The 71569-nt window shown below is 45.9% G+C and overlaps 3 protein-coding genes across 4 annotated transcripts; 1 reads left to right on the plus strand and 2 right to left on the minus strand.

Moving 5' to 3' along the window:
* Nucleotides 1-1938: 1938 nt before the first annotated feature.
* Nucleotides 1939-15259, minus strand: LOC124708402 (chloride conductance regulatory protein ICln-like). Its single transcript, XM_047240076.1, has 7 exons — nt 15099-15259; nt 14897-15020; nt 13256-13373; nt 12096-12155; nt 9995-10054; nt 9829-9908; nt 1939-2191 (listed from the first exon to the last, which is right to left on the minus strand). Exons 1-7 carry the CDS (start codon nt 15257-15259, stop codon nt 2117-2119), a joined length of 678 nt encoding a protein of 225 aa, XP_047096032.1. The 3' UTR covers nt 1939-2116.
* A 1991-nt stretch (nt 15260-17250) lies between these two features.
* On the minus strand, nt 17251-27015 carry LOC124649949 (pentatricopeptide repeat-containing protein MRL1, chloroplastic-like). Its single transcript, XM_047189516.1, has 19 exons — nt 26604-27015; nt 25628-26309; nt 25288-25510; nt 24810-24873; nt 24593-24737; nt 24382-24497; nt 24156-24284; nt 23816-24007; nt 23553-23717; nt 23317-23457; nt 22230-22329; nt 21616-21724; nt 21442-21533; nt 21184-21274; nt 19520-19751; nt 19345-19437; nt 18688-18736; nt 18056-18149; nt 17251-17827 (listed from the first exon to the last, which is right to left on the minus strand). The coding sequence occupies exons 1-19, from the start codon at nt 26913-26915 to the stop codon at nt 17470-17472; spliced, it is 3387 nt and encodes a 1128-aa protein (XP_047045472.1). The 5' UTR covers nt 26916-27015; the 3' UTR covers nt 17251-17469.
* Nucleotides 27016-59255: 32240 nt separating this feature from the next.
* Nucleotides 59256-64447, plus strand: LOC124649950. 2 transcript variants are annotated; one of them, XM_047189517.1, is made up of 3 exons: nt 59256-59472; nt 61009-61071; nt 61881-64447. In XM_047189517.1, the coding sequence occupies exon 3, from the start codon at nt 62157-62159 to the stop codon at nt 64032-64034; it is 1878 nt and encodes a 625-aa protein (XP_047045473.1). In that variant the 5' UTR covers nt 59256-59472; nt 61009-61071; nt 61881-62156; the 3' UTR covers nt 64035-64447. The 2 variants fall into 2 exon arrangements, with proteins under 2 accessions (XP_047045473.1, XP_047045474.1); XM_047189518.1 differs by lacking the exon at nt 59256-59472 and adding an exon at nt 59608-59687.
* Nucleotides 64448-71569: the final 7122 nt, after the last annotated feature.

Raw genomic sequence — 71569 nt, forward strand, 5'->3', positions numbered from 1 at the left:
TCCCCGGCCCCCCGGGGAGCGGTCGGGGACTCCGGACGAAACGAAAGCGCGCGAAACGTCGAGGAAACTTCCCGCGCGTCTGGTGGCCCCAACTTGTCGGCGAGAGACCACGATCGTCGTCCTCATCGCATCGTCTTCCGCGCGCTGTAAAAGCCTGCCGCCGGTCAGTATTCGCCGGCCGCGTAGCTTCCACGCGGCGAGTTAATGCCGTCGCCTCGGTATCACGCGCGCCTACCTCTATTTATCGCCGAACTACTGCGTCTGCCCCGCATTCACCTCTCCTCTCTCTCGCATTCCACCAAATCTTCCCCCGAACTCGAAGAGGTAGCAATGGCGAACGACGGTGCGGCCAAGAACGGCTTCGGCCGCCGCTCTCTCCACCAATGGGAGGGACGGCTCCTCCACGCGGCGGGCTACCCGGCGCCGCCGGACTTCCGCGCACCGGGGGGATGGAGGCTGAGCGCAGGCGGCGTGCCGATCCCGCCGCCGCCAACGGGGGCGCACTCGAACGGCGATCAACGAGGTGCTCGCCACTCTCGGTGACGAGCAGCCGCGCGGATCCGCGTTTCTTCCCCGACAACCACAAATCGTGGATCGCGTTCTTCCGGCGCAGGTATGAACGCGAAATCCGGGCGTACGACGGCCCTCCTCCTCCTCCTCCGGCAAGGAATAACGCCGCCGGCCGCCGCCGATGGTGGAGCGCGCCTGACCGCACCCTCGAAAACATGCTCGCGCACATCGAGGACGGGAACTCCCCCGTCCTGGGGATGCCGCCGCCGGTGGCGCCTACCGTGTCGCGCCGGCACGGTAGTTCCTGGATGCCGAGGAGGCGTCTGGCTCGCGGTCGGCGTCCAGGTCCGACGGGTCGACGCCGGCCACCGTCAAGCAGGAGTGGGCGACCGTGAAGAAGGAACCGGCGTCGCCACCGCCGACCAGAGGGCGCAGCAGCGGCGCCCTCGTCATCCGCGACCAGCCTTCCGCTCCGCAGAGCGGCCGGAAGAAGACGAAGAAAGAGGCCGCCGCAAACCAGCTCGCCGAGGAGGAGGCGAAGCGCGCGGAGGACGCCGCGATGGCGGAGACGATCGCCAGGTCGCTGAAGGACATGGAGGAGGAGAAGCGCGCGGACGACACCGCATCGGACCGGTCCAGGCGCGACTGGGAGCGCCAGGAGGCGGAGCAGCAGCGGCGGCTGCTGGATCTGGCCGCCGTGCGTCAACTCGCCGCTCGCGCCGCCGCACCATCCGCCGGTAGGAACGCCGCGCCGTGGGAGGTGGTCAAGCTCGAGGAGAGCAGCGACGACGACATGTACCTTCCGTCGCCGCCACGCACCGGCGACGCTGGCCAGGGCACGAGCCGCTGGTACGAGGCTCCGGCGCCCCAGGACAACGCCGGCTCGAGAGACGACGACGACGGCGGCGACTACACGTCCTTCTACCGCCATTTCGGCATGTAGTAGGCCGCTATTTAGTTTAAGTTTAGTTTGCCCAATCGCCGAATTCAAATATATGTACGAATTCGGCCTATTTATGCACGAACTCGCCTCTATATGGTAAATATCATTAAAATTCGCTTATGTTTGAACGAACTCGCCAATTTTATCTGAATTCGCCGAAGTCCGTTATCCATCCTGGGCTCGCGGCTGGGAAGATGGGCCTCCCCAGGCCAAATTTTCCTCCAATCCGGACGACAATATCGCCGGATTTGGGCGTGGGGAGCCCAAACGGCTGGAGATGCTCTAAGGTGTTTTGGCAACAGTCATATATCGTGGGTCAGAGCGAGTACCAAAGAGGCATATGTCCGAGGTCACACATCATATGTTGCAAACATACAAAAGCATATCTCTTTCTTTCCCCGATTCCACCCATTAGAAATTAAATTAATCCTTCACATCCTCTAGCATACTACAGGTTACATTCTCTTGACCAGTATGCTGTATGCAAGACCTTCTGTCATTTTCTCGTTGATGTGTATGTTTACAAGATAGTCCCAAGGATTCCTATGACATCTAGGAAGGAATCACAAGGTTAAATCATTACAGCGAAACACTGCACGAGTGGAAATCTACAGATAACCAATCATGTCGTTCCTCGAGGAAGATAGACCAGGGTGCTTACGCCTATCTTCCATTTCTGTGGCTCCTCTCCCCTTCTGCTTCCTCTGCATCCCCAAAACGCTGGTCATTGATCTCAAGCTGCAAATAAAAGCAATATGGGAATTTGATTTGTGTCAGCAATGAGAGGGAAGAAAAGCAAGTTAAAAACATTTCGATTTAAACAAAACAAAAAAAAGAGCTGACAAGACTAGCCCTTGGTAGCAAATTTTAATAGACGGACCCCCTCTGAGCAGGGTGCGCATTCACACAGCTAGCCTCCCGAGCAACAGTCCGTTGTCATTTATCTTGGTTTACAGATCAAACTTCTCAGCTGGGATGGGAAATACTTGGTCTATTTGTAACACCCGAAACGAACCAAGCACTTAATGCTACCACATAGACTACATAAGGAAATTAAACTTTACTATGAAGGAAAATTCAGCAGAGCCTCCTTTGCGTATAATGATATCCGCGACATGCAATTAATATAATCCACAAGCACAAGAACATAAATAGCATGCAAAAGAAAATGTAACGTTAATCGTACATACATATCCACAGCCATATCATAAAAACTGATATCAATAGATTAGAAATATTCTATCCAGCAAAAGGTCAACCAGCACAATCTGCAACAATAATCTCCCAAAGACTCCATGACAAGTTCGCAACACACAACAGAATACAGGTTCTAAAAGACAAGGTTCTAATAAGATAATGTATGTGAGAGTTGTGTAGTAATGAAAGCGAAGGTGCTATGTAATACCCCAATGGTGGGTTAATTATCTGTGCTTATTTAATTTTATATCTTAAAGAAATAAAGAGGACAATGATAAACAAACTCAACCTAAAGAAATAGTAAGCAAACTATAGGAAACATAAATAAAATGAAATAAGAAAATAAATGTGTCAAAGTACTAGAAACCGACAGGGTGACATCACTACTGAGGGCCCCATCCCCATGTTGCAGCCCAAGGCAACACCAGGGGCAAACCCTAGTGCCGCCAACAGCTCCGCCACTTGCTTGCCACCAGCCCTCGCTACAGCGGCTGCAGGCCTAGCTGCCAAGGTGGTCTGGGAGTGGTTGGTGCCGACAACCTGCTGCTGCAGAGTGCAGCAGCCAAGGTAGTCCCCATGCAGTGGTGGTGGTCCCAGCTTCCTCAACGGCAGTGCAGTGTCGCTCTTTGGGTGGCGGAATGGGGATCTAATGCTCCCCAGATCCTACAGCGGTGGGGGTTTGGCGGTTGTGGAGGGAGTCGGTGTGTGGGGATCACTGCGTCTCTGGGCTGCTCGCTGAGAGATGGTCATGGGTGGCAGTGCGTGGGGGGTTGGATCCTCGGGCGAAAGCTCTTGTTCCCAGTTTCTGCCGGAGCGTGTGATGGCAGATTGGCAGCAAGGCCATGAGCTAGGCGGACGAGCTTTTTGTGGTGCCCAGCTGGCGAGGGCAGTCTACCCTGGGACGGCGGCCCCGAATAGTGTGCTAAGAGAAGTTGGAGCGGCAGCTCTGGAAAATGCCGTGGTGTGGCTGGGTGTAGCAGGGTGTTGGCTTTAGTTGCTTGGGTGACAAAGTCGTTGGCTCGGCTCGTTTGCAGCCTCAGGGCAGTCTGGATGTCAGAGCGGTGGCTCCAGAAATCGGCGGCTACGGGAGCCAGAGCATCAGGTGAAAACCACGTGGCATCATGCCCCTCCTTGCGTGTTCAGGCTTATCTCCCACTATCGGGGGTTTTTGGATCCTCCGGCGAAAGCTCTTGTTCCCGGTTTCGGCTCAAGCGGGTGATGGCAGCATCCTCGTTGCTTCCTCCTTGGAAGGCCATGACCTAGGCGAACGAGCTTTCTGTGCTGCCCAGCTGGCCAGGGCAGTCTACCCTGGGACGGCAGCCCTGAATAGTGTGCTAAGAGAAGTTGGAGCGGCGGCTCTGGAAAAATGCCGTGGATTGGCTGGGTGTAGCAGGGTGTTGGCTTTGGTTGTTTGGGTGACAAAGTCGTCGGCTCGGCACATGCGCACCCTCAGGGCAGTCTGGATGTCAGAGCGGTGGCTCCAGAAATCGGTCATCCTATGTATGGTGTCAGCTCCTGTCACTTGGGTGGCAGAGTCACTGGCCAGCCTGGTGCACCAGCTTCAGGGTTGGCGAGCGTGTGTTGTTTAGGGGTGTGTTCGGTTTTGGAACGACGTGGAATGGAATGGAATGGTTCCGTTCCAGAGGAATGGAATGGTTCCATCCCCGTTTTCGGTTCAGGAAAAAAGGAGAAACGGAATGGTACGTTTTTTTGTTCGGTTGGAGGAATTGGAGAGCAGAACGGAATGAGGCTAATCTTTTGTCTCGAAATTGTAATTAACAATGGTAAATGGCTTTTTTAAAATCTCAAAATCGTAATTAACAACGTCTAATGGCCTTTTAAATCTCAAAATCGTAATTAACAATATTTTTCTTCGATTGGGGGGAATTTGAGAGCAGAACGGAATGAGGTTAAACTTTAATTTTTTTTTCTCGAAATCGTAATTAACAGTGGCAAATGATTTTTTAATCTCAAAATCGTAATTAGTAACGACTAATTATTTTTCAGCTGAATTAGTGGAGTGCTTCAACTCCGCCTATATTGTCTCAACATAGCCGGTCCCAAGACCGGGTAAAGGAGGAGGGTTGTGATAGGCGGGGCGAGCCAACGTAAAAAACCCAGCCACTCTTATGCAGATGAAACCCAAAGGAACATCGTTGGGGCGTAACCCTCTTAGCGACGCGCCACATCGGAACCCGGGTGTGGTGTCAAATGGGCAAGGGCCGAGCCGTCACCCCCTTGGTGGCGCGCCATATCTTGATCTGGATACGGTGATAAGTGAGCAAGGGTCGGGTCGCCGCATCCTTAGTGGCGCGCTGCACCGACGCTCCGGTGTAGTGAAAAATGAGCAAGGGTCTCCGCATTTGACTCGACGAGTGCGGAGGGTAAGGAAGTTAGCCGAGCCTAGGAGGATACGCTTAGGTAACTGGAACGTAGGGTCCCTGACGGGTAAGTTACGGGAGTTAGTTGATACGGCGGTGAGGAGGCATGTTGATGTCCTATGTGTCCAAGAAACCAAATGGAAGGGACAGAAGGCGAAGGAGGTGGAGGATACCGGTTTCAAGTTGTGGTACACGGGGACAACTTCAAACAAAAATGGAGTAGAGTAGGCATCTTGGTCAATAAGAGCCTCAAAGATGGAGTTGTGGACGTCAAGAGGCAAGGGGACCAGATGATCCTTGTCAAGCTGGTTGTTGGGGACTTAGTCCTAAATGTTATTAGCGCGTATGCCCCACAAGTAGGCCACAATGAGAGCACCAAGAGGGAGTTCTGGGAAGGCCTGGAGGACTTGGTTAGGAGGGTACCTATTGGTGAGAAGCTCTTCATAGGAGGAGACCTCAATGGCCATGTGGGTGCATCTAACACAGGTTTTGAAAGGGTGCATGGGGGCTTTGGCTATGGCATCAGGAACCAAGAAGGAGAAGACGTCCTGAGCTTCGCTCTAGCCTATGACATGGTCGTAGCTAACACCCTCTTTAGGAAGAGAGAATCCAATCTAGTGACGTTCAGTAGTGGTCTACACTCTAGCCAGATTAATTTTGTCCTCTCTAGAAGAGAAGACAGACGCGCCTGCATTGATTGTAAGGTGATACCTGGAGAGAGTGTTGTCCCTCAACATAGTGCCTGTTTGTTTGGGCTGCAGCTAAACGAAAAGCAGCTGGAGCTGGTAAGATCTGAGAAGCAGCTGGAGCTGGATGGCTGGTCAAATGTAAAATTATTGTTTGGCAAACTGCATCCAGCTGGAGCTGGATGGCTGGTCAAATGTAAAATTGCTGTTTGGCGAACTGCATCCAGGACGGCTGGTCAAATGTAAAATAGAAAATAATAACAAAAATATTATTTTCCTTATTATTTAATAATAACAAAAATATTATTTTCCTTATTATTTAATAATAACAAAAATATTATTTTCCTTATTATTTTCTATTTAAAAAGATTTTACTATAAAATATTAATTAACTAAGAATCTGAATTTTTCTCGAGATGCAAAAAATATATCATTTTGGGCTAAAGGACCGATGGGGGATAACACAAACTTTTGGGCTGCTATTGTATACCGGTTCGTTTTGTAAATGAGAAGCCACGAGAAGCTGCGGGAAATACCCTGGGAGGTGCTTATGGGCAGTGTAAATGTGAGAAGTGCTTGTAGAAGCTCATGCCTAGAAGTTAGGTGTTTGGCTGGGCTTGTGCTTTTAAAGACCCAAAAGCAGTAAAAGCTCAAGCTCCAGCCCAAACAAACAGGGCCATAAGCTGGTGGTTGCTGACTTTCGCTTTAGGATCCGTGTCTAGCGGGGCAAGCGCGCCAAAGTCGCTAGAACAAAGTGGTGGAAGCTCAAGGTTGAGGCATCCCAGACTTTCAGGGAGAGGGTTATTAAGGAGGGCCCTTGGGAGGAAGGAGACGATGCAAACATGATGTGGACGAGTACGGCGACCTGCTTGCGGAAGGTCGCTGTAGAGGAGTTTGGGGTGACTAAGGGAAGTAGAAGGGAAGCTAAGGATACATGGTGGTGGAACGATGAGGTCCAGAAGGTTATTAGGGAGAAGAAGCACTGTTTCAGATGCCTATATCTGGACAGGAGTGCAGCTAACATGGAGAAGTACAAGGTGGCGAAGAAGGCTGCAAAGCGGGCGGTGAGTGAAGCAAGGGGTCGGACGTATGAGGACCTCTACCAACGTTTAAACACGAAGGAAGGCGAAAGGGACATCTATAAGATGGCCAAGTTTAGGGAGAGGAAGACGAGGGATGTCAACAAAGTCAAATGCATCAAGGACGGAGAGGATCAACTTCTTGTGAAGGATGAGGCGATCAAGCGTATATGGCGGGAGTACTTTGACAACCTTTACAATGGAGAGGTTGAGAGCTCTACCATTGAGCTAGACGACTCCTTTGATGATACCATCATGTGTTTTGTGCGACGTATCCAGGAGTCTGAGGTTAAGGAGGCGTTAAGGAGGATGAAAGGAGGCAAGGCGATGGGTCATGATGGTATCCCCATCGAGGCGTGGAGAGGCCTTGGAGACGTAGCGATATTATGGCTAACTAAGCTTTTCAACCTTATTTTTTGGTCAAACAAGATGCCCGAAGAATGGAGGTGGAGTATTTTAGTACCAATCTTCAAGAATAAGGGGGATGTTCAAAGTTGTACTAATTACCGTGGAATCAAGCTGATGAGCCATACTATGAAGCTATGGGAGAGAGTCATTGAGCACCGCTTAAGAAGGTTGACAAGCGTGACCAAAAACCAATTTGGTTTCATGCCTGGGAGGTCTACCATGGAAGCCATCTTGGTACGACAGCTGATGGAGAGATAAGGGAGCAAAAGAAGGACCTTCATATGGTGTTCATTGATTTGGAGAAGGCCTATGATAAGATACCTCGGAATGTCATGTGGTGGGCCTTGGAGAAACACAAAGTCCCAATAAAGTGCATTACCCTCATCAAGGATATGTATGATAATGTTGTGACAAGTGTTCGAACAAGTGATGGCGACACTGATGACTTTCCAATTAGAATAGGGCTACACCAAGGGTCAGCTTTGAGCCCTTATCTTTTTGATTTGGTGATGGATGAGGTCACAAGGGATATACAAGGAGATATCCCATGGTGTATGCTCTTTGCGGATGATGTGGTGCTAGTCGATGATAGCCGAACGGGGGTTAATAGAAAGTTGTGGAGGCGAATTCTGGAATCGAAAGGTTTTAGGCTTAGTAGAACTAAAACTGAATACATGAGGTGCAGTTTCAGTTCTACTAGGCACGAGGAGGGAGAGGTTAGCCTTGATGGGCGGGTGGTACCGAAGAGAGACACTTTTCGATATTTGGTCCATGTTGCAGAAGGATGGCGATATCGATGAAGATGTGGGCCACCGAATCAAGGCTGGTTGGATGAAGTGGCGCCAAGCTTCTGGCGTACTCTGTGACAAGAGAGTGCCACAAAAGCTAAAAGGCAGGTTTTATAGGACAGCTATCCGACCTGCGATGTTGTATGGCGCGGAGTGTTGGCCAACGAAGAGACGACATATCCAAATGCGCATGTTGAGATGGATATGTGGCCACACAAGAAAGGATCGGGTACAGAATGACGATATACGGGAGAGAGTTGGGGTAGCACCGATTGAAGAGAAGCTGGTCCAACATCGTCTCAGATGGTTTGGACATATCCAACGGAGGCCTCCGGAAGCGCTAATGCATAGCGGACGGATAAAGCGTGCTGAGAATGTTAAGAGGGGTCGTGGTAGACCAAACTTGACATGGGAGGAGTCCGTTAAGAGAGACCTGAAGGTTTGGAATATCGACAAAGTTTTAGCTATCCACGTTCCGGAACCATGACTTGGCTTCGAGATCTTATGGGTTTCAACTCTAGCCTACCCCAACTTGTTTGGGACTGAAAGGCTTGGTTGTTGTGTTGTTGTTGTTGTTTGTTGTTGAATTAGTGGAGTGCTTCGTAATTAACAAAGGCTAATTAACAACCGTTCCACCACATTCCACCGATTCGGTAGAATGGGTGTATTCCGCATATGGAGAGAATATTTCCTTTCGAGGAACCACTTGGTTCCGTTCCATTTCACAACCGAACATAAGAATTGGCTCTAGGTGCGGAATGGTTCCGTTCCATTCCACTTGGTTCTGGAACCAAACACACCCTAGGTTCTTTCTCAACTGGTGTGTGGCTTCGACTTCGAGGACGGCATGAGAGACAGAGCGGCAGCTCTGGAAACCGTTGTGGTATTGTAGGGTGTAGGCTCCGGTTGACTGGGTGGTGGAGCCATCAGCTCGGCTAGCACGGCCTTGGGCTCGATGTGTGCGCGCTGCTGATGTATTGGTTTTTGGTGGAGACATCTCAACCAGGAACTCGCTGGTGCAACAGTTGTTGTGCCTGTCCTTGTTCCCGCCTTAGACACAAGGGTCAACACCCCGCAAACCTTGCCGTCGGAGGGCGTCCCAACACCGGCAATATCGGCTTAAACCATGGTAATTAGCTCACAAAGTTTTTGGGTATTACACCTTTGCCTATCAAGATTAGTTGGGTATGTTCGGTTCCCTCCCCTAGTCTTGTCTCAGGCTGCCTTTCAACACGGTGAGCTACCATTTTCCTTGCTTTCGGGGTTCCCCTGCTACAAAAAAGTTCCTGGCCTGCTGGAAGGGCTACACAAGGCTAATAACCAAGCATTAGAGTTTGCTGCCTACATATGAGATTCTGGGAGCTAGGATACTGCCAGACTCGCAGTGAATTAGTTGGTTCAGGCTTGTGGATGAACTCCAGCCCCACAAAAATAAATCATGACACTACAAAATATTCATAATTGATCAATCCTGGCATAGCCAACTTTGTACATTTTGCTGGCAAATTGTTCTCCCATACTATCCCTCTCGGCATACATGCTGGTGGCCTGGTGCTGTTGTGCACAGTTTGTTGTGCTATAAAGATAAGTCAGTAGGAGACGTAAAGGTGGACAGCCTAATAAATGACACAGCTAGTAAAATATACACCTGAGTAAGAAAGATGAGAATATCTGAATATGTAAAACTAAAATGGAGCCACAAAGCTGCATCTTGCATGGAAGAAAGAAGGTCACAACTTGGCCTTAATAGAAGTGTCTTCTTTCACCATTTCACATTTCCATTCATCATGAATAAGCAAAATGGAAGTGTAACAATTTAATAAACCCAGTGCATACCTCGACTACACTGCGAGTAATACCATGTTCATCAATTTGTCCTATTGGAGTGTCATCTGAAAACTCCTCAGCGTCACTTCCTGCATGTGAGAACATATCAATATTATGCTAAACAAATTCTAGAAAATGAAAGTTTGCGACAGAAATACAAATGAAGAGTGTTTACCATCACACATATCGTCATCACCTCCATCATCATGAACCCAGCCATTCTCTTCATCACTCTCTGGAATTTACAAAAAGGCATTATTATATTTTTTTACCAATAATATACTAGAGAGTGGATTCGGTGAACAGGGGGGTACGTGAGCACCCCTTAGACATCGTTGGATTTGCTTTTAGATTCGCTCTCCGTGAATAGATGCTCACGGCGATTAAACGACCGTGAAATCAACTTTTCTTCATGCCTCTGAGCTGCATGTGCATTCACTGTGCGGCCATGGCAGAGAGCGCTCCAAAAATACCAACAAGAACCAATCAATCGGCGCTGTTGTGAATCATCTCTTCACTGCCGCATCTCAGCTCAGCTCCCCCTAGTCGAAATCAACCATAATAATTAATACAAAATCCCCTCTCCTCTACCAAATCCAACGCGGAAGAGCGGAACAGGTCGTCTCTCTTGGAGCCAGAATCAGGTCGTTAGACGGATGAACAAATCGAGTTTGTTCCACAAAAAGTAACAAACGACACCATCAAAATCAGCTTATACAGTTCAATCCACGCAAATTGGCTTGCGAGACAGTGCCCGTGCTTCTGCGCCGGGATTTCTTTTTCCCTCAACTCCAATCTTCCAAGTCTGAAGAAACAAGAAGAAGCAAAGCGAATCAAGGTCTCTGCCGCCGGGGACGCCTGGGAAGAAACAAGAAGAAGCAACCTTAATTCGCGCCAAGGTTTGAGTCGGCCGCCGCCGTCGGGCGGGCGTCGTGGGAGGCCGCTGCCGCCAGGCACGCGCCGGGGTCCGCCGCAGCCGTCGGGCTACAGCCGAGGCCGTGCCTCCGCCGGGAACACGCCTAGGGATGCCCCTGCCGCCGGGCACGCGCGGGGGCCGCCGCCGCCGTCGGGAACGCGCCTGGGGAGGCCGCAGCTGTCGGGCTAGCACCGAGGCTGCCGCCGCCTAGGGTGGGAAGGTCGCCAACGCCCATCTACAGACCACGCGTTCTCTGCCCTTGAACGTCGCCGCCCCTGCCCTTGAACGTCGCCGCCGCTGCATCACCAGAGCTCGTCCGCCATGGCCTCCCCCTCGAGCTCCGGCTGTCCGCTCGCCTGCAGTGCTCGACGAACAGCGCCCGACGGATCTTGCGCCGCCGCACGTCGCTGTCCTGGACGCGCCCAACACGGCTAGGGACGCGACCGCCGCTTCCCCACACCTCCTGAACAACGCGGGCCCTACCCTTGAACGCTGCCGCATCACCGGAGCTCGTCCGCCATGACCTCCCTCGAGCTCCGGCGAGATCGACGGATCTTGCGAGCGCTCGACGAGGCCGCCGCCCTGACCTTGAACGCGTCCGTTCACCTGCAGCCGCTAGAGGGAGTGGGGCGGACGGTGCCGCGCTGATGCGGACGAGATCCGGCCGGCTGAGGATGTGCGGCGGCGCTGCGTGCCGACGAGCACTGACCGGGGAGCGCGGCGGCGAGCTCCGACTCGATTTGTGCCGCTCCGGCGTGGTCCAGCGGCAGCAGAGGAGGCCAGGTTGGAGCGGGCAGCAGACGATGCCGCGTTCCTGGCGAGGGGTTGGTGGAGGACATGGGGTGAGGGGTTGGTGGAGCGGCCCATGGTCACCAGATAAGGGAAACGTGTCCTGGGTCTCCGTCTAACGGCGTTAGACACGTGTCGAGTAGTCAGGGGGTGCTCACGTACCCTCCTGTTCACCGGGTTTCATTCCTAATATACTAACTACATCATAAGTCATTCAATGTATGTACGCAGGATATATTTGCAGCCAAATTTATCATTAACTACATCCGTTCCAAATTAGTTGTTGCGTTTTTTTTTTTCAGAATGAACGAACCTACACACTGAAACGCATCTAGATACATGCATATCTAGACCAAATATGACCAAAGCTGTGACACCTAATTTGGAACGGAGGGAGTAGTATTTTTGACTGAAAGATACAAAAAAAAAAGGTCTAAATGTTGTACTCCCTCTGGCCGCATTAAATTGACGCGCCCTCAGACAGGAAATGCACAGGGGGCAGGTACTGTGACGCGTCGATTATTTCAGACCGGAGGGAGTAGTTGAGATTGTGGAAAGTTAAAAACGTTACCAGCATTTGGATCTGGGTTCAACTCAGCAGAGTGGGAGAATGCTTCGAAGAGTTCATCCACTAAAAAGTCGGTCAAGGATCCAAGATAAATACATAACACAAGTTTCTAAAGATAGCAGATACACATTTGCTGACATATAGGCATCTTATTGAGTAATAAATACAAATAAATATATGACAAAATGATCATACTAATTCCCGCAATCTAGCTGGCGTAGATAACACCAAATCAAATAGCAGCAACATATAAGGTGTTTTCAACCCAATTCAATGTCTACACCGCTATTCTCAAACTTCATGAATAGAGCTTTTACTTGGTCCTGGAGTAGGAGTTAGACCAACAATTGATCCAAAGAAACAGGAGTAAATTTGACAGAACTATAATTCATTGGAAACCTATGAAAACATTTTCCCATCAGGTTATCATTTTGTGAAACAACACACTTTCAATAAAGGGGTAAACTTTACAGCGGATCACCAAACTTGTCAGGTTGGTTCAAGTAGGTCACCCTACACCCAGATTGTGTATCTAAGCCAGTAACCAAAGTAGGTTACTGTAGATCAGGACACACCCCACACCCCTGGGTTGGTTTAAGTAGGTCGCCCTACACCCAGATTGTGTATCTAAGCCAGTAACAAAATTGGGTCACTGTACATCAGGACACATCCCACCCCCACCCCACACCCCCAAAGTTACACTAGTCTTGTGAAACACAAACTTCAATTTTGCAGCCTTTTACAGTTGTTCCTATAAATGTTGTTTTGGGGAAATAGTCAAAGAAAGGACACACATAACTGAATGATAATGAGACATGTAATGTTGACCTTAAGAAGTACAAAAGGTCAACATTTTCCCAATGCCACACATTATATCTAGCAACATAGGCATAATATATTTACAACAAGATTAACCGTAAACACCCACCCTTTTTAAGATTATAAAACACAATCATTGGTTATTGGTAATGAGGATACAATCACTTTGTGCCAAATTATAAAACAAATAGTCAAAGGGCTGAGCTCATTAAACATAACTCTCGGAAGGATAATATTTTGCTAGTAAATCTGAGGTACCCAAAATTCCAGTATAGGAGAATCAGAGATGAAATGCATGCAATAGAAACAAAGATATGGATCAGACAATTCGCATAAAAGGATACACTGATCGGGATCTGATGGTATGATGCGCATCTCAGTGACTTTTGAGAGATCTACTGCACCATTTGCTTCAGAATCTGATTCGTCAGACTCCTCATCAGAGCCAACTTCTGTCTCGATCTTCAGAAATCAGTAGAAGGGAATATCAAAGGTTGGAATCGATCAGTACAAGAGTATTATGCATAATATTTCCGAAATACGAGAAGCCTACAGAATTGCACATGCAGTGGACTTGCAATCAGTCAGGATATCCAGATCAGATGGGTTACGTACGGAAAAATTAAGCCAAAATGACTTTATAAGAGATATAAGCTCATTAGTTTTTCAAAAAAAAAAATGGCACGAAAATAGAATAGAAAATCAACCAAAATGGAATCTTGGCGAAGTTGTTGCTGCGAATCATAAGCATGCAAAGTTCACTTGACACTACAAATTTCTTGGCAAATAATCCACACCCTTGATCAACAACAATATCAACACTTCGGTCAATCACATTCCCTGAAAGAAGTTACATAAATGTTTTTTTCTAAAACAGAAATATGTATGAATGATATATAGGTATAGTATTTGCTTGTAGGCTAAGACTATCAGAACAAAAAGAGAATCATATGATGTAATCAACAATGATGAAGTATTGGGCTTTACCAAAGGATTAAAAACATCACTGGTGCCTACAATTATGTTTACTAAAATAGGGCTTGTTTGGTTCAAAGGAATGAGGGTTTAATTCCTTTTATTTTCCCTATAGAGCTTGTTTGGTTTGCAGGATTTGGAACCATAGGAATCTTTCATATGGTCTACTTCGCATAGAAAAATTTCCTTTAGGTCCAACCTCTGTGTGTATTCCATAGTGACCAATGGCGTGTTTTACAAATTCCTGTATTTTAAATTCCTGTAGGATTGATGATGTCATGGCATACTATTCCTACGTTCTTCCTATTCCTGCAATTTGAAAATCCTTCGAATCAAACAGGCCCTTAGATGCCAAGAAGTAGGTTATACTACTTCAGTAAGTTTAGGAAATACACAAGGCCACTTTCACTTGCAAAGCCACTCAGCATTGAAATCAACAAATAATAAACATGAAAAAAATGTGCCCAGTTGATCATGTCAAACTCCAGACAGAAATATCTCTCTAAGATTTTAATCATTCCAAGCATTACCAAGTCTAGAAAGTTTTAACAATTCTAAAACAGACTATATTTTCTTTGGACTAGATGCGCTAAGTGAGCTAACCTGGTTCCTTAATTCCACACAAAAAACGATACCTTATTGCAAAAGATAACAGCTTCGACCATCTAACTTCTATTCTACGTGAGCGCACCCCAAACCAAAAGGTATGACAATAATTATCCACAAAAACAATACAAAAGAAAGAAAAAAAAATCTCACCATAAGAAAAGAAGCCACCCTACATAAATGTGATCATCGATCAACCATTAGGACGCTCCCCAACCATCATTACCAAACCCCCAAAATAAATCAGCAGCTTAAAGCACATTTATCATCAGTTCAATCATTTCGATCTGTCACAACTTAGTCTCAAATCTGTCACTACCCAACCAGCTGATCAGCCGCAAATGTCCTATGTCCTATGTCAATGTTAATTTGGAGTTATCCAAAACTGTTATGTAGGAAATCACCTGCGTGTAGATGCACGGGGAGGGGTACGCCTCGGGGTCTCGCGACACTGCGTGGAGCGAGACGGCGACGAAGTCCACCGCGTAGCCCTTGTTCCTCTCTGTGTCGCTAACCCAGATCACCCTCCTAGCGTCAAAGCACCCCATGTCAGGAACGCCGGGCCGTAGCCACGACCATGAGTGTAGCGAAACGAGATGCTACTACCTGGTAGTGATGAAGACGGTCCCGGGCGGCTCTGGCGCGCGGCCGCCGAGGGCGAGCGCGGAAGCACGCTGCACGCGGACGATCTCCTCTCCATTGGCGACGTCGAGGCGAGGGGTGCCGTCGGCGGCGATGTCGGCGAAGGGGTGGAGGCCGAGCACCATGTCTGGCTGATTTGGAACGCGGGGGTGGGTGGGCGAAGGCGGAGCTAGGGTTTTGGGCTTTCGGACTGGTTTGGGCTTTTGCTTTTGTGTTCCTCCATGGCTTTATCAGCCTTTCCCTTTTCTAAAAAAAGGAGAAAATTGCCAAAAATCATCACAATTGTGGCTAGGCTAAAAAACCCACCATTTTTCAAAATTTTCACAAAAACCATAGCTCAATCCACTATTGCTTAGTGTGCACCTTTAAAAATTACCGGTAAAAATTGTTGTTAAATAATTACCATAGGGAAATTACTATTTGGGACTGATGATTTGCGTGGAATAACTACTAGCACGTCGATGAAGGATTATTGTCGAATAATCACTGCTAAGGTCAAAATTCCATGTGTAGAAATGACAATCAAAGAAACCGACGACAAATTACCTTCGAAGTTACCATGGTGAAACTACAACTCGGAAAATGGGTCAAAGAATAGAAAAGGAAAAAAAATACTACTAGAGAATTACTCATCGTAGAAGAGATTCCTTCGGGTAACTACTGGTGGGACATTACAGATGAAAAGTTATCTCGAAAAGTTACCGTCGAAGAGAGAAACGAAAAAATGGTTGAAGTGTTGTTGGAGAATTTCTCATGGTCGAGGAGGTACCTTGGGGTAAATATCAGTAGAAAGTTACGGGAAAAAGTTATCTCTAGAAGTTATCATCAGAGAGAAACGTAGAAAAATTATGTTTTCCAACAAAGAGCGAGACATGGCAGCCGCTAATTGGTAGAAAATGATACTTCTCCAGTACCCATGAGGTGGAGTGTTGTGAGTTATATATATATTCTTACATGTACGTAGTATATATGTACGTTGGTTGCACGATATATTTTATCTTATGTGTATTTTTTGATACATGTAGTAACACGTGAAATTTACAACCTGATAGAAAGAGTGAGAGTATTGAAACTATGTAGGGGAACTACAGCTGGAAAGTTATGTCAGAGAATTACTATCTAAAGTAAAGTTTACGGTTGATAGCCGACGATAAATTACGGTCATAAAATTACGCAATCTCGAAGACTTGTCCTAGGGTAATTACCACTTAAATTTTATGTGCGGAAAGTGATGCCAAAAAATGTCCATCAAATAATTAAAGGAGTTGGGAAAAATACCACCATAGACGTAGGCTAACTACCGTCGGAAAGTTATGACCGAAAATGTGTATCGAATTGAGTTGCGTTAAAGATTACGGTCGAAAAGTTGTGCCGGAAGATTACCGTCAAGTAACTTTTTTTAAAAAAATAGCTAAAAAAATATACGGTCTGCAAATCATGGCTATAAAGGTGCGTCAAGAAATTACCGCCAAATAGTTTTTAAAAAAGGACATAAAAACGATGTTGTAGATGTAGGTAACTTTTTTTTTTTGAGATGTAGACCTAGTTAGCTACAGCTGGGAAATTACGGAGTTGCTGCGTCTAAAACTACAATCCAAAATCCAAGAGTTTCAAAAAAGGAAAAGAAAAAGCACATTACAGCATAGGCCACATGACGAAAATTGATTGGAAGGAAGTGAACATCTACAGTGCAAAAATATGGAGCACTCTCATGCAAACAAAAGCCTTTAGCTTTAATATATAGTTTATTATATATACGGACCGGTTTAAATAGCTGCTATCCTCTGTATGGTAGGAGCAAGTCGAACATACTGTTGCCGCGTGTTCACGATAAGAGCTGATTATAGTTCGGCATGGAGCCCCTAAATGGGGGCGCGAGCGCTAGGAGGAGCCCCCTCCAGCGGCCGACCCGTTGCAGTGTGACCGCAGTATTCACGGGCCCAATCTAGATCTGGTCGAACTCTAGGTCTTTTTTGTTTAGTCGATCCGTCTCTGTCTTCATTTTATTTCATCTTTTGTTTGCTTGGGCATGTGTTTGCTGCTGCTCTGGCATTATCTTTCGTTCCGAGACTCGTGATTGTATCATTTGGTTGCTATATATAGCGGAATAAAATCATGTTTCGAGAGAGTAATACCATTAGATATTAGTGGAAACGTTTCACAAACTTGTATATGCGACTATGATACAAAATTGAAGTCATCAACTCAGAGATTTGTCAGACAGAATGAGGGCACGTAAAAGAAAAAAAAGAAAGCTTCATATTCTAGACCCTGCAATCCATTTGGGCAAACCTGCTGCACAAAACTGTCCGCTGTCTTGGTGTTTCTTTTCCGTCTAACAACGTTTCCACATATTCTGACAACCTATTATTTTTGTCCAACTAGTATCTGAGATCTGCTGGTGCTGTACAGTAATTGCCTTCTTCGTATGCAAAAGGTGGGTCACAGAAAAGGTAAAACCTGTGTTATAGAGAAAGGCTTCTGATATCGCGCTGCTGATCGGAAATCCCTTTGCTAACCGCGAGGGTAGTGGAAGCAACTCAGCTGGAGCTCCTGTGGAGGGTGTGCTTGTGAATTTCGGATTAAACCACCTTCTTAGTGTGAGGCCATTGATCCTCATCCTCCCGTGGGACTCCTCGCCTTGATATTTAATTCCTAATCTCCTCAGCAGGGAGCCAACTGCTTGACCAACTCTGTATATAACAATCCAAATAAGTATTTTCATGATTATTGGATAATTGTAAAGGCATAAAAGAGAATATGTATTTGACTCAGTGGATTAAGACTACTACATTAGATGTTAGCAGAAGAAAAAAAATTCAAGAAAATGTACTCGTCAGAGCTCATACTAACTTCCACATTATTAAATGAAAATTTCTGAATATATAGGACAAGTATTCAGAAATAAATGTAATCTTCACCTTCCAGCAAGTTTAAGTGTTTTCTCTCTTTCATCAAGATCAACTTGTTTCTTTTCTGTGGGCAACAGAATTGTAACATTCGGTAATCTTGCACCTACAAGGTATAAAATATAATTAGAACTAAAGGAATAAGATGTGAATTATACAATATTTTTCTATTTTTTCTTATATTTGCACAGGGAAATCACGCAATTATTTGGTTGTAATTCGTAGATTACTCCTAGAACCTGATGATCCACACAAGTTTATCCATAAGTTAGAATTTCATTATAATTCCCTAGAAAGATCTGATTCAACGGAAATGCTCTAATCCAGAACAACTGGAACCCAACAAGAGAACAAAGCACTGGCTTGGTGGCTTGAGCTCAATCCGTCCCTCTTTGGTCAACATTTTTTAATTGGAACCCGGAAAAAAGCTTGGAACAAGTTGGACTATGTCGGAAAAAAATCTTGTAGCTTAGCAATAATATTGTGTAAAACAGTTTCAGATTCTACATATCTGCTTTGGCCAGTTTAACAAGAAAAATATTAGAAATATAATATGTATTTATAATTCTTCAAACAGTTACACAACAACTTTATTGTAAACAAAGTAAAATATTTCACGCGTAAAAGGTTAATTTCTTATTCACCTGCAGCTAGTCGATGCTTCATTGACTTCAATGTTGCTAGAAGAGAAACCTGAAAAAATTAAAGTATAAGTATGTAAGGTATTAATTAGAATATATAGGTATATATTCTTGTTTATCATCCATCTACGTTTGGTCTGTAGTTGCATTAAGAAAAAATGTTTTTTTTCTTGAAAAACTGTGCATCAAAACACACCGAAGTTACTTGGACAGAAATGAACTTTGAAGTCGATCTCCAAATCATCAGCAAAAAAGAAGAGCAAACAAGCAACAGGTTTGCATAAGTATCTCAAATGTAGAAATTCGATCATTATTCCCCTCCTAAAATCTTTTTTTGCATAATGAAAACGAATGACAGGAAAGTGCCATGTAGTCCAAAGGTCATCTTTGCAGTAACTACAAGGCCCAATATCTACAAGTGAACCAAATGACCATCTCATATCTAAAACATATGATGCTATAAAATCATTAGATCTAATGTCAGCATGTGCATCGACTGGGCAGGGCAGCAGTAGGGTTCAACATGAATAACGGAGAAGATAACAAACATGGAACCGATTTAACTGAAAAAACTGTTCTATGATACAGTGAAGCACACCAGTGAGGTGAACACACATTTTATCTAACAAAAATATTAAAGGGGCAATAAGCAAAGAAAACCTCGGCTGTGTAGATCTTTGAACTTCTTGCATCAATGAAAATTTGAGTATGTTTGGTGGAAGTACTTGCAACTGCTCCTAACAAAGAAGCTTCCTGTGACAAGAAGAAATGCTGCATTAATACCTACAGAGTACTGAAATGGAACCATGGTTTAATTAAAAAATAGCATCTCTACCTCCAGTATTGAAAAAGCCCGAATATCATATTCACCAAATCCTTCCAACAGTGAATTTGTATTGGGGTGATGTGGCATATCACAACTTATTCCCATGTTATCAATGAAAGTACTTTTCAATGAACTGTCATGAGGAAACCTCAAACATCCTAGCACTTGAGATAAAACATCACTTGAGGGTAACAGACCGACTGTGATTGCGTGACGGAAGACCATAATTGCTGAGGAGGTCCTACAAAAAGACAAGCAAATATAAGCTTCTGACAAAGAAAACTACAGGACTCATTATAGATATAATGCAAGTATATGATGATTAGTATTAGAATCGAATGATAACTCAATTTCATAGTCTAGTGAGAACCGTTATGCTCCCAAGTCACCCCCCTCCACTCCTCCAGGCGACCAGGGGAGCGATCCCAGATCACCGACGCCCCCTCCCTACCCCTCCTCGCTACTCCCGGAGGTGGCCGCGGCAAAGCCGCATGTTTCGGCCGTCGCAGCCCTCCATGGAGATCTCGAGTGGAGGTGGCAAGAGGTGCTGCACGGGGTGGACGACGGCGGGCCAAAGGCGGCGACGGATCGATGGCTGTGCCTTTTGCTGGGTGGGTCGACGGATCAGGGCCATGTGCCCACAGCCTCCACTCCGGAAAAAATAGTCTAACGACAGTCCATATCAGAACACAGCTCCACCGGGTAGCACGATGCCTCACTTCTCTCCCATAGCGAGCGCGCACACACACCTAACCCAGCAGTAGAGATGCTATCTCCCTGATATTACCCGGCGTTCCTCTGCAGCATCCCTGAAGTGGAGCCGAAGCCCGATGGTGGTAGTACGAGGAAGACAATACTGATAAAGATTAGGGGTAAACTATGTCGTTAAGGACCGTGAAAAAGGTAGGTGGTCAATTTATTCAAAATTTGAACATGACTAAAAAATAATCAAAGGTTTACCATGTACTTGTATTCACATTTCAGAAATGACATAGTCTTTTAGTAGTGGATTATTATGGTAAAGCTTGCATCTAAAGATCTGAATGTGTTGCTAAGTTGCAATTTTACGATTCATTTGTATGGGTTTGGGTTTGGACCTATTGTAGTTTGATACTTTCATACCCCAATCCACTTGTGCATGACCCCTGCATTAGTCGGCTGCCGTAGAGGATGTTAGCTCTTTGTGACCACCACTGCCGGGAAGGATAAACCACTGGAAATGAAAATGACATTGTGAAGAAGCCATCCCCAAACCTTGTGCTCATGGTGAGCACAATCTGAAAACACGAACGACTAGGTGGTTTGTCGCTGTTTCTGGTGACATCTGCCAATAGGTTTGAACGAAAAAAAGATTGTCACTATTGGGATGGGTTGGGGACCATGTGGTCGCTATTGGGGAGGTAAGCGGAGGAGATGGTCACCAGTAGGCCGGCGGATGAGGGAGCAGATGGACCAACGGTGGTGGAGTTAGGGGAGGAAATGGTCAACGGAGGGGCAAAGGTGTCCTTTGGTTTGTCAAACAATGTAACATATAGTAATACAGAAACTTCCAAATAGTTTATCCTCCTTATATGGAATTTAGCTTAAGTGGTAACCAAACTTTTCTATCTATTAACAAGAAGCTTGGCATACATGTGTATTTGAATTTATAGAGCGTCCAGCAAGGAGTGTACCATTTATTGTCAATCTGTGGCTTCCCTTGGTTGAATCTAACAATGATGTTGCCAAGTGAAAGATCATTGGAAAACATTTGTAGACACAAACCTGCAGAAAAAAGATAATTCCTTAGGAACGATTGACACCAAAAGGAAAAGCAGTACACAAATATAAAATAACTGCTGGGGGCAGAAGACATAAGGAAAAGGAAAAACAGGTAAGTTCGGCAAAAAAAAATCTAGCTTATCCATGCAGCACCGAGCAAGAAAACTTACCAGTAAGACAACCAACAATGGTGGGATTGAGGTCAATACCATCTCTTTTTAATTGTTCAAATAGATCAAGACCTAGTTGTGCTTCACCATTTCTGCAGGTCAACTGTTAGTATCTGAAGAATATCACGAGATTAGTTTGAAGCGTCCTGTTCTTGCTAGATCAGATTGCATTACCTTTCGCAAGCCACACATAAGACAGAATAGGTTATCTCATTTGGACGGACACCAAATTCCTTTATCTCGTTAAGGACCTCAGCAGACTTCAAAACTTGATCACCATCACCTTCAATTTTATTGTGTGGTTAATTAAAGCATGAAATCATTGTTCCTTCCACGTTGAAAGGAGAGATACAAAATAAAAATGTTAGGAGCAAAATATGTGTGTTTCAAGTATAAGATATTGCATGAAGGCCCTATACTTCTAGTATAATACTACATCAGGTCCTCTAATTTGAAAATTAACTTAGAAGGTCTGTAAAATCACTGTGAAGTGCCACTTGGATCCTTAAACATGCAAACTGAATCTTATAATACAGTGTGATTTAGCTAAAATTATGACATACGGCTTCATAAAGTTGGCATGTAACAGTTTAGGCACACCACAAAAATAAGGTAGTCTACGTGACAGTTGACCTGTTTGAGACCCTGCCAACTATGCATCCAAGTTTAGTGATATAGGTAGCAAGCTGCTATATGTATAGGGTCATGTAATGCAATTTTATCTTTAAGGAAATAATAGGTAGCAAGTGAATAAATATTTTGCATTTTCCCTCTAAGAATACACATACAAAGGGCAGTGATCAAAGCATTCATCATGGGAACTGTTGGAATTAATTTGATCGCCTTAATCTCCTCAAATAGTTGCAGCGCCTTTTTCCAGTCTTTGGCCTGATATAGCGGCAATCAAATCACGATGAGTGAAAACAAATGTGATAGTATAATGGATTAAAATCAAAACTACATGAATGCAAGCAAAATACATAGAAAAGTAATTATGTACTCACACAAGTAAAAAATGAATGGCTATCTAACTGGGGTAACCCCAGTAAGTCTTACGGTGATGATGCGGCTGTACCAATGAGAATCATCTTATAGAAAGAGCACGTGCATGCAGGAAAAATCTGCCACCTCATAATGACATCATTATATTAATTGCTGAATCTAAATTTAAAATTATTTATTTTCTAATATTTTAATCCAATTAGCGAACAGTGTTCATGGCTGTGTTCGCCTCGGCGAAGGCTTCAAAACTAGATCTCATGTTCCTATATTTTGACGGATTTTTTTTCGTCACACCAGTTGTTAGATTTATATACTGTGGTTGCCAGATTAACAACGAACATAGCGAACAATTAGAACGATAATAGTGCATAGTTCCTATATGATTATATGTGTTTTTAGACATTGCAATGTAATGCAGAGATAGAGAGTGGGTATTCAAGTGTTGAACAACAACTAAGAGATGATATCATCGGCCTTTCAATGTTATAATCTGGTAACTAAGTAGGGTATGATCTGGCAAGTGGTAGCAATTCAGCAAGTGGGATATAAAGGTTCAAAACATTCCAACATGTGATTTAATTTTGAAAATGTCCCAGTGACTAAAAAAAGGTGAACACGGAACCTCAAACGTGCATACGGTTTGAGAGGTAAAAGTTGTTTCTGTTTAAAATTGAGGGAATCATGGACGACATTATCATTTTCTTATATGAGAGAGGTGGTATGGGAACTTGAAAGAACTACATGATATTTGCATCATGCATGAATGTGTAAGAGAAAGAGAGAGCGCCGCATGGGAAAGCCAATATGTGGCTACGTTCCCCAGTTCGGTCCAAAATTGGGTGCTTTTCATCAAACAGTTACCACGGAACTTACATTGCAGCAAGCGCCCATGCAGGAACTGTATGCCATGATTCCAACATGAAATCCCTTTGCTCTGACATCTTTGATTATTTCGAAAGCAGCATCAGCCCTCCTAGCATGTCCAGCTACATCAACTAGAGCACTCAGAAACATCTGTAGTAGATGGCATTAAGCAGGGAGAAAAGTCAAATAAGCTAGAGGAGGAAGAACATTATGAATCCATTAATGTTTCCACTATGAAATAACACCTCATCAGGTTGAACTCCGATCTTGTTCATATCTTCATAGATCTTCAGTGCAAACCCTAAATCTCCAGTCAAGCTACAGCTTCTGAGTGCAATTGTGTAAACTTCTGGGGTACCTTTTATACTGTACTCCTGAAGCATTTTGTAAACCTCACGAGCTCGATCAGCCTAGAAAAACAAAAGATTCATGCGACTTGATTTTCAATACTGGAACCATATTTTCAGCTTTGCATTTCTGAAAAGATTTTGGTCTGTAAAATAACCACCTGGCCAGCCTGAATACATGTCTTCATGAGTGCTCCAACTGTGACATGATCAGGAAGAATTGGCTTGCCTCCTTTCGATTCTGAGGCTTCTGCTGTCATTTCTGATAAAACATCAAATGCTCGAGCAACAGCTCCAGATTCACCGCATGCACTGATCAAAGCATTGAAGACAACTCGATCTGGCTTCACCTTCTACTGCAAGTATGACCCAGTAAGTTCATAAAGCATGAAGATACTTGCAGAGGCTTTTTAAAGTGAACAATTACTCCAGGAACATTTACAGCACAAGTGAAAGTAAGCACATATGTAACACAAAAATTCATCAGACAGAACAATTCACCTTTGAACTCATGATCCCATAGGCACCAAACGCTTTTGCCACTTGTCCAGCTTTAGCACAGCCATCAATTAGTGCGCCATATGTGTTAACATTCGGTTCTATTCCAGCACTTACCATCTCATGGAAGACCTAAAATATAAGGACAGCATAAGGGATATAACATGTGGTACATTCTGTTATCAAGTTTTAAATGGAGCTCCTACGTGAGAATTTGTTATTTGGTTACCTCAAACATCGCATCAACTTTTCCACACTTTGCACAAGTTGATATCAGTGTCGTGTAAAGTTTACAATCAGGTTTTAGCCCAGCCTCCTTTAGGAGCACCATAACCTGGAGGGCTCCTGTAAAGATAAAACCATTTTGTCATACTCCATTCTCATCTTAAACTCGAGCACATCTGACGATGAAAGCTAAGATTTCAAGCTAGAGTAGTTACCTTCAAAATCTTGTGAATTAGCACAAACGGATAAAAGCATATTGAAGGTGCTCATTTTCGGATTTTCAATTAATCTGCAGAAGCGAACAGCTTCCATAACAGCCCTTTGCTTCTTACAGGCACTCAAAAAGCTGGCATGATGGATCTAAATGTAGATGTAAATGAGAAATTTGAGGAAGGCATTACAAGAGCAAAATTATAATAGGTAATTAATCACCTTCTTCATATCAAGCAATCCCTTCTGTTCCATGCTTTCCAACAAATCCACACAGTCCTTCAACCTGACAATACCAAATGCATGTATCAACTGAAAATTAAATAGATACAAAGATTGCATTTGCAATGAATATTAAATACATTAACTTTTTATTTTTCTTTCTTTCTCCTTGTTTTGGTCCCTTTTTTCTGTTGGGTTCCATATCTAGCCTACCCCAACTTGCTTGGGAAAAAGGCTTTGATGTTGTTGTTGTTGGTTGTTGTTGTTGTTGTTGTTGTTGTTGATGATGATGATGATTGCATTTGCAATGAATATTAAATACACTAACTTAAAGACTGTTCTGGCAATATAAGTTACAACCTCATGTTTTAGATTTTAAATCTGGATGTATCTGGAGTCTAGATACATCCAGATTTAGAAAAATCTAAGACATCTATTTATGGACGGAGAGAGTATAATTATCAATTAAATAATATACCTTCCATTCATTAACGAACTCTTGTATCTCCTTGTATAATCTGATGTATCCACTGTGCCGTTTAATCCAAGTGTGTTTGCTGGAATGAAGTTATCTAGATTCTCCTTGCTCAGTAGATCGGTAATACTCCAGCCAATAGTTTTTGCATCATCATGATCTTTCACTGCTTTCTGATGTTTACTTGCAGGACCTTCCCTTAAGCATGCAACTGGAACAAATTTCCCTGAATATGGAGTATGCTTAAGGAAAGGGAAGAAATCATGCAAGGGATGGTATGAAATACTAAGTAAATTATATCAGCAGAAGTACGTAGAAGAATGCATAAATTCCAAAGATAAACCTGGTGCCAACTGAGAGCCTCGTACATATGAATCTGAAAAATCAAATGCTTTTCTTGGTTTGTACAAATTTCCAATGCCGGTCTGGGGAACAAAACCGAGAGCGTATTCCTCTTTTTGCTTGAAGGATGAAAGAGATGTGAAATCAATATTTTCCTCATCATCACTCTGATGGCATTGAAGTAAATTCGCATTCTCACTGTCTGTTTGGCTGTGAGTAGGACCTTTGCCCTTTCGAGCATGTTTTTGTCGTTCTGAAAGGGACAAAAATTGGTGCGAGAGTCCACCTTGCCAGCCAATTCTGTTAGAGATATACTTGCTTCTATGTTGTCCTGGTGGACCGAACTGTGGTGCGGCAAGAACATTCATGAAGTTTTCTGTAGAATCTGTTGTTTCTTCTGATGTTGAGCAACTAACTTCTTCTGGCCCAGATACATCAACTAATTTGTGTAACATTGTCCCTGGAGTAATAACGGGAACAGCCTCTGTCGTCTTATTTACAGTATACACAGGCGAGATACCAGCCCGGCAATCCGCTTCCTGAGTAGTCCTTTCTCCAGAAACAGATAGCTCGGAAAAGCTATTTTCCTGAGTTGCACAACGTGCATGGTTACTATCATATTCCGACTGTGGTGTTGTTCCATGGGCCTTATCTACAATGCTTTTGTCCTGTGTATGTAAAACCTGCCAAATTTTGAAGATGACTACAAGTTAGAAAAAAAAAACCCGGCAGATATAATAAATCACATTTCATTCGTCAAATTAAAACTATCAGTCATGTGGTAGTTTACATGTCGACGAATGAACACAATTTCGTTTTACTTGTGAGAAACGGATACCGGAAGGGATTAGGCATTCAGTAATTTTATAGACTACGCTGATTCGAGAACTGTGATGAGGATAGTCTTGCCAACTGTAAAGGTTACCAATGACTCTTCTATCCCTAAGTTCTCAATCAATACATAGTTAGTTACTCGCCTGAAATTCCCTATGCCTTGCGCCGCGCCACCTGAGCCAAACCAGCTGCAAGGCGGCGAGGAGAGCGGCCGTGGCGACCACCGAGCCACCCAGCACGTCTACCGCGGCGGCCGAAGAGCCGCTGAGAGAGCATCCTAACGGGCGGCGGGCACGGTACCCCAGCTCAAGCCTCCGGCGAAGCGGAGGCCGCAGCAGGAGCCCTCCACCGCCACCGCGGCAGTGCCGGCGGGCGGAAGGGTGGAGACAGAGGAGGCGGGGGGAGGAGGTGAGGAGGCTGAGGGCTTGGGGCATGGAGGAGGTGGAGACCTCCATGCGGGAGCAGCTAGCAGTGGGGAATGGAGGGGTTTAGGATCGAGGATGATGAGGATTGAGGAGTTTTATCCGGAGCTCCGCGTCTGTGGTGTGGAGGAGGTTGGTTTGCGCGCCAGATTTGGTCGGATTTTCTTCCGGTTTAACCATGCCGTTGGCTTAGTGACAAGTAATCCCTACTCTGTGATAGTAGTACTACCAATTTTGCCCCGTGTCCCTTTCAAGACCCATAATTTTGCATATGCCACTCAAAAACATGTAGAGCATATGCAGTAGACGAGAAAAATATTCCACTTTCTTGGTTTCTGGTGAAATGGTGTCGACAGGTATTACCATGTGTTGCTACCAAACAATACTACCAGAGGGAGAATAATATTTAAACTAAGAAAACCATTTTTGGCAATTATTTTAAACCAGAGGGAGAATATGAGTTTCCATAAATACTCCATGAGCACGAGAGTATCTCAGGGTGCTGAGCAAGGAAATTAGACCATGTTAAGGCATTAAGGAAATAAACAACAATCCACTCCGATCCATAATAAGTTTTAGGTTTTAGTTCAATTTAGTCTAAATTAAACTAAAACCTAACACATATTATGGATCAGAGTGGGTAGTTTTTTCGTGTTAGCAGCTCAATTGTTAAATTCATTGATGATTAGGAAAAAAAAAGAGTTAGTTCAATTTGCAAGGGAAAACTATATACTCCCTACAAATGATGTCTCTAGGCTTACAACACGTACCCACGCAAGACAATGACTCGCCTTAGAGCATGTCTAACAGCTCCGTATTTCGCTGCCCCGTATAACACTCGCATTTCGCTCCGTATCGAAAAACTGCTAACGGAAGAGCCATTCCGTCTAGCAGACCCCGTATTTCGCCCCGTATTTTCAAAAAAAAAAACCTCGGGAAGTTCATCTTCATTGATCATACTAGGATCATACATACATTCCGATCATACTACGGATCATACTACATCTATCCTACATCTACTCGTCAAGGATGACGTAGGGGATGAAGGCGATGGAGGCCGCCTCCTCCTGTGCCTCCCGCGCCTCCCGCACCTCGAACTCCCGGACGGCGGCGATGGCCGCCGCCTCCTCCTATGCCTCCGCCCGAGCTTTCTCGGCGGCATCCGCCTCGGATTCGGCCACCGCACGCCGGAAGGCCGCCTCCTCCTCTGCCGCCTCCTCTTCCTCCTCGCCGCCTCCGCTTCCTCCGCCGTTGGTGCTGCCGATGGTCGCCGCCCATGCCGCCTTGGACGCGCGGTCGCGCTCGCCACTCGGCGAGCCACTTCTCGAAGGCTCCGCCGCTCATCGGCTTGAGCGGCGGGTCTTGCCGGCACCACCGCCCACCGGCGGCGTACTCCCGGAGCGAATCCGGCACGTACAGCCAGCGCCGGCGTACCGGGCACGCCGCACGGCGGCTCCCGGCGGCGGATCTCTTGCACTTGAGCCGCCACGCCTCCTCCACGGTGTCCGGCGAGCGGGATCGCTTCGATCCGCTCGCCGGCGAGGCAGTACTGCGGCGGCGGGAGTCCATGCCGGAGATGGGGTGGAATGCGGTGCGGGGGAGCGAGTAATTTCTCGCCGGAGAAGGATGGAGGAGGCGGCGGCGCACGGCGGAGCTAGGGTTGTGAGTGAGGGGTTAACCCCTCACTCGCACCTGCGCCCAGTATAAGTAGGGGGCGACGGGGCCGATTTCCTGGGCCCCGTATTCCGCCGAAACGGGCCGGCCCGAATACGGGGCCTGCTAGACGGCCCAAATCGCGCCTGCCCCGTATCCCGTCGGAATTTTACGGGGTGGGCGGGTTATACGGGGCCTGTTAGACATGCTCTTAGAGCATCTCTAGCAGAACCGTAAACACGTGAACTGAAAATTCGAAGTTCAGTTCACCGAACTCGTGTTTACGGGTCGGAAAATCGTTGACACAAAGCAGAACCCGTAAAACACGAACTGAAAAAGTGCATTTCAAATATCGCGGGGAAATTGGTGGATAATCATATATATAGACAGATTTGATGCTCCGATTGAGCATCATAAGTTACATAATTCGATAAGAAAACTTAAATTACTTAGTAGACCTAACTGCCCTAATTAGTTTCAACCAAAATGTGGCCAAATTGGCCTCTGCGCACGGCGGTGCCGGTGGTGGCGGAGCATCGAGGCGGACGACAGCATCGACGCTGGTGAGGAGCTTCACTCCTCGGCGTCAAGCTCGACTATCTCGAGCTTGACGCGGTGGGCGCGCTCCTCCCGACGCGCCGCCTCGTACTCGCGCACTTGGCGGACAGCGTTCGCCTCCTCCCGGCGGAAGCGAGCGCGGGCCTCCGCCGCCGAGATCGCCGCCACCTGCGCGACCACGGTGTCCTCCTCGTCGGAGCCGTGGACGTAGTCGCCCACGGAGAACATAGGCTCCCGCGGGGGGACGAGCTCCTCCTCGTCGGAGCTGTCGTAGACGGGGGGGGGGGCACGGCGGGCGACTCGAGCCGCCTGACGATGAGCCCTTGCCGCCGTTGGTGTACCTCGCCAGCTTCCCTGGGGGCGTGAGCCCCCAGTTCGTCCACCGGCGGCCGCTGCGCTTGCGCGCGCCCTCCGACCGTTTCCACTTTCGGCGTTCCACGTTGGTGCGGAACACGGGCGAGGCGGCGAGTCACCGCCGCCCAATCCCGCGCCCTGCTGAGCCACCACGGGAGGCCATCGCGCCGCGGAGGAGGGGGAGTGGTGGCTGATGCGAGCGGGATTGCTCGCCGGAGCAGAAGCAGACGGCGATGGAGGGAGTGGAAGCGACGGAGGGGAGTAGGTTTTGAAACCGAACTCCCCTCCGCGGCCCCATTTAGTACGGGGCGGCCGCCGAGTTTCTCAGGCCCCCGAACTTGTTTTACGGGCTAGGCCGCGAGTTCAGGCTCCGTTCTGGCCCAGTTTCAGCCTGCACCCGTATTTCCGCCGGACTTTTTGGTTTCTGCCAGTTTTACGGTTACTGTTAGAGATGCTCTTAGCCAGCCTCCATGCAAGGGTGGCTAGGAGTCGCTGCATAGTGCCTCAAGACCGCGGCACAACTGATACATGTATCTCAAAAGTCCCTCAGTCCATGATGGTATGTGTGGACATACAACCCATCCATAGCTCACAGAAGTAATCAGCAAGTGGACGACATGAACCAACCAGATCCAAGGGAATGATCGACAAGGTAATGTCAGCACCAGTGCACATTTGCCTCAAGAGGCCCACACTCTGAGTAGTGTTGGGATACGTTGCATAGAAAACAAAAAATTTCCTACCGCGAGAACGCAAACCAAGCCAAGAAGCAATCTAGAAGATGGGAGCAACGAGGAGAAGATCGAGACTCACCCTTGAAGATTTCCAAAGCCTACAAGATGAGGCTCTTGTTGCTGCGGTAGACGATCACTTGCCGCTTGCAAAAGCGCGTAGAAGATCTTGATCACGGTGCCACGATCGGGCAGCACCTCCGTACTCGGTCACACGTTCGGTGTTGATGAAGACGACGTCCTTCTCCCCGTTCCAGCGGGCAGCGGAACTAGTAGCTCCTCCTTGAATCCGGCAGCACGACGGCGTGGTGGCGGTGGCGATGGAGAACTCCGGCGGAGCTTCGCTAAGTGTTGCGGGAGAGGTGGAGGAGATGGGGCGGCTAGGGTTTGGAGAGGGGGAGGTGGCCGGCCACTATGAGGGGTGCGGCCACAATGGCTTTGGTGTGGCCGGCCCCCTCCCCTTGCTCCTCATTATATAGGTGGAACACCCAAGAGTTGGTCTACAAGTCTTCGAATAAGACCCCAAACCAAAACCTTCCATATGACATGAAACCTACCCAAGGTGGGATTCCCACTTGAGGTGGGACTCCCACCTTTCCTTGGGGGGGGGGGGGGGGGGCCGGCCACCTTAGGTGGAGTCCACCTGGGACTCCACCCCCTAGGGTTGGCCGGCCATGGTGGTGGAGTCCCTCCGGGACTCCGCCTTCCAAAGTGATTTCTTTCGGACTTTTCTAGAACCTTCCATAAATGCACCGGATCATTTCCAAACTTGGAATATGACTTCCTATATATGAATCTTATTCTCCGGACCATTCCGGAACTCCTCGTGATGTCCGGGATCCCATCCGAGACTTCGAACAATACTTCGAACTCCATTCCATATTCAAGTTCTACTATTACAACATCAAACCTTAAGTGTGTCACCCTACGGTTCGTGAACTATGTGGACATGGGTGAGAACTCTCTCCGACCAATAACCAATAGCGAGATCTGGAGATCCATAATGGCTCCCACATATTCAACGATGACTTAGTGATCGAATGAACCATTCACATACGATACCAATTCCCTTTGTCACGCGATATTTTACTTGTCCGAGGTTTGATCATCGGTATCACTCTATACCTTGTTCAACCTCGTCTCCTGACAAGTACTCTTTACTCGTACCGTGGTATGTGGTCTCTTATGAACTTATTCATATGCTTGCAAGACATTAGACGACATTTCACCGAGAGGGCCCAGAGTATATCTATCCGTCATCGGGATGGACAAATCCCACTTGTTGATCCATATGCCTCAACTCATACTTTCCGGATACTTAATCCCACCTTTATAACCACCCTTTTACGCAGTGGCGTTTGATGTAATCAAAGTACCTTTCCGGTATAAGTGATTTACATGATCTCATGGTCGAAAGGACTAGGTAACTATGTATCGAAAGCTTATAGCAAATAACTTAATGACGTGATCTTATGCTACGCTTAATTGGGTGTGTCCTATTACATCATTCATATAATGATATAACCTTGTTATTAATAACATCCAATGTTCATGATTATGAAACTAATCATCTATTAATCAACAAGCTAGTTAAGAGGCTTACTAGGGACTCTTTGTTGTTTACATATCACACATGTACCAATGTTTCGGTTAATACAATTATAGCATGGTATATAAACATTTATCATAAACATAAAGATATATAATAACCACTTTTATTATTGCCTCTTGGGCATATCTCCAACGAGTCTCCCACTTGCACTAGAGTCAATAATCTAGATTACATTGTAAGGTACCTAACACCCATGGCATTCGGGTGTTGGTCATGCTTTGCCCTAGGGAGAGCTTTAGTCAACGGATCCGCTACATTCGGATCGATGTGTACTTTGCAAATCTTTACTTCTCCATCTTCGATGTACTCGCGAATCGAATGATAACGCAGCTTGATATGCTTCAGCCTCTTGTGTGACCTTGGTTCTTGTGCATTGGCGATGGCACCCATGTTGTCACAATAGATGACTAGTGGGTCCAATGCACTAGGAACCACATCGAGCTCTACAATGAACCTCTTCATCCATACCGCTTCTGATGAAGCCTCTGAAGCCGCTATGTACTCCGATTCTCGTTGAAGATTTCGCCACCGTGCACCGCTTCGAGCTTGCCCAGCTCATCGCAACACCATTCAATATAAACACGTACCCAGATTGTGACTTAGAGTCATCAGGATCAGTGTTCCAACTTGCATCGGTGTAACTGGTTACAACGAGTTCTTGGTCACCTCCATAACAAAGAAACATATCCTTAGTTCTTTTCAAGTACTTCAGGATATTCTTGACCGTTGTCCAGTGTTCCATTCCTGGATCACTTTGATATCTACTAGTCAAACTAACAGCATGTGCTATATCCGGTCTAGTACATAGCATGGCATACATGATAGAGCCTACTCGCCGAGGCATAGGGGATCCGACTCATCCTTTCTCTTTCTTCGTCGTTGCCGGACCTTGAGTCTTACTCAAGACCTTGCCTGGTAACATAGGTAAGAATCCTTTCTTACTTTCGTCCATTCTAAACTTCTTTAGAATCTTGTCCAGTATGTACTCGTGATAGCCCTATTAGGCGTCTTGATCTATCTCTATAAATCTTGATGCCTAATATATACGATGCTTCACCAAGGTCTTTCATTGAAAAACTATTATTCAAATAACCTTTTACATCGCTTAATAGTTCTATATCATTCCCAATCAATAATATGTCATCTACATATAATATCGGGAATGCTATAGAGCTCCCACTCACTTTCTTGTAAATACGAGGCCTCTCCATGACACTCGTATAAACCCGAAGTCTTTGATCACATTATCAAAGCATCGGTTCCAACTTCTCGATGCTTGCTTCGGTCCATAAATTGAACGCTGAAGTTTGCATACTTTGTCGGCATTTTTAGGATCGACAAAACCTTTGGGTTGTACCATATACAACTCTTCCTCAATGTCTCCATTAAGGAACGCCGTTTTGACATCCATCTCGCCAAATCTCATAATCGAAAAATGCAGCTATTGCTAACAAAATCCTCACAGATTTTAGCTTCGCTACGAGTGAGAAAGTCTCATCGTAGTCAACTACTTGAATTTGTCGGAAACCCTTTGCGACAAGTCGAGCTTTATAGACATTAATATTACCATCAGCATCTGTTTTTCTCTTGAAGATCCATTTATTCTCGACTGACCTTGCGGCTATCAGGTAAGTCTACCAAAGTCCATACTTTGTTATCATACATGGATCCCATTTCGGATTTCATGGCTTCTTGCCATTTGTTGGAATCTGGGCTCGTCATCGCTTCTTCATACGTCGCAGGGTCTTCATCATTGTTGTCCACAATCATGACATTTAGACAAGGATCATACCAATCAGGAGTGGCACGTTCCCTTGTCGATCTCCGAGGTTCAGTAGCTATCTCATTCGAAGTTTCATGATCATTATCATTAGCTTCCTCTGTTGCCGGTGTAGGCGGCACAGGAACAATTTCCGGTATTGCGCTACTCTGATCAACTAGTGAAGATTCATCAATCTCATCGAGTTCTACTTCCAGTCACTTCTTTAGTGAGAAATTCTTTCTCAAGAAAGGTTCCGTTCTTAGCAACAAAGATTTTGCCTTCGGATCTGTGATAGAAAGTGTACCCTATAGTTTCCTTAGGGTATCCTATGAAGACGCATTTCTCCGCTTTAGGTTATAGCTTGTCCAGTTGTAACTTTTTTACATAGGCTTCGCAACCCCAAACTTTTAGGAACGACAACTTAGGTTTCTTATTAAACCATAATTCATACGGTGTCGTTTCAACGGATTTTGATGGTGCTCTATTTAAAGTGAATGCGGCTGTCTCTAATGTATAACTCCAAAATGATAACGGCAAATCAGTAAGAGACATCATAGAATGAACCATATCTAAGAGAGTTCGATTACGACGTTCGGACACACCGTTTCGTTGTGGTGTTCCCGGCGGTGTCAATTGTGAAAGTATTCCGCATTTCTTTAAATGCATGCCAAACTCATAACTCGGATATTCACCTCCGCGATCGGATCGTAGAAATTTAATCTTCTTGTTACGTTGATTTTCTACTTCACTTTGGAATTCCTTAAACTTCTCGAAAGTTTCGGATTTATGTTTCATGAAATAGATATACCCATATCTACTCAGATCATCTGTGAAGGTTAGAACATAACGATAACCACCGCGCGATGCTACACTCATTGGTCCGCACACATCGGTATGTATGATTTCCAATAAGTCAGTAGCTCGCTCCATAATACCAGAAAATGGAGTCTTAGTCATTTTTCCCATTAGACATGCTTCGCATCTATCAAGTGACTCAAAGTCAAGTGATTCAAGTAATCCATCGGTATGGAGTTTCTTCATGCGTTTCACTCCAATATGACCAAGACGACGATGCCACATATAAGTAGAATTATCATTCAATTTAATTCGCTTAGCATCAATGTTATGTATATGTGTATCACTACTATCGAGATCTAACAGAAATAAGCCATTCTTTTCAGGTGCTCGACCATAAAAGATATTATTCATAAAAATAGAACAACCATTATTCTCAGACTTGAATGAATAATCGTCTTGCATTAAACAAGATCCAGATATAATGTTCATGCTCAACGCGGGTACAAAATAAAAATTATTGAGGCTTAAAACTAACCCCGAAGGTAGATGTAGAGGAAGTGTGCCGACAGCGATCACATCGACTTTGGATCCATTTCCAACGCGCATCGTCACTTCATCCTTTAGTAGTCTTCGTTTATTCTTTAGTTCCTGTTTTGAGTTACAAATATGAGCAACCGAACCAGTATCAAATACCCAGGTACTAGTACGAGAACCAGTAAGATAAACATCTATAACATGTATATCAGATATACCTTCTTTCTTCTTCTTGACAAGGCCGCTCTTCAGATCCGCCAAATACTTGGAGCAATTACGCTTCCAGTGTCCCTTCTCCTTGCAGTAATAACACTCAACATCAGGCTTAGGGCCAGTCTTAGGTTTCACGAGAGGCGTGGCAGCTTTCTTGCCACCCTTCTTGAATTTTCCCTTAGACTTGCCCTGTTTCTTGAAACTGGTGGTCTTGTTGACCATCAACAGTTGGTGCTCTTTCTTGATCTCAATCTCAGCAGATTTCAGCATGGCGAAGAGTTCGGGTAACTCTTTGTTCATGTTCGCATATTGTAGTTCATCACAAAGTTCTTGTAACTAGGTGGCAGTGATTGAAGGACACGATTAATCCCCAATCTGTTAGGAATCACTATTCCTGCATCACTGAGTTTCTTCGCATGCCCGGTCATGGCGAGCATGTGCTCACTAACGGAGCTGCCTTCTTCCATCATGCAGCTGAAGAAGTGTTTCGATGCTTCATAGCATTCCACGGCCGCATGAGTTTCAAAGATAGCTTTAAGCTCATTGACCAACTCATGAGGATCGTGGTGCTCAAAACGTTTTTGAAGAACGGCTTCCAGACTGCACAGGATGGCACACTGAACTTGAGAGTACCGAGTTTTCCGAGTCTCGTAAACATTCTTTACTTCATCGGTTTCGGTTTCGCAGGAGGGTCACCTAGCGGTGCATCAAGCACATATTGCAGATTTACGCCGCGAGGAAGATCCTCACATGACGGAACCGATCGGTGAAGTTGCTACCGTTGCTCTTAAGCTTTTCTTTCTCTAGGAACTGGTTAAAATTGATTGGGGACACCATATCTACAACATATATTTGCAATAGTTTAGACTAATGTTTATGACAAATTGAGTTCAAATTTTAATTCAACAAAATTAAAAATCTAGGTGAACTCCCACTCAAAACAATATCCCTCGCATTGTCTTAGTGATCACACGAACCAAATCCACTACATCAAGTCCGATCATCACGAGACAAGATGTAATTTCAATGGCGAACACTCAAAGTGTTCATCATATCAATCATATGATTCATGCTCTACCTTTCGGTATCACGTGTTCCGAGACCATGTCTGTACATGCTAGGCTCGTCAAGGCCACCTTAGTATCCGCATGTGCAAACCGACTTGCTCCCGTTGTATGCACTTGTTGATTCTATCACACCCGATCATCACGAGATGCTTCGAAACGACAAGTCTTGGCAACGGTGCTACTAAGGATGAACACTTTATTATCTTGATATTTTAGTGAGAGGGATCATCTTATAATGCTACCGTCGCGATCTAAGCAAAATAAGATGCATAAAAGGATTAACATCACATGCAGTTCATATGTGATATGATATGGCCCCTTTGTCTTTGCGCCTTTGATCTTCATCTCCAAAGCACGGACATGATCTCCATCATCAACGGGCATGATCTCCATCATCTTCGGCGTAGCGTCAAGGTCAGTGGCTCCGTCTTCATGATTGTTCTCCATGTAGCAACTATTACAACTTCTTTGAAATACTACTCAACATGAAATTTAAAGACAACCATAAGGCTCCTGCCGGTTGCCACAATACAATAATGATCATCTCATACATATTCATCATCACATTATGGCCATATCACATCACCAAACCCTGAAAAAACAAGTTAGACGTCTCTAATTTGGTTTGCATATTTTACGTGGTTTAGGGTTTTCGAGTAAGATCTAATCTACCTACGAACATGAACCACAAGGGTGATACTAGTGTTGTCAATAGAAGAGTAAATTGAATCTTCACTATAGTAGGAGAGATAGACACCCGCAAAGCCACTTATGCAATACAAGTTGCATGTCGAGCGTGGAGCAAATCTCATGAACGCGGTCATGTAAAGTTAGCCCGAGCCGCTTCATCCCACTATACCACAAAGATGCAAAGTACTCAAACAAAAGACAACATAAGCATCAACGCCCACAAAACCATTGTGTTCTACTCGTGCAACCATCTATGCATAGACACGGCTCTGATACCACTATTGGGATACGTTGCATAGAAAACAAAAAATTCCTACCGCGAGAACGCAAACCAAGCCAAGATGCAATCTAGAAGATGGGAGCAACGAGGAGAAGATCGAGACTCACCCTTGAAGATTTCCAAAGCCTACAAGATGAGGCTCTTGTTGCTGCGGTAGACGATCACTTGCCGCTTGCAAAAGCGCGTAGAAGATCTTGATCATGGTGCCACGATCGGGCAGCACCTCCGTACTCGGTCACACGTTCGGTGTTGATGAAGACGACGTCCTTCTCCCCGTTCCAGGGGGCAGCGGAAGTAGTAGCTCCTCCTTGAATCTGGCAGCAGGACGGCGTGGTGGCGGTGGCGATGGAGAACCCCGGCGGAGCTTCGCTAAGCGTTGCGGGAGAGTTGGAGGAGATTGGGCGGCTAGGGTTTGGGAGAGGGGGAGGTGGCCGGCCACTATGAGGGGTGCGGCCACAATGGCTTTGGTGTGGCCGGCCCCCTCCCCTTGCTCCTCATTATATAGGTGGAACACCCAAGAGTTGGTCTACAAGTCTTCGAATAAGACCCCAAACCAAAACCTTCCATATGACATGAAACCTACCCAAGGTGGGATTCCCACTTGAGGTGGGACTCCCACCTTTCCTTGGGAGGGGTGGCCGGCCACCTTAGGTGGAGTCCACCGGGACTCCACCCCTAGGGTTGGCCGGCCATGGTGGTGGAGTCCCTCCGGGACTCCGCCTTCCAAAGTGATTTCTTCCGACTTTTCTAGAACCTTCTAGAACCTTCCATAAATGCACCGGATCATTTCCAAACTTGGAATATGACTTCCTATATATGGATCTTATTCTCCGAACCATTCCGGAACTCCTCGTGATGTCCGGGATCCCATCCGAGACTTCGAACAATACTTCGAACTCCATTCCATATTCAAGTTCTACTATTACAACATCAAACCTTAAGTGTGTCACCCTACGGTTCGTGAACTATGTGGACATGGGTGAGAACTCTCTCCGACCAATAACCAATAGCGGGATCTGGAGATCCATGATGGCTCCCACATATTCAACGATGACTTAGTGATCGAATGAACCATTCACATACGATACCAATTCCCTTTGTCACGCGATATTTTACTTGTACGAGGTTTGATCATCGGTATCACTCTATACCTTGTTCAACCTCGTCTCCTGACAAGTACTCTTTACTCGTACCGTGGTATGTGGTCTCTTATGAACTTATTCATATGCTTGCAAGACATTAGACGACATTTCACCGAGAGGGCCCGAGTATATCTATCCGTCATCGGGATGGACAAATCCCACTGTTGATCCATATGCCTCAACTCATACTTTCCGGATACTTAATCCCACCTTTATAACCACCCATTTACGCGGTGGCGTTTGATGTAATCAAAGTACCTTTACAAGTGCATAGAGGATGACATGCGGGTCCCATTTAGCAGCAGCGGTATCACCGTTTGAGAGGCGGCGGGGATCGAAAGAAAAAGGCAAGTGACCAAATTTGAGGTGCCAAAAAAAACTCCAAGAAAAGAAAGTTTTATAGTACATAGAGGATGACATGCGGGTCCCATTTAGCAACGAGCGGTATCACCGTTTGAGAGGCGGCAGGGGATCGAAAGAAAAAGGCAAGTGACCAAATATGAGGTGCCAAAAATAATTCAAGAAAAGAAAGTTTTATAGTGCATAGAGGATGACATGCGGGTCCCGAGTTAAGCGACAGCGGTATCACCGTTTGAGAGGCGGCAGGGGATCGAAAGAAAAAGGCAAGTGACCAAATTTGAGGTGCCAAAAAAAACTCCAAGAAAAGAAAGTTGATTGCACATAGAGGATGACATGCGGGTCCCATTTAGCGAGCAGCGGTCTCAACGTTTCCAAGGCGGCAAGGGATCAAAAGAAAAAGGAAGTAGCCGGAAATCGGGGGTCAAAAAAATCCAAGAATAGAAAGAATTTTGGTTCATAGAGGATGACATGCGGGACCCATGATCCTGCATCGTAAACGGCTCGATCGGAGAACGTTGAACGAGATGGCGCGATCGAGAAAAAAAACAATGCCGGAGAGGCTGCCATCCGGGCCCTACATCCCTCGGCGGTGCGGATTTGCGTTGACTCGGCCGGCGAACCCGAGAATTCGCGATGCACCACGTCCCGGGCCACCATACGCGACGTTTTGGCCGCTTTCGTCGGGCTAGGTGGCCTCAAAAACGAGAAAAAAAAAAGTTTTGACATGCACCACGGAGGGACCAAAATCGTCGGCCATGGTACACCAGCAACCACGGCGCGACTTCAACTTCGTCGGCCATGGCAACTTTTCTTGTAGTGTGTATGATGTTATTAGCTATGTTACTCCCACTATGAGCAGTCTAAAGCCCACCCCCTTTAGTCCCGGTTGCTTACGAACCGGGACTAAAGTCCATCCACGTGGCCTGCGTGCGTCGGGGCGAAAATGCCTCCAGGTGAAATTTTTATTTTATTTTTTCTAATTTTTTTCCGCTCCCTTTTTTTCTATTTTTTTTCTTCAGAATTTCTGTTATTCCAGTTATTTGCATAGTTTAGTCTCTATCTCTAACTACACTTATCTCTAGTCAAATTACTTACTCGTGGTCAAACTTCCCGCTCGGTCACTCATCCTCCCACTATTCCAGCACTAGCACGCTTAACTTCCGAGTTCCATCCCGTCCCGCATCCAAGTGCTTCGCACGCATGTATGTGATACTAGTATCATATCAATCCTATTAACATGTTGGTCGATGTCATATTTCTTTATTGTTTGAATTTCAAATAATTCTTTTAATAAACAAAAGTAAATGATGTAATAATAAACTTGAATAAATAAATAAACATTAACTTTTTTATTTGTATTATTTTTAATTTTTTCTTTTTTAAAAATATTTTTTTTGCCAAACCTAAAACCTAAAAATTTGAAAATCTAAAAATTGGGTAAAAGTAATAGTAATCTTTATGCAGGATGCAATTATAAATTTTACTTCTTTGAAAAATAAAAAAATATAAAATCCGTAATTTATAGCAAAAACTAAAATCTTTCTGCTTTCATATTTCAATTGGAATTTTGAGAATCTAAATATTGGCTAACCAGGTAAACCCACGATGGTTTTGATATATTATACGTTTTTTTTTCCGACGTCGTATGCAAAAGTTAATGCAGTTTTACCATTTTTTAAACCTTTTTTTGCAAAAAAAGTGAAAATTCAAATTTCTTAATTTCACCGAATAGTAGGTTGCATAACATACAAGAATCTGAAAACATTTTATGTTTTGAATTTTCTATTATTTTCTTCTGTATTTTACAAAGCAAAAAAATGATGATCCAAGGGGGAGGTGAAGGGTGCGTGGGGAGTAAAAAGCCCGAAAAACCAGCAACCGGAACTAAAGGGCCACAACCTGCCATAACCCTTTAGTCCCGGTTGGTGTTACCAACCGAGACTAAAGGTCTACTCTTTAGTCCCGGCCGGAGCATTAATCCCGGTTCCCAGCAGAACCGGAACTAAAGACCCCATTAATTCCGAAAAAAGTATTTAAAGACTAATAGGATGAGATAAAAGATCTATTTTCTACTAGTGTCGTAGCAATTTTTTGGCTAGCTTTGAGGTCCAGTGGAGGGGCCAGACGGGTTGTTTGTCCCTCCTTGGCACACAACTGAGTGGGTGCTAGGCATTCATTTTCTTGATAAGAATTACTAGATGTTAAGCACAATTAACCTAAAACTAAACTACATCCAGTTATTGTCGCCATGTGTTGTCGAGGGGCGAGACCCTGATAGCTATTAGAGCATCTCTAACAGAGCCCGTATTTGTCCGAACCGAAAAAAATGAGTTCAGTTTCCCGAAAAACGAATTAAGAGCGCATTTGGGCACGGCGCAGAACAGAAACCGAAAACGTGAACCGAACTCGCGAAAATCAAACGACGCGGGAAATCTATCGACATGTATTGCAGTCGATTTCATCCGATCAAGCTTAATTCGATCATAATTCACACTAATAGTGGCAAAATACAATCACATTCGACCTAAATTACGTACTACGGACCTAATTAGACTATAAATTAAGGTTCCCGGCGACTATACTGTCACCGGGCGGCTGCGGAGGGTTTTTCGACGCCGCCGGTTGCTAGGCGACGACGAGCGACACCAGCTCGATGGCCGCCACGCCGGAGGCGCCCCCGCAGAGCAGAGGCGGTTGATACGTCTCCGACGTATCGATAATTTCTTATGTTCTATGCCATATTATTGATGATACCTACATGTTTTATGCACACTTTATGTCATATTCGTGCATTTTCTGGAACTAACCTATTAACAAGATGCCGAAGTGCCGATTCTGTCGTTTTCTGCTGTTTTTGGTTTCGAAATCCTAGTAACGAAATATTCTCGGAATTGGACGAAATCAAGTCCCGAGGGCCTATTTTGCCACGAACCTTCCCGGAAGACCGAAGAGGATACGAAGTGGGGCCACGAGGGGCTGCCACCATAGGGCGGCGCGGCCCAGCCCTTGGCCGCGCCGACCTGTGGTGTGGGGCCCCCGTGTGGCCCCCCACGTTGCCCTTCCGCCTAATTAAAGCCTCCGTCGCGAAACCCCTGATACGAAAAACCACGATACGGAAAACCTTCCAGAGCCGCCGCCATCGCGAAGCCAAGATCTGGGGGACAGGAGTCTCTGTTCCGGCACCCTGCCGGAGCGGGGAAGTGCCCCGGAAGGCTTCTCCATCGACACCGCTGCCATCTCCACCGCCATCTTCATCACCGCTGCTGCTCCCATGAGGAGGGAGTAGTTCTCCATCGAGGCTCGGGGCTGTACCGGTAGCTATGTGGTTCATCTCTCTCCTATGTACTTCAATACAATAATCTCATGAGCTGCCTTACATGATTGAGATTCATATGATGATGCTTGTAATCTAGATGTCATTGTGCTAGTCAAGTGAGTTTTACTTATGTGATCTCCGGAGACTCCTTGTCCCACGTGTGTAAAGGTGACGAGTGTGTGCACCGTGTGGGTCTCTTAGGCTATATTTCACAGAATACTTACTCACTGTTATGAATGGCGTAGTGAAGTGCTTATTTATATCTCTTTATGATTGCAATGTGTTTTGTATCACAATTTATCTATGTGCTACTCTAGTGATGTTATTAAAGTAGTTTATTCCTCCTGCACGGTGTAATGGTGACAGTGTGTGCATCCGTGTTAGTACTTGGCGTATGCTATGATCATGATCTCTTGTAGATTGTGAAGTTAACTATTGCTATGACAGTATTGATATGATCTATTCCTCCTACGTGGCGTGAAGGTGACAGTGTGCATGCTATGTTAGTACTTGGTTTAGTCGTGTCGATCTTTCTTGCACTCTAAGGTTACTTAAATATGAACATTGAATTGTGGAGCTTGTTAACTCCGGCATTGAGGGTTTGTGTAATCCTACGCAATGTGTTCATCATCCAACAAGAGTGTAGAGTATGCATTTATCTATTCTGTTATGTGATCAAAGTTGAGAGTGTCCACTAGTGAAAGTCTAATCCCTAGGCCTTGTTCCTAAATACGCTATCGCTGCTTGTTTACTTGTTTCTCTGCGTTACTACTGCTTGTTTACTTGTCCTGGGCAAAGCACTTTTACTGGTGCCGTTGCTACTTCTTATTTATACCACCTGTATTTCACTATCTCTTCGCCGAACTAGTGCACCTATTAGGTGTGTTGGGGACACAAGAGACTTCTTGCTTTGTGGTTGCGGGGTTGCATGAGAGGGATATCTTTGACCTCTTCCTCCCCGAGATCGATAAACCTTGGGTGATCCACTTAAGGGAAACTTGCTTCGCTGTTCTACAAACCTCTCGCTCTTGGAGGCCCAACACTGTCTACAAGAATAGAAGCTCCCGTAGACATCAAGCACTTTTACGGCGCCGTTGCCGGGGAGGAAAGGTAAAAAGGCACTCATACTTCGGTTCCAGTGTAACGGTGCTTTTACGGCGCCATTGTGTTTGTGCTCGAAGCTATTTCCTTTAGATCCTGCAATTGCATCTTTTTGTTTCTTGTTTACACTAGTTTGGCATAATGGACAACAATGAGCTTCTTATTCTATTTCTGATTTAAAACATGGATTGTTTGATGCGAAAATTAAAAAACCTATGGAATCTTATTTGCATGCTTGGTAGTAATATTAGTATGAACGCTTTGAACACCATTGTTGATAATAATGTAGAAAGTTCTAAGCTTGGGGAAGCTGGTTTTCATGATCTTTTTAGTCCCCCAAGCATTGAGGAGAAAATTTTCTTTGATGATACTTTGCCTCCTATTTATGATGATTATAATAGTGGTCTTTTGGTGCCACCTACTATGGAGAGTAAATTTTGTTGTGATTATACTATGCCTCCTACACTTGATGAGAATAATAATGATAGCTACTTTGTTGAATTTGCTCCCACTATTACTAATAAAATTGATTATGCTTATGTGGAGAGTAATAATTTTATGCATGAGACTCATGATAAGAATGCTTTATGTGATAGTTATATTGTTGAGTTTGCTCATGTTGCTACTGAAAGTTATTATGAGAGAGGAAAATATGGTTGTGGAAATTTTCATGTTACTAAAATGCCTCTCTATGTGCTGAAATTTTTGAAGCTACACTTGTTTTATCTTCCTATGCTTGTTACTTTGCTCTTCATGAACTTGTTTATTTACAAGATTCCTATGCATAGGAAGCATGTTAGACTTAAATTTGTTTTGAATTTGCCTCTTGATGCTCTCTTTTGCTTCAAATACTATTTCTTGTGAGTGCATCATTAAAACTGCTGAGCCCATCTTAATGGCTATAAAGAAAGAACTTCTTGGGAGATAACCCATATGATATTTTGCTACAGTACTTTGTTTTATATTTGTGTCTTGGAAGTTGTTTACTACTGTAGCAACCTCTCCTTATCTTAGTTTTGTGTTTTGTTGTGCCAAGTAAAGTCTTTGATAGTAAAGTAAGTACTAGATTTGGATTCTTGCGCAGATTCAGATTTCTTTCTCTGTCACGAATGCTGGGTCTACCTCCCTGTAGGTAGCTCGGACAATTAAGCCAATTTACGTGCATGATCCTCGGATATGTACGCAACTTTCATTCAATTTGGGAATTTTCATTTGAGCAAGTATGGTGTCCTAATAAAATCCATCTTTACGGACTTGTTCTGTTTTGACAGATTCTGCCTTTTATTTCGCATTGCCTCTTTTGCTATGTTGGATGAATTTCTTTGATCCATTAATGTCCAAGTAGCTTTATGCAATGTCCGGAAGTGTTAAGAATGATTGTGTCACCTCTGAACATGTTAATTTTTATTGTGCACTAACCCTCTAATGAGTTGTTTCGAGTTTGGTGTGGAGGAAGTTTTCAAGGGTCAAGAGAGGAGGATGATATACTATGATCAAGAAGAGTGAAAAGTCTAAGCTTGGGGATGCCCCGGTGGTTCACCCCTGCATATTCTAAGAAGACTCAAGCGTCTAAGCTTGGGGATGCCCAAGGCATCCCCTTCTTCATCGACAACATTATCAGGTTCCTCCCCTGAAACTATATTTTTATTCCGTCACATCTTATGTACTTTGCTTGGAGCGTCGGTTTGTTTTTGTTTTTGTTTTTGTTTGAATAAATGCTTGTGTGGGAGAGAGACACGCTCCGCTGGTTCATATGAACACATGTGTTCTTCGCTTTATCTTTTAGTGTTCATGGCGAAGGTTAAAAGCTGCTTCGTTCATTTTTATATGGTTGGAAACGGAAAATGCTACATGTAGTAATTCTAAAATGTCTTGGATAATTTGATACTTGGAAATTGTTGTGCTCATGTTTAAGCTCTTGCATCATATACTTTGCACCCATTAATGAAGAAATACTTAGAGCTTGCTAATTTGGTTTGCATATTTGGTTTCTCTAGAGTCTAGATGACATCTAGTATTGAGTTTTGAACAACAAGGAAGACGGTATGGAGTCTTATAATGTTTACCATATGTCTTTTATGTGAGTTTTGCTGTACTCGTTCATCCTTGTGTTTGTTTCAAATAACCTTGCTAGCCTAAACCTTGTATCGAGAGGGAATACTTCTCATGCATCCAAAATACTTGAGCCAACCACTATGCCATTTGTGTCCACCATACCTACCTACTACATGGTATTTCTCCGCCATTCCAAAGTAAATTGCTTGAGTGCTACCTTTAAAATTCCATCATTCACCTTTGCAATATATAGCTCATGGGACAAATAGCTTAAAAACTATTGTGGTATTCAATATGTACTTATGCACTTTATCTCTTATTAAGTTGCTTGTTGTGCGATAACCATGCTTCTGGGGACGCCATCAACTATTCTTTGTTGAATATCATGTGAGTTGATATGCATGTCCGTCTTGTCTGAAGTAAGAGAGATCTACCACCTTAATGGTTGGAGCATGCATATTGTTAGAGAAGAACATTGGGCCGCTAACTAAAGCCATGATTCATGGTGGAAGTTTCGAGTTTTGGACACATATCCTCAATCTCATATGAGAATAATAATTGTTGCCACATGCTTATGCATTAAAGAGGAGTCCATTATCTGTTGTCCATGTCGTCCCGGTATGGATGTCTAAGTTGAGAATAATCAAATGCGAGAAATCCAAAATGCGAGCTTTCTCCTTAGACCTTTGTACAGGCGGCATGGAGGTACCCCATTGTGACACTTGGTTAAAACATGTGCATTGCAAAGATCCGGTAGTCCAAGCTAATTAGGACAAGGTGCGGGCACTATTAGTATACTATGCATGAGACTTGCAACTTGTAAGATATAATGTACATAACTCATATGCTTTATTACTACCGTTGACAAAATTGTTTCATGTTTTCAAAATAAAAGCTCTAGCACAAATATAGCAATCGATGCTTTCCTCTTTGAAGGACCATTCTTTTTACTTTTATGTTGAGTCGGTTCACCTATCTCTCTCCACCTCAAGAAGCAAACACTTGTGTGAACTGTGCATTGATTCCTACATACTTGCATATTGTACTTGTTATATTACTCTATGTTGACAATTATCCATGAGATATACATGTTACAAGTTGAAAGCAACCGCTGAAACTTAATCTTCCTTTGTGTTGCTTCAATGCCTTTACTTTGATTTATTGCTTTATGAGTTAACTCTTATGCAAGACTTATTAATACTTGTCTTGAAGTACTATTCATGAAAAGTCTTTGCTTTATGATTCACTTGTTTACTCATGTCATTACCATTGTTTTGATCGCTGCATCCACTACATATGTTTACAAATAGTATGATCAAGGTTATGATGGCATGTCACTTCAGAAATTATCTTTGTTATCGTTTTACCTGCTCGGGACGAGCAGAACTAAGCTTCGGGATGCTTGATACGTCTCCGACGTATCGATAATTTCTTATGTTCTATGCCATATTATTGATGATACCTACATGTTTTATGCACACTTTATGTCATATTCGTGCATTTTCTGGAACTAACCTATTAACAAGATGCCGAAGTGCCGATTCTTGTTTTCTGCTGTTTTTGGTTTCAGAAATCCTAGTAACGAAATATTCTCGGAATTGGACGAAATCAAGTCCCGGGGGCCTATTTTGGCACGAACCTTCCGGAAGACCGAAGAGGATACGAAGTGGGGCCACGAGGGGCTGCCACCATAGGGCGGCGCGGCCCGGCCCTTGGCCGCGCCGACCCGTGGTGTGGGGCCCTCGTGTGGCCCCCACGTTGCCCTTCCGCCTACTTAAAGCCTCCGTCGCGAAACCCCCGATACGAAAAACCACGATACGGAAAACCTTCCGAGCCGCCGCCATCGCGAAGCCAAGATCCGGGGGACAGGAGTCTCGTTCCGGCACCCCGCCGGAGCGGGGAAGTGCTCCCGGAAGGCTTCTCCATCGACACCGCTGCCATCTCCACCGCCATCTTCATCACCGCTGCTGCTCCCATGAGGAGGGAGTAGTTCTCCATCGAGGCTCGGGGCTGTACCGGTAGCTATGTGGTTCATCTCTCTCCTATGTACTTCAATATAATAATCTCATGAGCTGCCTTACATGATTGAGATTCATATGATGATGCTTGTAATCTAGATGTCATTGTGCTAGTCAAGTGAGTTTTACTTATGTGATCTCCGGAGACTCCTTGTCCCACGTGTGTAAAGGTGACGAGTGTGTGCACCGTGTGGGTCTCTTAGGCTATATTTCACAGAATACTTACTCACTTGTTATGAATGGCGTAGTGAAGTGCTTATTTATATCTCTTTATGATTGCAATGTGTTTTGTATCACAATTTATCTATGTGCTACTCTAGTGATGTTATTAAAGTAGTTTATTCCTCCCGCACGGTGTAATGGTGACAAGTGTGTGCATCCGTGTTAGTACTTGGCGTATGCTATGATCATGATCTCTTGTAGATTGTGAAGTTAACTATTGCTATGACAGTATTGATATGATCTATTCCTCCTACGTGGCGTGAAGGTGACAGTGTGCATGCTATGTTAGTACTTGGTTTAGTCGTGTCGATCTTTCTTGCACTCTAAGGTTACTTAAATATGAACATTGAATTGTGGAGCTTGTTAACTCCGGCATTGAGGGTTTGTGTAATCCTACGCAATGTGTTCATCATCCAACAAGAGTGTAGAGTATGCATTTATCTATTCCGTTATGTGATCAAAGTTGAGAGTGTCCACTAGTGAAAGTCTAATCCCTAGGCCTTGTTCCTAAATATCTGCTATCGCTGCTTGTTTATTGTTTCTTCACGTTACTACTGCTAGCGTTACTACTGCTTGTTTACTCGTCCTGGGCAAAGCACTTTTACGGTGCCGTTGCTACTTCTTATTTATACCACCTGTATTTCACTATCTCTTCGCCGAACTAGTGCACCTATTAGGTGTGTTGGGGACACAAGAGACTTCTTGCTTTGTGGTTGCAGGGTTGCATGAGAGGGATATCTTTGACCTCTTCCTCCCTGAGAACGATAAACCTTGGGTGATCCACTTAAGGGAAACTTGCTGCTGTTCTACAAACCTCTGCTCTTGGAGGCCCAACACTGTCTACAAGAATAGAAGCTCCCGTAGACATCAGCGGTCCGTATGCATCGTCGTCATCGCCGCTCAGGGGCAACGGCGGCAGCGGCGGGAAGCACCCGTTGGCAGCGGGGGGCTCCTCCACTTCCCCAGCCGCAGCTGCTGCCGCCGCCACCTCCGCAGCCGCAGCCGCGCCATTACGTCCGGCCACTTGCGGCCGGCCCGCTTCCATGCGCCGTCGGAGCGCGCCCGCCTGCCGCGCTCCGTCTCCGCCCGTACGCCCGGCGGACAGCGGCTTGACCTTCCGGCGCCGGATCGGCCGCCGCTCCTACCCACGCGTCTAATACGCGTCATTTCGCACGGCGGGGTGGTGGCCGTAGCCGTGGAGCGGCGGTCGAGCGACGGCGATTGCTCGTCGGAGCGGCGGCGGGAGAGGAGCGGCGGGAGGGGAGTAGGGTTTCCGAACCGAACTCCCCTTCGCGAACCCTTTTAATAGGGGCCGTGCGGTGAGTTTCTCGGGCCCCTGAACTTGCAGTTCGGGCCGGCCCATGTTTACGGGCTCTGATCTGCGCGCATTTCAGCCCGAACCCGTAAATCCGCCGGAAAAGTTCGGTTCCGGCGGGATTTACGGGCTCTGTTAGAGTTGCTCTTATAGAAGAGCGGTGGGATGGTCGGGAAATGACGAAGACGATGGCCCCGCCATATGATAGACTGTTGACCCAAAAATACGGCAGCCCGTTGGCGCGCACGCTACGCCTACAACTTATTACAGCCCTGTGGCCAATCCACGTGTCGCCATGAGCAAACTATTTCATGTAGTATGAAATATGGGTTGCTGTTGGAGATGCCCTAAGACTCTAGGAGAGAGGTTGCGATACATGTAGCAACCGAGTAGGGGCATCTCTAAGAGCATCTCCACCGGCAGTCCCTAAATAGGCGCCTGCAGGAGCGCCGGCACCTCCGTTTTGGGTGCGTTGGCAATGCATCCTCCATTCGAGGAGGCTGCTCCCACACCGACGCCTCCTAAACGGTGGCCCCAATTTTTTTTTTCTTTTTACAATATTTTAAAACAACATATCAATCACATTTTATTCATACAATCACAAAATTATATTTAAATTATTCATACAGTCAATCAAACAAATATAATTAAATTATTCATACAATCATTCAAATAAATAGTAATTCAATTATTCATACAATCCAACAAACAAATAGTACTTAAATTTTTCATAGAGGCAAACAAATAGAAATAAAATTATGCATTGTTGGCTGCTCCTCTCCTCGCCCATAAATGCGCAACTAGATCCGCCTTCAGCTGTGCATGGACACCTGCATCTAGAATTTCATTGTGCATATGAAGAAAAGCAGCAAATTCTTGGGGTACATACTCTACCTTAGCTAGTGGCCCTTGATAATCAAATGGATGATCATCCTGCACAGCTGCGTCACGCTCACTCTCAATGATCATGTTGTGGATGATCACACAGGCGTTCGTCACCTCCCACATCTGTGCCTCACACCAAGTGAGAGCATGGTACCTGACAATAGCGAAACGCTGCTGAAGCACCCCAAAAGCACGCTCAACATTCTTGGGTGCTGCTTCCTGGCATGTTGCAAAATAGACTTCCATCTCGTTTGATGGAGAGGGAATTGTCTTCACAAATGTAGCATACATCGGGTAGATACCATCAGCTAGATAGTACCCCTTGTTGTATGTGTGGTCATTTACCTCAAAGTTCACGGCATGAGCTTGTCCCTCAGCTAGCTTGGCAAACACCGGAGAGCGCTGCAGCACGTTGATATCATTGTTTGTTCCTGCCATGCCAAAAAATGCATGCCAAATCCAAAGCTCATGGTCCGCCACCGCCTCAAGAATGACACTGCACTCACCAGTATGCCCCTTATAGATCCCCTGCCAAGCAAAAGGGCAATTTTTTCAGCCCCAATGCATACATTCAATGCTTCCGAGCTGTAAAACAAAGGGTTTGGGAAACTGCTCGACGCCCAATACGGGTGTGGCTATCTCATATATATATGGGTACCAAGAGGTACAATACAAGACATATACAATGCTACGTATATACAGTCTAACACCCTTCCTCAATCTTAACTATGGCCTAAAGTACAAATCAAGTTAAGATTGCGCCTACAACCTACAAGCCGTAGGTCGTGGAAGAGGCTTCGTGAAGATGTCAGCAAGTTGATCCTTGGAAGAGATGAACTTGATACGGAGTAGCTTCTTTGCAATGCGTTCCCTGACAAAGTGATAGTCCACTTCAATGTGTTTCGTTCGGGCATGAAATACCGGATTGCATGAGAGGTATGTAGCACCGATGTTATCACACCAAAGGACTGGAGACTGACGTTGAGAGACTCTCAATTCTCTCAATAAGGACTGTACCCATATGAGCTCAGCTGTAGCATTGGCAACTGCCTTGTACTCAGCTTCAGTACTACTGCGAGATACTGTAGCCTGCTTGCGAGCATTCCAGGCGATCAAGTTAGGACCAAAGAATACTGCATATCCCCCCGTGGATCGCTTGTCATCTGGATTACCAGCCCAATCCGCATCCGAGAAAGCTGAAAGCGCACAAGATGGGGCCGTCTGGAGAAGCAAACCATACGAGGCAGTGAGACAGATATAGCGCAAAATACGCTTCACAGCTGACCAATGAGACGTCCTGGGTGCATGAAGATACTGACACACACGGTTGACTGCATAAGAAACATCTGGTCTGGTGATAGTGAGGTATTGCAGCCCTCCAACGAGACTGCGATACTCAGTAGCTTCAGCAGGCGAAAGAATGTCTCCATCAAGAGCAGACATGCGATCAGTAGCAGACATAGGAGTGGTAGCATGTTTACACTTCAACATACCAGCACGGCGCAGCAAGTCCAGAGAATACTTCTGTTGTGTAAGAGTCAGCCCAGCATAAGACCGTGAGACCTCCAGACCAAGGAAATAGTGCAGAGCACCCAAGTCCTTAACAGCAAAATCACCACTGAGTGCAGACACAAGGCGATCAGCAACAACATCAGAGGAGCTGATAAGTATGATATCATTAACATAAACCAGCAGGTACATAGTAACCTCAGGACGCTGAAGAAGAAACAATGATGTATCAGCAGTGGACGGAACAAACCCATGAGCTCAAAGAACCGAGCCAAGTCGTGCATGCCACGCACGAGGAGCCTGCTTAAGTCCATACAGGGCCTTAACAAGGCGACAGAGGTGCTGAGGACGGGTAGGTTCAACAAAGCCTGGAGGTTGACGCATATAAACCTCCTCCTCGAGAATGTCATGCAGAAACGCATTCTGCACATCAAGCTGGCGAAGAAACCAACCTCGAGTAACAGCCAGAGAAAGAAGCAGGCGAATGGTGGTGGGCTTGACAACTGGACTGAATGTATCTTCATAATCAAGACCATACCTCTGTTTGAAACCCTTGGCAACTAAGCGTGCCTTGTAGCGTTCAATAGAACCATCAGCATGCTTCTTTACTTTGAAGACCCATTTGGAATCAATAACATTGACTCCAGACACAGGAGGAACAACACGCCAAGTGTCATTCTTCAGTAGAGCCTGAAATTCCTGCTCCATCGCAGTGCGCCAGTGAGGAATACCCAGAGCAGCCTGAAAATGACGAGGCTCAACAGTGGGGTCAGCAGTAGCATCAGCCACACAAGCAGCAATCCATGCAATAGTCCCATCCGTGCGTTCCTTTGGACGAAAAATCCCAGCCTGACTGCGAGTACGAGGTCTACGAGCTACAGGAGCTGGTGGCACTGGAGATGACGAGCCAGAGGCTGAGGACGAGGTCGAGGCCGAGTCAGGCGCGGGAGACGCAGGGATTGGCGAGGCCGACCCTGGCGAGACTGGCGACGATGTGTCGGACACAAGCAGCGGCGGGGAGCTTGGCGGTGGCGGGCCAAGCCGAGACGGAGATGCCCGTCGCTGGCGCTGGGCCGGGCGAGGCAGCTGTGGCGGACGGAGCTGCCGCGGGCGGGGAAGCAGCGGGCTGGGGGGGCGCGACCCGGCATGCATGGCGCATGCACGGGATCGACGTCCTGGACGTGATCCACGTCCACGTCCGGCGCCTGATCATCCAAGAGCTCAAGTCGAGCGCCGCGTCCGATACCTGCAGCATGGTTAGGAAGCAACGCAGGAGTATATGCATCATCTACAAATTGATCAGGCGACGGTGTAACGGAATGCACAGGTGGTATGGGTGTAGAAGAGTTGTTCGGAAGTGCAGAAAAAGCGAACACATTCTCATTGAACACTACGTCACGAGATATGTAAACACGGTTCGTGAGAACATGTAGGCACTTGTACCCTTTGTGAAGAGAACTATACCCAAGAAAGACGCACTTTTTAGACCGAAACTCCAGCTTACGCTTGTTATATGGACGAAGATGAGGCCAACAAGCACACCAAAAAACCTTAAGAAACGTATAATCTGGGAGTTCATTGAGCAAGAGTTCAAGGGGAGTTTTCATTTGTAGAAGTCTTGTTGGAAGCCTATTTATCAAAAAACAGGCTGTGGAAAAAGCATCACTCCAAAACCGAAACGGAACGGAGGCATGAGCTAGTAAGGTAAGGCCGGTTTCTACAAGATGGCGATGTTTACAGTCTAACACGAGCATCCCAGGAAACCCTCGTGCTGCATTCTTTTGCAGGATCCGAGATGTATGATATTCTCTTGGTGCTCTTAAATAGTCTTTAGCAAACACCGCTATGACGGCTTGGCAGAACCTGTAGAGAGTCTCTGTACATATCGACTCTATCATCCGTAGGTAGTCATTGGCTGTATCTGGAGGAGCTCCGTATGCAAGACAGCGCATTGCAATAGTGCACTTCTGAATTGAGGTGAAGCCCCACAAACCTGTGCAATCTTGCTTGGACATGAAGTACTTGTCGTACTCCCTTCCCTGACGCCGTGGAGAATCTTCAAGAACAGCTCCTTGTTCATCCTAAACTGGCGCCGAAATTCCTTTGGTAAATGAGTTGCGTCGTCGTTGAAGTAGTCGGCGTCAAGAAGCATTGCGTCGGCTTCACGATGCCGATTGATGTTCCTCCTCTTGTCTGGCTTTGAGCCGCCGCGTCGAGGCACGACGAAGAAAGGCTGGCGAACACGCATCATGTTCATCAGAATCAGCTGGTGCTGTTGCCGCCGAACAGCCTGAGCGTTCTGCTCCTCCGTGAACAGCTGCATCATCATCTCGTCATCGCTGTCCATCGTGGCAATCAGATGAACACCTTGCGGGCAGGGCGATACTATCGCGGTGGCGGCGAGCTCTGTTTCGGGCGAAACAGTGGCCGCCGGTCGAGGTGGTGGCGGCCGTGTCGATGGATGGCGGTTCCTAGACAGTCGGCGGTGTCTATTGCAAGCTGGGGGGCCGCGGCGGCGATGGCGACGGTGGCGATCTAGAGGGGTGGGAGTCGGCTCAGGCGTGTATAGGAGGAGGAAAATCGGTGTGTCTGGCTGCCAGGTGGAGCCCACACTCGTTTTTAGATGTGCCGCGAGGTGCCGGCGCGCCCGATTCGCGCCCTTGGCGAAGGGGCGGCATGGGGTTGCCGGCGATTCTATTGGGCTCCAAAATTGGCCGGCCCCGTTTGGGGCGCACCGGTGCGAGCCCATTTTCGCTGCCGGCCCCCAAAAGGCTATCGGGGCCGCTATCGGGGGCGCCGGTGGAGATGCTCTAACGGGGCGACGCATTTCAGCATCCGGAAATGTCCGCGCGCGTTCGTTTGCGTCGGCTGAAATGGTCGAAATCGACCGTGCGTCCATTTGCGTCGGGGTGGCTCCAGCGGCACGACGGATTTTTATCTCGATTTTCCATTTTTTATAACATGAAAACTTAATTTACATAGTTGAACACATGGAAAAAACCCTAAACGCATGCGCCTACTGGTTCTCCTCGTCGCTGTCGATCATGACGAGCTCCGGTACCACCCACGGCCAGTTGGGAACCGGCGGAACGTGCGCTGGGCGCGCCGACGGTGCTGGAGGTGGAGGAGCCTAGGCCTGTGGCGGAGGGATGTGGAGGCTCCCAGGCCTGTGGCGGAGGTGGAGGAGCCCAGGCGTGAGGTGGGGGCCCCCACGGGTTGTACGGCGGCAGTTGTGGCGTGGCCGAGTCCTGTAGCGCCAGTCGTAGGGCTTCTTCCTCCGACCGGCCCGGTGGCATGATGTCGGTGGCGTACCGGGGCAGCGAAGGCTGCACAGGTCGGTCGTTCTCCGAGACGAGGACGCCGAGCCTCGCGATCTCGTCGTCCGGCCCTCCGCCATGGCCGGATGCCATTCCTGGAAAATGCACGCGACGTAGTCGTCGCTGTCGTCCTTGGCCTCCTCGTTGTGGTACGCCAGCGCCTCGTTGTAGTCGTCATCGTCGTCGTCCTGCGCAGGCGTCAGCGCCTGCTGTCTTCGACGATGAGGCGCCAGTGGACGGTCGAAGGGAAAGTCCCTGTCGCCCATGAAGCCCGCCCTCCTCCTCGGATTCGTCTCGGACACGAGATATGTGCGCCAGCTGTCGGAGTCCATGTCGTAGGCGGAATCGACGCGGAGGTCCGGCGGTAGGTACCGTCTCCTTCGCCGGATCTCGGCGCTCCTATCAGGCTCGCGCGTAGGCACGGGAGGGACGGGCACCCGGCGGTAGCTGAGCCGCCAACCGCCAGGCATGTGCACGTCCCCCTAGGCCTCGCACGGCGTCCAGTTTTCGGTGCATCAGCCTCCCCACGCTTACGGGCAGCGACACCCTGTTCGGCCGCTCCTCCTTATTGGTGCCTTTGCCGGACGCCTCGAAGTCGTTTTTCTTCTTCCCCATGGTGTTGCGGCGGCGGTGGGAGTGGAGGTGTGGGCGATGGAGGAACGATGCCAGTGGACTTTTAAGGCCGCGCGCGGGAAAAGATGCTATTGAAGACGGGCGCCCGCCAGTGCGCGCGCAGAAGAGGCAACCGCGAGATTGATGGCGAAGGCTGCGGCGCAGACGCGGAAGCGCTGACCGCGGAAGCGATACCCTCGATAAAGGCTCGCTGCCGCAGCGGGCCCGGTGGAGATGCAAGCGGTCACTTGGTGCGTCCGCGCAGCGTCCGCCGCAACGCATTTCAGGCGTAAATATGCGCCGGGTTTACGTCGTTGCGGACGACCCCATCACTTTGCGTCGTTCCGCTGGAGGTGATACTAGACGCATTTTTGGCCCAGACGAACGCAAACGGTTCCGTTGCCCTGTTGGAGATGCCCTAACATGCTTGGCAATGCTACAGCAGACGCAGTTGCGAGTAGTAAACATTTTGCTTGTTGTCAAGACCAACTTGGCTTCGTTGGCCATCTCAGTTAAAAAAGGTTGAAACGAGCTGGACCAACGCAAGTTGTTGGCACGTAAAAAAAGGAGACGAACTGTGCGCAACTTGGCGGGGGCGTGACTCAGCAGGGCGACACGAGGCAGCGAGAGGAGACGTCCTTCCGTGACGTGGGCGAGCACGACCAACGGCGGCAGGCGGTGGCACGTCATCCCCCGCGCCGACCACCAGTCGCTCGGCCCCAGCCAGGGTGCCGCCGCAGGCTAGGCTAGGCTAGGCACGGATCTAGTATTGCCTCCTGGGTGCGGCGTCGCGTCACGCATGACGAGCCGCCCGGCAGCGACGCGTAGCGGGGCCCGCCGCGCGCCATGGGCGTCGCTGACGCGTGGGGCCCCGCGCATCGGAACAGGGGGTGGGGCCGTGCGGGAAAGCAAAGATGCGCCGCCGAGCGTAGCGTGCGTAGGCTGCGGGATTCTTCCGGGCGGCTTCGTTTTGTTTCGTACGTTGAGCACCCAGGCCCTCTCCAAACGTCCTATTTGGTGTTTTGCACCTCCTCCTCCTTTTTCAGTTTTCACTCGCTCTTTCTCTTGCGAAGAGGAACAAATCACTCTTTTGTATACGACGATCCGAGCAACCTCCATGCTTTGTTCCTATCTCTGTTTTAATAAAGCAAGCAGAGTCCTGCGTTAGAATCATCCAAAACCTCTGTTGCTTGTTTGAATCCCATCCGCTTCTTGCTATTTCAGTTTACTTTATTTATAGGTGTTGTTTCTTCTCCTTGTTCTTTCGTGCTACTATGTCCGGTGAGCGCATTGTTTTCAATAAAAAATAGGTTTTGGTACCATGTGAAGGTACATCCATTTTCAATATTGCTTCTACTTCATTGTTCTAATGCATACATGAGTGTGTCACTGTGTGTGCTTAGTACACGTAAGAATTATTACATGTAATAACAAAATTCATGCAATACGCTTAATTTATAGATAATATATTATACAAACTATGGGACTTCTTCGTCTAGCCACCCCCCCAACCACAGACCCAAGTCAGTAAAGTGGCGTGACTACAAGAGGCATAAAAGTTCAAAAGTTTTTCAAAGGGCCAGATGTGGTTTAGAGTTTGGCTAAGGGCCACATTTAGGATGAACAAGTTCCAACTATGGTTCAGACATTATATGACATCCATCCCGCATCCTAAGTCTTATAGCACAACAAGGAAGCATTCTTTTGCAAACGTAGATCCCAGCCAAATTTGTGCTTTGCTCTTATCAATATTTATTAATTAGCAAGTAGAGCACATTAGAAGCATCCAATACCCTTGGAGTTTGTTCCCTTGTTCTTGCAATTATAGTTTTGTTTATGGGACACTGTTTCTTCTCCTTGTTCCTTCATGCTGTTATGTCCGTTCAGTGCATTGTTTTAAGTAGCTTTTGGTACCATCTGAAGGTACATAATTTGATATATTGCTTGTACTTCAATGCTGCCAACTAAGACATGGTCCAAAAAAAAAATGAATCCAACTAATAAAATGTGCATGACCGTACTTTAGAGAGAACAATAAAAATAAACTATTATATGTGATTCATGAGGACGAATCTCTGTTGGAAACGCCCCAGCCTCCCGTAACTCCCCAGCCCTAAACGCCGCCGCGGCCTTTAGCGCCGCTGGGGCAAAGACCCTCGGGGCGTGGCGGCGGCGGGGGCCCTTCCTCGTCGACGCCTGGTGGACGGCGGCCGGATCCCCTTCCTCGACGCATGGCGGGCGCGCGGATGGGTTGGGCGGCGGCGGTCTGCGTTGCGCCCCCTTCTCCCGTCGGCTCTCCCTCGGCCGGTGCGGTTGGGATGGGCGGCGGCGGCCAGCGCTGCGGCCTCCCTCCTCCCGTCGGCTCTCCGCAGCACTCCGACAGGGGCTGGTGGTGGGCGGCGGCCGGGCTCATGGCCTGCGTCAATTTCCCCCCGCCTCTCGCCGGTGAGTGGAGGCGATCTTGGGCTTCACCCGCGACACGAGGTCGCCGGGGCGGCGGCCTTGGGTAAGACGGTGGAGGTGGCCCTCTTCTTCGTCGGAGAGGGTTGGCCTGCGGTTGGTGGTGGTGGATCTATCGATCTATCACCGCGTTCCGGCGGCGAGATGGAGATGCTTGGAAGCCGGCGACGGAGTCACCGGTGGAGGATTGGAGTGGCCAGCCCGGGATGGTCGCCGACGTGGGGGTCCGACCTGAATAAAGGCGGTGGTCCTAGGGTCTCTCTTGCGTGAAGAGGAAGACCTACCGGAGGCCTGGACTCGTGATCTAGCCGGAGTGTTGAGTTCGGAAGGCTCCGCCGGCGAATGTAACGGTGCTTTTTGCCTGGAGTTTGCTGGATCGGTGGTATTCGGTCGTGCGCACCCATGCTTTTATTCCGACCGATTGGTTCTAGAGGGAGCGGCGCGAAGCTCTTTTTCTGTGTTGACATCAAGTGACTATGGATCCATGATGAAAGTCGGAAGAAGAGAAGTTCATGAAGGCCGGAGGGGAGGACTAGCTAAGGGAGGTTCAAGTCTCCGCGTTGTTGAGGGACTTGCTTGGTGTTCCGGACTTCACAGCAGCCGGTATGAAAGTGGGGGCGACAACACAGGTGAAGTTCGAGTCCTACCTTTCGGGGTGAAAACCCAAGGTCCGGCCTTAATCGGTTGTGCCCGGCAATGACCTTGTTGGAGGCATTGTTTTGAGAGCGGGGACTATCTTCGGGGTGAAAACCTAAGATCGTTGATCGGGCGACGATGGTGTTAGCGCACTGTTCCCTTCTTGGAGGCGTCGTTTTTGGAGATTCTGTATTTCAGGTGTTGTCTTGGCGGTGGATGTATTGCTGTTGTTAGGCCCGAGATACTGTAGCGGGACTTTTGTTTCTTAGTTTTCTTTTCTTTTTTTGGTTGTGTGCATCCGTAGTGCCATTAGGGTGGTGCGTTGTTGCAGAGGCTGGGTGTAATTGGTATCGTTTTGATATTAATATATTCCCTTTACCGAAAAATGTGATTCATGAAATAATAAGAAAATTCGTGTAGCAAGCTCAATTTATGGATTATGTATTACGGAAAAATATATTAAAGCTAAGTATACTAATTGTGGTGCATACATGATATTAAGCTTATTATGTGTGATCTCTGTGTTGCCTACACCCTAAGACTTAGTCTTTTCAAGTATGCAATACAATAAATACTAGTGAGTAGTCTTTTTAGAAAGGAAAAAAAAGTAGCGAGCAGAAGCATCAGTTCTATATTCTAAGTCCCCAGAGATCACATAAGTCTTAAAGGGAGTATTAGAGTTTTTATCGATTCACTTGATTCAAAAAAAACACATGATTGGAATATCACCACATGTTTGAATCATACAAAATATATCTGCACAAAAAGTTAATTTGATTGTATCCCTGGGGAAAAAAAGACTATGCAACATGTTTGAGTTGGTTAAAACTATATTATAATATGTTGTGTAAAATACACATCATATCACCCAAGAACATTTTGAAGCCTGGGCAAAGAGTAAATTCAAAGGCTTAGGGTGCTATTTTGTGGAAATTCCTACAAGATTAAAAGCTATAAATCAAACATTCAGATGTAGGAAGGATTCGCAACAGTTGCAAATACTCCAGAATTCGTATAAAAGAACCAAAGATACCCCAAAATCTTTTGTGAAGATGGAGATTCGACGGTGACATGAAAACAATTCGAAACAACCACGATGGCCTACATGCAAATGTTTGGAGGAAAGATACTCTGCCACCAGTCTCTCTGCCACAGTATCACCACGCACTCCGACGAACGAAAAAACAGAAAAAAGGAAAGTCGCTTTTCGTCCGCCGTTAATCTCCAAGCTCCTCCTCCCCCTCCTTTCTCGTCGTCTCTGCTCCGCCTCTCCCCATCCCGAGATCGCATCGCCGCCACTCGCTTTCCCTCCACCGTCGCCGAGGCGGAGAGGAAAAGGACCCCGGCCTCCGCCGCCGTCGCCCCGGCCTCGGTCCCTCCTCCCCGCGAGGTAAACGCCTCCCCTCGCCGTCGTTTTTACGGTGGGGGCGGTTCATTCCTCGTTCTTTCCACGCAATTTCTTTTACTTTCTTGCCCAATTTCCGGGCGGCGCGCGCGCGTGCGCCTCCTCCTCCTCCTCCTAGTACTAGTATTTATACGTGCGGGGGTGCTTCAAGGAAAAGCTCTTCCAGCCCTGCTTCTCGTTTTCAGGAGAGATACGACGAGGTTCGTCTCGCATGCTCTTCATTAGGCTGTGCTTTAGGTTTCAGGCAATAGTGCAGGAGCGTTCGAATTTCGTAGCCGTGTTGCTCTGAATCTGTTAGTTCTTGGGCCAATTACGAGGTTCATTTAAAGCTAGATACCCGTGTCCTTGATGTTGATATGCACCTACCTAGGATTGTACAGTTCCGATCGTTTCTGATGTGAGGCTTGCTTGATGTTGTTTTGTTTTGTGAATTCATTGTGTTTCTGCTGCTGTACTGATTAGCTGCCAACGGGGAGAATTCTGGGCTACCTTGTGAGCCTAGCCCCTACCGGAGTGTAAATTATGCCCCTTCTAATTTCGCGTTCTTATGTTTGGAGTAGTTGTTCGGTTTGTTATTCTAGTGAATTCATATCCCCTTGGCGACCTCTGAGCTACAGTACTTTGTATAAAAGCTGGATTTGGTCTAGGATTCATTTACTGTGCTGTGTCTGTAAGAACTTCAGTACCATGTTGACGGCACAAACCTATAGTGGAAAATGGTATTATGTAAGAATAACTTATTTGCAAAGATAAAATCCAAAACTTTCTGGATGTGGCTATCCAGCGCTTCAAGTAGTTTTAGAGCTGAATGATTCGCAGCAGTAGCTAAATAGCAATGTTCATGCATTTCTACATTAGCAAGGAGAAGATTGGGTGTAATATACTGTTCCTATATTTAGACGAGTCATACTTTTCGCCGTGCTAACGAACATGTTAGGCATTTTGTTAGTAGTTAATTATGTATAAAGCTGATACGTTTGTAAGTTCATTTATTGGATCTTTCTTTCATCCACAATCCTAGCTTGCAAAGTGATAGCATCATTAGATGTCTGCTTTTAGTAGTCAGTGCTTTAGATATCTTTATTTTCTTTTGTGGTTTATCTGGCTAAAGATTGAAACCCAGTTTCAGTTTTTTTTTTGAATATTCTTCTCATATGCGATTCGCGGGTGCCTAAAATATAAAGATGTCGGCTATGGTCCCTTTTCTGGTAGACATATACCGATTCTCCCCCGTTTCCCAAGGATTAGGGTACTTATGCTAATATTCGTCATCCTACTGTAAAGTTCTAAGCTTTGGTATTCATGCTAAAAAAAATTGTACATAACTATGTCAGTTGGTGAATCCCTGCGTTTTCAAAGCTAGAGATATGCCATCTTTCTTTCACCATAGGAATGTTATGTTCATCTTTGGAAGTTGTTGTTAAATTCTTAGCTACTTTACCTAATTTTCTGCGGGGGAACGATACATTTGTAGAGATTCTATATTGATTGTTGCGTTGGCTTGTATTTTTCAATTTGCAGACACAGTTGCTGGAATTTCCGATTGTCTGCTTCAAATACGTCCTTGCTATTTCATTCTCCCAGGTAATGCCCAGAAGCTCCAACTTCCCCTATTAAAATGATATGATAGTTATATTAGGGTATTAACTGTTAAGTTCCCTTGCTATTTCATTATTATATTTTTTAACTGTCTCATGTAGTACAATCTCACTTTGGTAGATAGACTTTCATTTTTAGATATACCAAATCTACACGTCAAATGCACGTTACAAATATATATTGGATGATATAGGTAGTATTCAATATAGAGTGAAGTGAATCATCTCTTTTGGTCATTGGCGTTGGGCCTTTGTAGGAGTCCAAGAAAGCTTGGTACTGTGAGAATAGAGCAGATAATGAATTAACTCTTATATGTGAATATTACTCTCCTTTAAAACTCCTAATTTTTTAAATTATGAGGTAATTTTTAAGGGTCTAACTTAATTTATGAGCCATCAGATGTGACTATAGGTGGTTATGGTCATTTAGTTTCCGCAACTCGTACCTTTTATAGGTGGTTAAGATCTTTCGACTCGATCAGAATCTCTCTATTTTGCCAATAGGCTTGCTACGACAATAAGGGGTTGTATTTTCATTCCCTCAATGTTATACCAAATTTCAGAGCAATCTAAGTCATATTATCTTGTTGTCATGTTAACCATTCTAGGTTTGAATATAGTGAGAGTCGACATTATATTCCATAGCATATAGCAAGAGTTGGCATTATACTCCAGATAGTAGTACTATGTGGAATTGAATACCTAAAGAAGCCCTTTTCCTTTGATTTGTTACTATGTTAATTTGTTTTGTATTGTGGAATTTGTGCATTATTTAACTCATTTTACTGTCTGCAGAACATATCTCACTTGATCAGATGAAAGACCTGGCTTGGTATTCTGGCCTGTAGCATCATCAGTGTTCTGTGAATAAATAGCAGTTCCCTACTTAGAGCGCTGGAAAATGGATCGTAGGGACACTTCAGGGTTTGTGAGCGGAGGCTGCGAAGACAAAATGGAGTACTAGAGCTATATTTCTAACTTGATAGTTTTGTTAACCATTATTTAAGCTGGTCCTTTCCATAGAGGTTGGCTGGGCTTGGGCACCGGAGATAGTCACTGCCACTGAGAACAATGGACCCCAGACTTGGGCCATCAGCGTTTAACATAAGCTTCTCCAATCCAAATGCCTATGTGAATGAGTTCCCTGTCATTTGTTCAGCCAGCCATCCAACTGCTAGTTCTAGTCAGGTTCATGTGCTAGCTCAGGGCAGTTCGTACGATCTGCCAAGAGGGACCAAGAGAAAATTCGATGGCTTGTCGCTCGTTCTCGGAAATTCATCAAGCTCCGATTCTAGCAAGCAAAGCATGCGTACTAGTTCCACCATTTCTTCTGCTAAGGGCAGTGGTGATGATTCTTCTGTTGATTTGGGTTCAAGTTATTTTACTCTGGGCAATGAAGGTACTTCCACGCTCGATAAGCAGGCTTGTGATTTTACAAGGACTATGGGGAAATCTGGGCTTGATCTTGAGCTATCTTTGTCTGTTGGGCCATGTCAATCTTCTATTACTGGGGCAGATCTAAGTGCAGCAACTATACAGAATAATACATATCTTCAGCCATGCATTATGGACTTTGTCCAAACAGTTGATGAAGGATCTACATCTCTACACCGACCAGATGGTGGCCAGGTCCGTTCTTATCTTCGTTCTGCACAGATGGCTGGATTTTCTCCTGGACAAATTTTCCCAGCTAGCTCTAACCAAACTCAAGGTCTGCCAACATTTCTCCAACCACAAGAAAGTCCAGCATCCTATACTTCGGGGTTTGTCAGTCTGCCACACCGCAGCATTAGCACAAAAGTTTGTTCATATCTGGGATGTGTAAAAGGAGCAAGAGGTTCGTCAGGGCGATGCATTGCTCATGGTGGAGGTAGAAGGTGCCATAAAGATGGCTGCAGCAAAGGGGCTGAGGGCAAGACCATCTTCTGCAAAGCTCATGGAGGGGGTAGGCGCTGCGACCATCTTGGGTGCACCAAAAGCGCAGAAGGCCGTACTGATTTCTGCATCGCCCATGGCGGTGGTCGGCGTTGTATCAATGAAGGATGCAGAAGAGCAGCCAGAGGCAAATCTGGTCGCTGTATTAAACATGGTGGAGGAAAAAGGTGCCAACAGGACAACTGCACAAAGAGCGCAGAAGGGCGTTCAGGCCTATGCATTGCTCACGGAGGTGGTCGTCGCTGTCTGCAAGCTGGTTGCGGCAAGGGGGCACAGGGCAGCACTGATTTCTGTAAAGCTCACGGTGGTGGCAAAAGATGCACGCACCCTAGTTGTACCAAGGGTGCAGAAGGAAGCACACCATTCTGCAAAGGTCATGGTGGAGGTAAACGCTGTGCAACTCAAGGTTGCACAAAAAGTGTTCATGGCGGCACCCTCTTCTGTGTCGCACACGGAGGTGGAAAGAGGTGTGTAGTAGAAGGATGCACCAAGAGCGCAAGAGGCCGTACCGATCGCTGTGTTGGTCATGGCGGGGGCAAGAGATGCAAATCTGCTGGCTGTGATAAAAGTGCACAGGGAAGCACTGATTTTTGTAAGGCGCACGGAGGAGGCAAACGCTGTTCATGGGGATCTGACCTTGGAGGCCCTCCTTGCGATCGCCTTGCGCGAGGAAAAATGGGTATGTGTGTCCATCATAACCCACTGCTGGATGACGATCGCATTCATGGGGGGCAAACACTGGGTGCCCTTGTCCATGGAGATTGCCTTCCACATACTGAAACAAGCAGGCAAAACATCTTCGTGCGTCCAGTGGAGGCTCCTTCTCGTGTGCCGGTCCCGGCTCCTGAGCGTCGGGTACACGGTGGCAGAAGCATTATGTCCATGTTTGCTAATGGCATGAGCTTTGGCGACGAATCCACCAACGATGCGGAGGCTAGCACTTCTGCATCTCGCAGCCGCAGACCTGTGAATGGCTTGGAAGCAAGTATCCCTGGTCGCGGCAACTGGCTCTAGTGCCCTCAAAATTCATCGCCTGCCCTCCACTTTGGTATGACTCGCTACATGTCGCAAGTCTCTATCTTCTGCCCCTGTTTTCCTGTCTGAAGACTACGGTGTGATTGTGTGAACTGTCCTCATGCTCTCTTCGTATTAAGTAATTAATCTCCCCTGTAAGTTAAAATAAAGGGGAAAGGTAACATAATAGGTGGTCAAGTGTGAGTTCTAGGTCCTGTATTGCAAGTCTGTATTGGAAGTCTATGTGGTGGTATTCGACGGCGCGTCCAGAGTTACTCCTGTTGGAGGTTCCTGTCAGGATATATCAGGAACATTACTTCAAATGTTGACGTTGCTGCTACTGCGTTGCTGTAAACAATAAATATGATGTTTGCATGTCTGTTTTCTCTATCCGAAACAAGAACCTTATAATGCACTCCTATATCGCTGTCGATGTTGTGTTGTCAGCTTGTCAGTTGTCAACATGGCAGCTACTGTGTGCCTCGTGTCAAGATCCTGCACGCGTTCTTTGAGGACATAGGATTTTTCAAATCCTGAATGCCTTCTGTAACCTGAATATATCATTTTGTGGTACAACACAACGACCGGGGCGTCACAATAATTTCAGTTTGTCAGTTATCATTTCATTTCGTATCATATACAAATACCAGATTAATACTGTTTTTCCCAAAAACCTCAAAAATAATTCCTTCAGGTTCAGTTGAAGTGTGGTACTACAACGGTTAAACCGGGGAAAGATAGACGGCTAAAGTACTGCTAACTGACATTTATATGCCTCCAAATACTCGGCTGGGTAGTAATGCAGTGGTGCTGAAATCCTGAGATGGATATGTTCTCGTGATCCTAGCCTGAGACACTCGTGCGTCATCTGGAACGAGAAACATGCTGCCTCGCACGCTGCTGCCCGTCAAATCTGGGCTTCGCCAAGTGGCAAGTGCCAACCTGTCGATTCGTTATCCAGCAATTTCATTTGTGTTCTAAAATATTGTACGCCCGGCTATTCTGTAATGCCAAAAGCAGCAAAAGTTTACCAAATTCCTTCTTAGAAACACTACTCCCTCTATGTTTCTTTTGAAGGGGGCATTTCGGCACTTCACATCTCCGGGCTCTATGCGCTTTGGTGCAAGATCCAAGAGATACAACTCAGCGAGTGCACTGGGGATACTATAAGTTGGAAGCATACAAATGATCGGAAATACTCCGCCTCAGCCTATTTGGCGCAATTTGATCTTCCCACAAACTCGTACATGATGCCGGCTATTCGGATAATTGCCCAAAGTGCAAGTTTTTTGTTCGGCGGATAGGCTTGACCGACGAGGTTGGCCAAATTGTGGCCTTTGCCAACTTCGCAAAAGGGAGCCGAAGTCCGCAGCGCACATCATGTTTAAGTGTAGATACTCCATCCAAACTTGGAGGGGCATCAAGGAATGGATTGGCTTGGTGGATCTTGACATCTCCTAATGGAGCAATTTCAACACGGTGAAGGAGTGGCGGTGCTCAATCTCGGGGGTCGGTGCCATCGTTGCAAGGGTCTCTCATCTCTACTCATGCTCGCCGCTTGAGAGATTTGAAACGAGCGTAACGATCAGGTTTTTTTTAGAAACTTTGCATCTATGCCCTACATTGTCTTAGAGGCTATTAAGCGGAATGCCACCCTTTGGAGATCCGCGGGGCTAAGCGTTTGAGCGCAATTGTACCGTGGGAGTAGGCTTTTGTTTCCCTAGCATCTTGGCTAGGCTTGTAAGCTTAAACCTCTCTTAATCAATGAAATAGACAAAGCTTTTGCCTTTGTTTTTTTTTTAAAAATCACCTATATTTCTAAATATCAGACATTTTAGTAGTTTAAATTGAACTGTCAAAACGCCTCTCATTTTAAAGCAGAGGGAGTAGTATATATTTTAACTGGAACATATTTTATCGCTACCAACCACGGTAATTATTTCGATCCAGGATTAATTGATGGATGCCAAATCATCCTCACACAGACAGATCGATGGCACGCTTGTGCTTGTCTTCATACAACATTTGTTTAACAAATTGACAGCAACACTGCAATTTCGAAAGGCCTCAGGCCGATCTTTATTAAGAAGAAAAGAGAGTTTTACAGCAAGCTGCTGGCAGCTCCGAGGTAGAGCAAAACAGCAAAAAGGCAACCAGACAAACCTGGGCTGCTAACAGAGTAGGCAATAGCTACTGAATACAACAGAGGTACAACATTGTAGTCCGGAGACGCCACCATCTACAGCCGGTGCAGCCTCAGATTGCTACCACCCTTCCAGCCGAGCGCCATAAGGAGATGTCCTCTCTAATGCCTTCAAAAACTGCCTCGTCACTGTGCCGCTGGTTTTCAAAGATTCTAGAGTTCCTCTCTTTCCAGAGCTTCCAGTGCACCAAGATTACCACCGTGTCGAAATCCCGCCTAAGGTTTTTAGGGACTCTTTTCCTTACTTGCAGCCACCATTCATCCGTGCTGGCAAAGGCGGGGCCTGGAATTGGGAAGTCAGCAGTTGTCCAGTTTCTGATGTGCTGCCAAACTTTTTGACTAAAACAACAATGCAGAAAGAGGTGAATGCAGGTTTCGGGAGCTTGTGTACACAGACGCAACGATCATTATTAGGCCAGCCCCTTCTCTGAAAGTTGTCTGCTGTCAGGCATCGTTGGTGTACTACCAACCACATGAAAAACTTGCAACTTGCCGGCGCCTTCGACTTCCGATTGCTCCAGCACACGGGAATTGTATATTGGCTGCAAAGAAGAGATTATATGCACTGCTGGTAGAGAAGGAACCGTCCTCTGTGTGGCGCCAAATTAAGGTGTCTTGATCATCCTGATTAAGATGGATTGATCCCAGGAGGTCCCATAGATGGAGGTACTGAGAGAGAGCTGTTGTAGAAACTCCGCCTTTGACATCTCTCACCCATCTATTTCCTTGCAAAGCTTGTGCCACAGATAGCTTCGAGTCTCGGACGTAAGAGGCCAGGATAGGAAAGGCATCGGAGACGGAACGACGATCTGGCAGCCATTTATCTGTCCAGAAGCGAGCACGCTGGCCATCACCGAGGCGGACAAATGTTGCAGATTTCAGTAGTGCTGTGGCGTCTGCGTCATCAGGCAAAGGGATAAAGCACCACGGTTTGGGCGTGGCATCCCATCTCAGCCAGGGCCATCGGCAACGCAAGGCGCATCCAAAGAAGCGTAGGTTTAGAATTCCCAAGCCGCCGTAACGGGTTGGCATGCAAACCTTTGACCATGGCAGGAGGCAGTGTCCACCACTGATGTCTTGTTCGCCCCGCCAGACGAAGCCACGACATCGCCGGTGTATGATCTTGAAGGCCCACGCCGGGAGCTGTAGCACCGCAAGGAAGTGTAGCGGCAGGGCCATGAGGACAGAACGAGTTAGAACCAGCCGGCCGCCTGGGTTGAGCATCTTGGGAATCCACCCTGGTAGTTTGTCGGAGAATTTGTCGATGAGAGGCCAAATGTCCGCTTGTCTTAGGCGCCCGTGGTGAGCGGAAGTCCCGTGTAACGGATTGGGAAGTGGCACAATTGACATTGGAAGAAGCTAGACACAGCCAGGGCCTCCTCATCACCACAGCGGATGCAAGTGACCGTGCTTTTATTTAGATTGATCTGCAGACCTGAGGCGTTCCCAAACAGTTGAAGGATGGAGTGCACCACTTCGCAATCAGGAATGCTAGGACGGAAGAAAATCACCGCGTCGTACTGCATAAATTGAAGCCCTCGGAACCTGGCGGTGCAAATTCAGTCCGGACAGCAGATCATGCTCGACAGCCCGGTGTAGCATCGCCTGGAGCGCATCCATGGCCAAGATGAACAACGCCGGAGACAAGGGGTCCCCTCGACGGACTCCCCGTGCTAGGCAGAATGAGGAGCTTCGCTCACCGTTGATGCAGATCGATGTGGTTGCGGTAGAGAGAAGGTAACAAATCCAATACCTCCACCGTGTGCCAAAACCTCTACAGCGTAGAACCTCAAGCAAGAATTCCCAGGAAAGAGAATCAAACGCTTTAGAGATATCTAACTTGAGCAAAGCAGCTGCCAGTTTCTTCCTGTGAAGGAGCCTGGCGGTATTACGGACGAGTTTGAAATTCTCGTGTATGCTGCGGCTGGCTATAAAAGCACTCTGAGCATGGGAGACCAGCCTAGGTAGGAGAGGAGCCAGACGAGAGGCCAGCAGCTTCGTGAAGATCTTGGAGAAAGCATGCACTAAGCAACACTGCAATTTCACTCATACAAGGCTGAAACCATGGTACAAGCTGCGCAAGTGAGCTTTTCTCTATCTACAACTACCTCTGTTCCGAAATTTAAAACTTTTAGAAGACTAAACTAGCTTTCTAAAATGTCTGATATATTGCAATCAGGAGTCCATTTTAACAGCGCTGCGTCTCACTACGTTCTCTCTAGCAAAAGTTATTACTTCTTCTGTTATATTGCAACTTCAGTTGTAGCGCGAGGAATATAAAAAGCTCATGTATTTGTGCCCTTTGCTTTACCTATAGTGTCGATAATAATGAACTCGTTTTGCACCAAAATAGTCTTATTTTGTGACGGTACGGACAATGCAACAGTATGTTCTATTACATCCGTTCGAAAATAAGTATCTAAACTTTATCTAGGTACGAATGTACGAATGTATCTACACATTAAAATGCGTCTAGATATGTTCGTACCTAGACAAAGCCACATTATTTGTTTTGGAACGGAGGTAGCAGGCCTTAAGCTATCGTTTCTTGTCGCTCGCTCGCTAACTAGCTCCCGATGCAGAATCCAACCCACACCATTTTATCAGCATAAGGTCTCGCATCGCCCTGAAGTTTCCTTGCCTCCGGAGGAGGGGGTGTGAAGTTACGCGTCCTGACAAATCTTGTAAGATTGTATTTGTGTTCGTCGGTGCGGTTTCATGTCTAGCTCTGCAAATCCAAGGATGTCTTCATTTGCGATGGTTGCTGCTCTGGTGCGCTGGTTCTTTGGAGACTTAACACGATAACTTCTCGTTTGTCTACTAAAATAAATCCTACTTAGTTATCATATTGCTTTTAGTCGCGATCCTTAGGTTGTTTTTGCTCCTATCGAGTGGGTATCGATTTTCTCTTAGCTTGGAAAACTCTTAGAGCATTATAATTTATCTTTGGTCAAGTGGTTTTTGGAATGAAATATAAAGTATGGTGTCATCCATGATTATTTTGTTTGATGATTTATGGGTAACATTCATGCAGATATGCGCCTCATATCTAGAAGTTTCAATTACATCTTGCCTTAAATTAGATTAACTTGACTATGTTGGACAAACATATAACTTCTCAAACCAGCAAAACTTGCAACAAAGGAAAGATCCATGCAAGTGATGTTTATAAACAAACAAAAAAAATACCTTGAATTAGAGGTGGAGATGTGGTTTTGTAGAACACATAGTTAGGAAGAGATGGTGACAATGGGACATGAGATACAATTGTACTACTTAGTAATGAACGGGTAAACTGAGGGTCATAGATATTTCAATACATATGCGCAATAGAAAAGTGAATGAAAAGGTATGCACCCGAGGATTCGGTTAGCCATGGAAAGTGAAAGACAATGGTTGAGTAGAGCATATGACATGATTGAAAGTTCCATGAATAAGGTTTATACTGGTTACTAGGGGTAAGACCGTTAACTGACGCCATTTAAAGATGGTGAAAGTGTTTGACAAAAGTAGAACTTCATGTCTATCTTGTTGTCAATAAATTCTCTTCTTTTAACTAGTTGATCTATGAGTGTTTATCTTCATTGCTAAGGCAAGATAAAAAATCAAAGAAAGCAAGGTAAAAAAGCAATGGCAAAGAGAAAAATAAAAATTGCAGCAATTTTTGGGTGCATAGCTTAATTTTTTTCGAAAGGTTTAATTTTGCCCCCCCCCCCCCCCCACTTTGCCTTTAGTCACGCTCCGCCACTAATCTCCATCAACATTTCCACCAGCACCATCACCATCTCCATCTCCGATAATCACTTCATCCCCCTCATAGTTTGTGATTGATTGAACCCCGAATATCGTTTAAATGTTATTTTCATGATTGTGATTGGTAACTTGTCTTTATTTCGTGGAAAGATTATAATTTAAGATTGTGTTGTAATCCATATGCCTCTGATACATACCATGCTTGTCACTTGTGACTAGATCTCCATGTTCCTGAGGGCATAGGATAAAATTGGCTATGATTTCCATATAATATGCACTCAGTATTTGGTCAAATTTTTATATTTTATGTGGTTCGATGATGGTTCTATGCGAATGTCGACTACATATTACTTCACCTATATGGGTTCATAGGACTTCACTCTGATGTAATGACGAGGGTTGGGAGAGACGGAATGACAGGAACCATTTCCAATACTTTAAGTTGCATTAGAGGGGTTTATGTCGGGGACTCATGGGTAAGCTAGGCAAGTTCGGGCCAAGGGGTTCCTATGGGCCCTGTTTGGCTGTACGCTCAGTCTTGGTTTGAAGGCGAGAACCTCAGGTCCTAGTATCGGAGAGAACGAGTCAAATCACCACCTCCCCATGTGGCGGCCCATCCAAGCCTTTAAGCATGTTTAATTATCATCACTGATCTTACCACGCCATCCTGTCAAACTAGGTTCATTCGCAGCTCTGATTCATCAACCGGATGGATCAGAATTCATCAACTAAGCATGGCTAAGCATATTCGATATAACGGCTTTAGCGATGCACACATAGCTCAAACCTAGTCTTGCTGGGAGCAATGTATCAGAGTATTTAGGCTACAAGGATGGTAAATACAACACATAGGATAACTATATCTGTCGATAAAACATATTGGAATCGTATGCAATATGTAGGAACCAAAAGTAAAAGCATTTCGAAACCATATATGAACCAGGTTAGGGCTTGCCTTTGTCCCTGACAAACCAATGTGGATCTTTGGAGATCCCATGCTTGACTTGTTCGTCGGTGACAAGTATTGAATTACGTCGTTGTCGATCTTCATCATCTCGGCACTTGCTCTATCGATCGCGAAGAAGCAAACACTGAAAAGGTAAAGGAACAATCAACACATGGCATCGATGCAATTCACATACAAGAATGATGACATGACAAGATAATTAGGTAATGAAACTAACCCTAAGACATGATCATCATCTTAATTAGGGTTCGACGGGACTAGGGTTAGTAGCTCCGGAGCCTCAGAGGGGTTTATTAAGTTCTTCTAAAACAACTAGGGTTTAAAGTTGTTTAACAATGCATGATTTTGTAACCAAATTCTAGATCTCATTTTTCTGAAAATTTTGATATATTAAACATATTTTTCTGATTTAAAATGAATAAGTTATGAATTTTACAAGTTTTATTCATTTTAAATCATTTTCTAAAAATTCTATAAAAATATTAAAAGTCTGACAGACCTGGACCCACATGTCATAGTTTTAACCATTTCCTAAAAAAATGTGAAATTAATAAATATTTGACAATAGGGCCCACATGTCATAGCATTTTCTAATTAAAGAAAAGAATTACA

Source organism: Lolium rigidum, chromosome 4, assembly GCF_022539505.1.
Source record: "Lolium rigidum isolate FL_2022 chromosome 4, APGP_CSIRO_Lrig_0.1, whole genome shotgun sequence".
NCBI lineage: Eukaryota > Viridiplantae > Streptophyta > Magnoliopsida > Poales > Poaceae > Lolium > Lolium rigidum.

Coding starts and splice junctions, on each gene's coding strand:
- LOC124708402 (XM_047240076.1), bottom strand. CDS start 15,259: ATGGTGCTCGGCCTCCACCCCTTCGCCGACATCGCCGCCGACGGCACC. Junction 10,055..12,095: donor GAACCCAGATCCAAATGCTG/GTAACGTTTTTA, acceptor TGTAAATTCCAG/AGAGTGATGAAGAGAATGGC. Junction 2,192..9,828: donor TTACTCGCAGTGTAGTCGAG/GTATGCACTGGG, acceptor TTTTATTTGCAG/CTTGAGATCAATGACCAGCG.
- LOC124649949 (XM_047189516.1), bottom strand. CDS start 26,915: ATGGAGGTCTCCACCTCCTCCATGCCCCAAGCCCTCAGCCTCCTCACC. Junction 24,498..24,592: donor TAATTCACAAGATTTTGAAG/GTAACTACTCTA, acceptor TTATCTTTACAG/GAGCCCTCCAGGTTATGGTG. Junction 21,534..21,615: donor TTATGTGTGGCTTGCGAAAG/GTAATGCAATCT, acceptor GTTGACCTGCAG/AAATGGTGAAGCACAACTAG.
- LOC124649950 (XM_047189517.1), top strand. CDS start 62,157: ATGGACCCCAGACTTGGGCCATCAGCGTTTAACATAAGCTTCTCCAAT.